At 46.0% G+C, this 72,089-nt stretch overlaps 1 protein-coding gene across 1 annotated transcript; it reads right to left on the bottom strand.

Annotated features, from left to right (window-relative positions):
• Positions 1-13,951: 13,951 nt before the first annotated feature.
• On the bottom strand, positions 13,952-35,053 carry LOC149347303 (uncharacterized). Its single transcript, XM_089541537.1, has 9 exons — positions 35,002-35,053; positions 27,416-27,462; positions 26,822-26,863; positions 23,170-23,208; positions 22,271-22,364; positions 20,831-20,967; positions 17,752-17,799; positions 15,363-15,398; positions 13,952-14,119 (listed from the first exon to the last, which is right to left on the bottom strand). Exons 1-9 carry the CDS (start codon positions 35,051-35,053, stop codon positions 13,952-13,954), a joined length of 663 nt encoding a protein of 220 aa, XP_089397663.1.
• Between the last annotated feature and the right edge of the window lie 37,036 nt (positions 35,054-72,089).

Raw genomic sequence — 72,089 nt, 5'->3', positions numbered from 1 at the left:
GTCCCTTGACTTTGCTCCTTCATAATGACACCCCGTTTGCATGGTCGTCTGCCTGTGAGTCTGCCTTTCAGCAGCTGAAGTTCTTGCTCACTTCGGCACCTGTTTTGGGCCACTTCAACCCGGCGGAGCCGACAGAGCTCCATGTACTCAGAATCCTCACCTTCCCCCCTCCCCCAGCCCCACCCGAGAGGCATGGGAGACTGCCCTCCTCAACTGCTCCACACTGGAGTCCCAAAGGGCTCTGGTCAAGCGGGCGCGAGACGGGGCCTCGTCATGCGGTGTCCCGGACTAAGGATACCGACCATGCAGCAGGGTTTTTTTTTTTGCCCTCAAGCTCTCTTTGATTAAAGTTTTTCACCACCACCGCCACCACCATGCTGACGCCAGCGTTGTGGGCGTTACCCCAGTGCTTGTCCAACTCCACAACAGCGCCCAGCACGTGGTCGCATACGCGTCGCACTTTGACGAAATCGGAAGGCAACTACATCATCACAGAAGTCGAGTGTCTCGCTGTCGTCTTTGCTGTGCAAAACATTGACCATAAATACCTGGATGTTACTTCAAGATTGTTACCAACCATCACTCGTTCACTCCCATCGACCTCCGTTCCCGTTACGGCGATGTTCAGGTGTCCACTGAGATATGCGACACATATACATTTTCTTTCCTCAAAACCCAATTTACCGACGAGCAAGGCGTACAGCCGAATTGCCGATGGCATTTTGTGGACTCCCTGACAGCGTGGCGAATTGGCCACGAGACCAAATATGGCGGCGCCCATGCTCCCGCGCTGTTAAGCGTCTATAAATGCGCGCTTGCCTTGGCGTAAATGCTATGCAGTCCTCTAAGGGGAAGTGACAGCGATACGAAGAAGCGAGAAAGCGACAACTTGCACAAGAGACGCCAGAACAGCGTGAATAACGTCTTGTAAAGCGTCGTGCTAAAGATGCAGCTCGGCGACAACGTTCTACCTCGCAGAGTGGTTCCACGTCATCGGTCACCGATGAATATTGATACGTGGCGGCTAGAAGCAGTAATAGAAACAGCAGACGTAATCTGCTACGCAAGGGACCGACGGCTTGGAGTAGTCTCACAGCACACAAGCTTGCACCTCAGCGTCGTCTTCTTAACAAAACCACTTCGTCGTCCTCCCAGCGTCCGTAGCATGACCCCCCTCGCGGCAAAAGCACCGTCCCGGTGCGCACTACACAGGCCAGCTAGACGGCGAGTTGTAAGGTTTGAGGCGGGACACATGGACGATGTCGGTGCGGGGAGCAGCGGCCGAGGATGGCGGATGTAGCGGGGTGATCTCGTACGTCACCGCGGTCACCGGACGTACGACCCGATAAGGGCCTGTATATCGGGGAAGCAGTTTTTCACAAAGGCCCACACGGCGGGAAGGGACCCAGGTAAAACAAGAGAGCCAGGAGAGTAGGTGACTTCACGACGGCGAAAGTCATGACGTCGTTTCTGATTGACTTGGGAGGCTGACAGCCGCTGGCGGGCGACAAGACGGGCAGCGTCGGCGCGAGCGATGGCGTCCCGAGCGTAAGGACTCGTGGAGGCGGTGGCGGGCAGCACACTGTCGAAGGGCAGCATAGGATCGCGGCCAAAGAGAAGATAAAAAGGGGAGAAACCGGCTGTATCGTGACGCGTAGAATTGTAGGCGAATGTAACAAATGGGAGGCTAATATCCCAGTCGCGGTGATGGTCGGAGACGTACATGGAAATCATGTTGGTGAGGGTACGGTTCAGACGTTCAGTGAGCCCGTTCGTCTGCGGATGGTAGGCCGTGGCGAATTGATGACGGACGGAGCAGAAGCGGAGCAGTTCGGCGACCACTTTGGAAAGAAAGCAGCGGCCGCGATCGGTGAGTAGGTGACGGGGAGCACCGTGGTGGAGAATGACGTCGTGCAGGAGAAAGTCAGCGACATCAGTTGCGCAGCTGGTTGGGATCGCTCGGGTAATAGCGTAGCGCGTGGAGTAGTCCGTCGCGACCGCGATCCATTTGTTTCCCATAGCAGACACCGGAAAAGGGCCGAGCAGGTCGAGACCGACACGGGAAAACGGGTCTTCGGGGATGGGAATCGGCTGAAGGTGTCCGGGAGGGAGAACCGAGGGCGTCTTCCGTCGTTGGCACAGCTCGCAAGCGGCCACATAACGGCGGACAGAACGGTATAGACCGGGCCAAAAGAAGCGGCGGCGCACGCTGTCGTAGGTGCGGGAGACTCCAAGATGACCGGCCGTGGGAACGTCATGAAGCTGCTCAAGGACGCTGCGGCGCAGGTGTTGCGGGACCACGAGCAAGAGGTCAGCGCCGTCAGGCCGCATATTGCGCCGGTAGAGGACGTTCTCATGGAGCACAAACGGGGCAAGGGACGCATCACAGCGGTTGGCAGTGAGGCGGTCGATGAGGGAACATAGAGAAGAATCCAAGCGCTGTTCTTGCGCAATGTTGCGGAAGGCTGAGATGGATAAGACGCAGGCGTCAGCCTCGCATTCGTTGGAGGTAGGCGCATCGACAGGGTAACGGGACAAGCAATCCGCGTCCTGGTGCAAGCGGCCGGACTTGTGGACGACACAAAATGTGTACTCTTGAAGGCGAAGAGCCCAGCGCCCCAGCCGGCCTGTAGGGTCTTTGAGCGAAGAAAGCCAGCATAAGGCGTGGTGATCCGTGATAACAGAGAAAGGGTGCCCAAACAAGTAAGGGCGGAATTTTGCAATAGCCCAAACCAGGGCGAGGCATTCCCGCTCGGTGATAGAATAGTTGCGCTCTGACACGGAAAGGAGACGGCTGGCGTACGCAATAACGCGAAGCTTGTTGCGTTGCCGCTGAGCAAGTAGGGCACCAATGCCATGGCCGCTCGCATCGGTCCGAAGTTCCGTAGGGGCTGAAGGATCAAAGTGAGCCAACACAGGCGGAGCAGTGAGGGCATTGATAAGGGCTCTGAAGGCGTCAGCTTGGGGGGGTCCCCAAGAGAACGGGATGTCCTTCTTGAGGAGCGTGGTAAGAGGTCGGGCTATTTCCGCAAAGTTCTGGATGAACCGGCGGAAATAGGAACATAGGCCGAGAAAGCTGCGCACATCACCGGAGGAGCGCGGAGTGGGAAATGAACGCACGGCGCGGACCTTGTCGGGGTCGGGTTGGATCCCAGCAGAATCGACCAAGTGGCCAAGGACCTTGAGCTGTCGGCGGCCGAAGGTACATTTCTTCGAGTTCAGCTGAAGACCAGCGCGGCGGAAGACGGCAAGGATGGCTGAAAGGCGATGCAGATGGCTTTGGAATGTGGACGAAAAAACAATCACGTCATCTAAGTAGCAGAGGCATGTCGTCCACTTAAAACCGCGCAGGAGGGAGTCCATCATGCGCTCGAAGGTGGCAGGGGCATTGCACAGGCCAAAAGGCATGACTTTAAACTGGTACAGGCCGTCCGGGGTGACAAAGGCGGTTTTCTCCCGATCCCGTTCATCGACAGCGATCTGCCAGTAACCTGAGCGAAGATCGATGGAGGAAAAGTAACTGGCGCCGTGCAAGCAGTCGAGAGCGTCGTCAATTCGGGGCAAAGGGTAGACGTCTTTCTTTGTGACGGCATTCAGATGGCGGTAATCGACGCAGAATCGCCAAGTTTGATCTTTCTTTTTAACAAGCACGACAGGGGACGCCCAAGGACTAGTCGAAGGCTCGATGATGTTGCGGGCCAGCATCTTGTCCACTTCTGCCTGAATAACACGGCGCTCTGCAAGGGAGACCCTATAGGGCCGTCTGTGAATGGGGCGGGCCTCGCCGGTGTCAATGTGGTGGGCGACAACAGAGGTTTGACCCAAGGGACGGTCCCCAAAATCAAAAATATCACTGTAGGAGGACAAGAGGCTGTGAAGAGCAGAAGAATCAGCAGAGGGTAGATCGGCCGCTATCATCCGGGAAATAGAATCCTCACTGGAGGGCTGCGATGTAGGGACATTGGATACGGCAGTCGTTGGGTCAGGAGCCAGGACAGAGACTGTGCAATCGGTCAATGGGGACAGATCAGCAAGTGAAATGCCGGTCGGAAGTACCTGAGGGGACAGGCTAAAGTTGAGGACAGGGAGGCAGGTGCAGTTGTTGGTGATGTGGACAATGGTGTGGGGAAAGAGGACGTTACGATTCAGAATCACAGCGGTGATAGGGCAGGCGACGTAGTCTCCATCAGGGACGGGAGGAGAAGGCGACATAGGGATGTAGACAGCAGCTTGTGGCGGGAGACGAGCAAACTCGGTGGATTGAAGGCGAGGTGAGCTGGTGGAGTCGTCATTGCACAGGGGCAGATCCAATCGGAGAAGGCCTGAGGAACAGTCAATAAGAGCTGAATGGGCGGTTAAAAAGTCAAGGCCAAGGATTATGTCCTGAGGGCACCTGGTCAGGACGGTGAACAGAACGGGTATATGACGTCCGGCAATGCTGACTCTCGCAGTGCACATTCCAATCACGGCAGCGGGGCTGCCATCGGCGACGCGAACCGTGGACATGGCGGCAGGCGTTAAAACTTTCTTCAGACGGCGGCGCAAAGACGAGCTCAGGACAGACACTTGGGCGCCAGTATCAATGAGGGCAAGGACCGGGACACCATCCACGAGAACATTCAAGAGATTACGTTGGGCAGCGGGGGTCAAGAGAGGATATTCAGGCCGGGTCAATGATGCAGCGTCACCTCCGGGGGCTGCATCGGCTAGTTTTCCGAGAAGTGGCGGGAGGTCGAAGGAGAAGGGCTGCGGCGTGTGGTAGGAGAACGGGAGCGGCGGCCTAATGGGGAAGGTGAGCGGCTGGACCCACTAGCTTGCGGAGCGGGCTCGTCACGGAGCGGATCGGGACGTGGGGTGAAGCGGCGCGGGCCGTAGTCGTTGCGGCGATCGACGAAGGAGTAGGGGCGAGGTGGCGGGGACCAACGGCTGCGGCAGTGACGGGAGATGTGTCCGACGCGAGAGCAGGTAAAACAGATCGGCCTGTCATCAGAGGTACGCCATTCGGCTGGATTGCGATATCGGTACCGAGGCGAGAAGCTGCGAGCTGCGATTACTGGAGGGTCCGGGCTGGCATGAGCGTTGTCCACGACGCGAGAAGGGACGGCCATGTTCGCAACCTCCTGTCGAACGACGGCTTGGATGAGGGCCAAGGTGTTGTCCGGCAGTGGCAAGGAAGAAACAGCGGGCGTCATCGCCTCCAGTTCGCGGCGCACGATACGGGTTAAGTTAGCAGGGTCGGAAGGCTGCCGCAATGTTGGCAGATCTTCACACGAGGAGCTAGCAGCAGTGTTCGGCAGCCGGTCAAAACGGTGAGAAATGCGCCGGTGTTTGGCTTGCTCGAAACGCCGGCACACCTCAAGAACAGAGGCGACCGTGGAACAGTCTTTGCATAGAAGCAGGTTAAAGGCATCGTCGGCAATGCCTTTCAGTATGTGGCCAACTCGATCTGCCTCGGACATGTCTTTATCCACTTTACGGCACAAGGCGAGGACGTCTTGTATGTACGCTATGTATGGCTCGGAGGAAGTTTGGGCGCGTGACGCGAGGGCCTTCTTGGCGGCGAGTTGGCGGCCGATGGGTTTTCCGAAGAGGTCGCGGAGCTTCTGTTTACAGATGTCCCATGAGGTCAAGTCCTCTTCATGGGTTTCGAACCACACTCTCGCGGTGCCGGTCAGATAAAATATGACATTAGCGAGCATCAGCGTTGGATCCCACCTGTTGTGCGTGCTGACGCGTTCGTAAAGGGCCAGCCAGTCGTCCACATCAACGTCGTCGGTACCGCAGAACGTGCCCGGTTCGCGGTGGTGGGCGACGACGACCGCTGGCGGTGTTGACGGAGAGGGAGATGGCTCGGACTCGTTAGACATGGTGGCGAGACGGCGGCCACGGCGGAGAGCCAGCTTGAGGTCGGGGATCGAATTTAGCAACCTCCACCAAATGATACGTGGCGGCTAGAAGCAGTAATAGAAACAGCAGACGTAATCTGCTACGCAAGGGACCGACGGCTTGGAGTAGTCTCACAGCACACAAGCTTGCACCTCAGCGTCGTCTTCTTAACAAAACCACTTCGTCGTCCTCCCAGCGTCCGTAGCAATATCAACACCTGACTACTCAGGAACGCCGCAATGCTACCAGATGAAGGCAACGCGCCGAAGAATCGCCAGAAGAACGCGCACACCATTGCTTATGCAATTTCCCCGGTTTAACCACAGCTAAATTACTGCCATTTTTTTTCCTATCCATTTCTATCTATCTATCCTATCTTTCTGGTGGCTTCGGTTTACCTCATTTGGTGTAACTACCCTTGGTTGCCCTCTGTTTGGTTATAGGAGTGCTGTACAGCAGGCGTTTTGTTTCTGCTGTGTCCCATGGTTTCGCTCCAGGGTGGGTGGCTGGCACCATGGCAGGAGACCGTAATTTTATAGCTGGCTCCTTCCTTTCAAATTCAGAAGAGGGCCGACTGAAGTGACCTCTAAGTACTTGAAGAAACAATAAACATTGAGAAGGCACTGGCAGCAGTTATTTTTTGTCTCGTTTGGAGACCAACCGGCGCTTGCATGCCGGTCGCGTAGGAGGGCTTACAGAGTCTCGTTAATTCTCGTTAAGTCTCGTACGGTGCCCGGATGTTCTCGTTTCAGAGCCCGGATGACTGGAATTCAGTGCCCGGATGACTGGAATTCAGTGCCCGGATGACTGGAATTCAGTGCCCGGATGACTGGAATTCAGTGCCCGGATGAGTGGATTTCAATGCCCGGATGAGTGGATTTCAATGCCCGGATGAGTGGATTTCAATGCCCGGATGAGTGGATTTCAGTGCCCGGATGAGTGGATCTCGGTCTCGGCGTGACGTCACCACACTGCCGACAACGGGGGCTAAAAAAACAACTTTCCTGAAGTAACATCGTTCATGGTGAACAATAAGTAGAGCCGGGTAGATTATTATCCCAATTTCTGGTGTTCAAAGTTCTTACACATTCTTTGGGCCCTAAGGGCAATATCACCTAAATGGCCAGTGGTGACCTCTTGATCGAAATGCTCATTATATGTCAGGTATCGGAACTTGTCAATACTGAAAGCATCAGTCGTATTCTTGTCTCCATGGCTGCACGTAGATTGTTGAACACAGTATACGGCTTCATCTCGGAGAATGACTTTCTAGTCGTAACAGCGGAAATTGTTGACGGACTCTGCTCAGAACGGGACTAATGTACATAAAATTAAAATCCGCAAAGAAACCCAAAACGTTCGGCGAGATACCTGGTCGTGACCTTTTGTCGCCTGCATCATTCCCGAGCCAATCGAGTTAGGGTAGCCAAAACTGATTGTGCGTGAAATCGAAATATTTCTATACCTCGCTTTGTGGAACTGCCCTGGAATAGTAAAACTATAGCGATGATACACACCTCTTAAATCTTTTGTCGCCTCTAGCATTGTATCTACACAAAACTAACTTGACACATTTACATAAAAATATTTTTTTAAGATAAAATGTCTTTTGACGTGACCGTAAGCACGCGAGTATGCCCTCTCGGGCCTTAATATTGTAGCACAGAGCGATGTTACAAACCACGAAATCAAACTCCAAACACATTACCAAACAGTTGTAGTCAGCGATCTTCATTTTAAAACAATTACCGTATGCTCAACAGATCTTCACCAAGACCTCACTATAACACTCCGTGATCTAGAAGCACTTTTCGAGCAGTTATCAGAGCCATATCTGGTAGTAGGAAAACTTTATTGCACACTCCTACTTTTGAGGAAGGGAACAGAAGGGTACTAGAGGTCATATTACAGAAGATTTTATTTTACCCAAAAATATTTGCCTGCTCAACACAGGCAAGCACAATTACAGTGTCCCGAACTCAGGTAAAATGAGCGATTAGATTCGTCTTTTCTTTTGCCTCTCAGTATTTAGAAATTTTAAATGTTAATTTTTCCTGTGGCCGACACGGCGGCGCCCAGCCACACAACAAGCGCGAAGAATAAGCATGCACTCTCTAGCTGCCACCGTTTTAGTCGGTGCAAGCGAAAAGCCACAAGTTCTGCGCTATGAGAGCTCCAACGCGGTTCGGTACAGTCACCTGCAAGATATTACTCGTAATTTCTGAAATCCTTTCATCTTGACATGCATTCAGAAATTGATGTATTTTTGGAGAATTTGTTGCTTTGGCTACACGCCGATTTTTTTTTCCGCCAGGAAAAGAAGATAAGATAAAGCACTAGGACGACTTCAGTCAGCTATCCTCATTGTGAAACGCCTTGTTTGGCGCTGTGCGCAATGCAGTGCTGTCCAAATGGTAAGAACTTTATTTTTCGTATTTGGTGAAATGAATTCCGCGAATGGTAGCTACCTTTACTATCATCGGGTTTTAATTCATGTGATCTGACACATGATGTATTCGAGACGAGGTTTGTCCTCTGACACTTACGCTCGACAGGAATTGGTACCGCTTGTCCTTCCACTAAAGACCACTATGCGAGGATATGTGTCATACTTATAGTTTTCAAATAAGTGTTTTGCTATGTTATATGCAAGCGAAGCAAAAAACTTATTTTCTTCAAAATAAGTGTGCCCTCAGCATCTTGCGTTGAACGTATTTCAAAAAAGTGTGCAAATCGTAGTTTTAAACCCTAAAAAAGATATTTTGTTGAAAAAATTTCTTTTCTTGTCTGCGTGGAGATGCTGCAACCTGTGCCTTAGCTATACTTGAAAAAAAAATGTTCAAGAAAACAAGCTCCCAACTCAGAGACAGGCAGCTATGTTAAAACCAAATGACAGGTTAATTCGCTTTCAATACCACAATAATTAGTTTAATTCTAACCTCGAATATGTTTACGGCGGCTGCAACACGACTCATTAAACAAAAAATAAACTATTTGGTACAATTTGGTATTCTCGGCAGTATACTTAGTATATTAAATTCCATTTTGTGCAGTTAATGAGGTGTTAGTAACGAAACATCTGTTTGAAATTATCCTGTAAAATGTGTTGCGAGAATCTTCGCGCCCACTGTTCCTCACAAAATTCGGTGTTGCTTACTCATTTTGTCTTTGTGCGGTGGCGTCTGCACTCAGGCTGATCATGCATGTTTTTGCAGGTTCCACGTAGCTTGACGTCATTGTGCAAGCGCTGGACGAGGAGTTTGTTTGAATACAGTGCAACAGCCGTCTTGCATATTGAGCGCCACCATTATTTTCGATGTGACTGATCAGTGTCCTAAAGGACAGCTCTATTAAGCACTTTTTGGACGCCTTTGCCGGGCCAGGCAGTTTGCTAAGCTGCTTTGTGCAACCTGAATCGTTAGCATGTCATAATACTTGAAAATAAATTATTTTCCCAGAACCCCTTTTTTTCGGCTTTTTTTTCGGCTAAAATTAAGATTATAAAGTTTCGAACCCTCATCATGTCACATTTACATTAATGCAACATAGTATGGGAAACTGCTCCGGAGACTATTCTCCAAAATATCTGCCTCGTTCAAAAGAAGGCTTTAAGAATTACTCTCCGCCTATCTTATGATGATCGATTCGCAGACTTTTCCCACAACAGCAATATACCGCGAATATTCACTGTTTTCGATACCTGTCTGCCGTTGCGCTACAAACAGAATGTCCGGGACAATGTACCAACTCTGCCTGAATTGCTAAGCTGGAGCGGCTAGTGCCGACATACACACTACACCTTCTGAGACACTACATCATTCACACACCCCAAACTGACTATGGGGTGCAGATGCTCAGATACATACTTCCAACATTACTCAACCATCTCATTGATGCAAGCATTGATATTGTAAAAGCAGCAGTGTCGATATCCGTGTTTTTCGCAAACCGGAAGTCACACTTAGTTTATGGTTTGTTTTATGGCCTTATACTGAGCCTTCATTACGTGTATGGGTAAATGGGAAATATCCAGCTTGGAGAACGCTGTCTAACTAGGCAAAAGATAAAGTTACGTGATCACTGTCTGTGTTAATTTTTTGTAGCCTGCCTCTGTTTCAACGTTGATGTATAAGAGCCTTGCTATCGTTTTCTTTTTGCACGTAACTTTACATCCAATGCGTTGATACAATATTACTAGTTACGGTTATCTATGTCTAAAAAATATTTTATAGTTGTATATACTCATCGTCCAGAATTTTTATTAATATCTGTTTTGTGTGTAATGCTGCGCTACTTACTGGGAGTGTGTTGAAATGGTAGGATTGTTTTTCTATAGAATGTCAAATATGCTTGAGGTTTATGTATTCTTCCTTTCTTTTTATGTGGCCAAAGGTGTCATTGTTGCCAACCCTTGTGGGCATCCAGAGCTTGTCATGCTGCGGGCTTTTTCCTAAGGCACAGTGCTTTTGGAAATGTGAATAAATGAAATGAGATGAGTAATGTTCCTAGGAATGTGCTGAGCCCGTTCCTTTTTCACAACTTCATTCCGTGCTTAAAGCGAAACTGGCAGGCCAGCCATATTTTAAACGATCTTGGGCAACTATACTGACGGTTCTGGTAGGAAACAGACACCGGAAAACGTTGTTTTCTCACACAAAGCATATATTTAAGGAATATTGATGGCACTTTATGCCGTCGGAATATTTCCTGTATGGTTTCTTGAGACGAAGTTTTGTCTATTTTTTTTCTACATGCAACAAAACAAAAACTGGCGCCGAGGTAATGACGATTACAAGCTTTTTCGCTGCGACCCCACTCGGTAGATTGGCGAGTTCCTTCAGGGACCTGGAAATGGAAAGGTGTTTGTTAGAGGTACAGATCGCTCCAACGCAAAAACAGCAACAACATAAAAGCAGTAATAAAGGTATCAAGATGCAGTTTTATTTTACAGTTGCTGGGAAAGATCAAAGGAAAATCGGGGCTTAGACTTCGCCCGCCTTCTGATAATTCTTATTCGCAGTTTACCCGAATTTCTCTTGAAGGAGTGCTGAAAACTGTTTTTCGAGCTACAGCATTATCGGTTTGACTTATGTGCACCCGCAGAACCATGATGTCCTACAGGCCGTTGCTTTTACTGATGCTCCCAAAAAGCTTCATCCTCAGTTAGTGAGGACATTATTTCCATAGTGACACAGATTCTTTCCAAAAGAACTAAATTTTTCCGCAACTGAAATTCTACTTTTGCGAACAAAACTAAATATATCGCAAATACTACGGGTGAAATATTCCGAGAGGTGCGGTGCGCTGCGTAGAATGCCAATTTCTTCAAAACGCAGGACAGTGACCACTGGCGCAACATGTATGATGTGCAGCTTAATTCAAAGTTTAAAGCCGAAGCAGATCGCTTATGGGCCATGCTGCTAGACTAGAGCAAGTTTCTTTTCATATCGAATGCAACTTTGAGCTTCCATCGAAATATTGACAAGAAGGTGTATTATGCAGGATGTTTCAACAAAGATTATTGAAAAAATGCTTCTCAAGTTAGAAGAGCACTTTTGGTCAGCACAGCATTGTCAGTAGTATCTCTAAGTAGTATGCCAAAAAATGCGCTCGTCTAACTCGGGAAGCCTAACTTTAAAAATGGATAGTCATCTTCGGTAAGTAACCCGGTATAAATGAGGCAAACCAAACTCAACAGTAGACTCAACATTCGGATTCCATCTATGCCCTCATGATGAAAGTAGACTTCGCTCCGCCGAATATGTGCGGTGAGCACATCATGAAAGTTTTTCACTCTACATTAGACTTGCCGATGATGCTGCGTGTTAAGTCTGTCGTTCCGAAAATGCCACCAATAACCACTGCTACAGTTTATGTATATGCGCCGACTTTCATCTTCATTTGAATATACCACAAAAAATCTAATGCCTCCTATGAACTTTAGGTAATTTGTTTACAGCTCACAAATTTCCATCGGAATGAATTGCTTCCTTGGTCTTGTTTTGTATAGCAATGGAAGACTTTGCGAAAGGCCTTTAGGGCCAACAAAAATATTTACTCTATATCGCTTTACTAAAAATGTGCAATTCCTTTTTTTCTCCAAAACAAAGATATTTATGCGTGCAGAGCAGGGTTAAAGTTCAGGGTTTCACACTTTCAAAGGTAGTTTGTCCTTATTTTCAGTATTCAGGAAATATGGAATGCTTTTTGGAGCTAATGGCAGTGTACTCTTTTGAACGCATAGGTTAAAAAAACCAAAAACAGTAATCTGGAAATTATTGTACTGCTTTTCGAAAGTCGCTGCCTTCTATTTCATGGCCTTTTGTGCTCGGTGATGGGGAATGTATTAAGATTCGTGCCGAAAATACGGAGTAAAGAGGTTAGATATTTCTCAAGATAAATAACACTTAAGTATGAGTGACAGTTGGTTAGACGACTCGACAATGTCTGGGAGGGCACCGTGCTTAGTTGCGTGCGTATCAAGATACTCATGGAAAGACGTGCGAAGTATCTTTCAGTTTGCCGACGCTTCAGTGCTTACGCCAAGCGTTTCACTCAGCTCACTGGGAATTGGCGGCGGCTCGTTTATCACCCAGGAAGAAGTTCTTCCTTTCTTGTCTGCTTTTAAAGCTTGTCCTCCAAGCACACGATTGCTTTTTAAGGACAAGCAAGGCATATGGGGCAAATTGTTTAACCTACCCTTCTTTTTTATTCCCATTGAATGCCGCTTTTCATATAAGATGTAGTCGTAGAAGATCGCAGCCGAAATTACAAAAACAACTGCCTGTCTTAATCCCGTAGTAGAGAATTCACGGCCAGCAAACTTAGCGAAATAACTTAATTTCATCGCTGTTTTGGTACGAACACTTCTCATGACATCATGGGCCCTTGAATGCAAACAATATCAACTTCTGTTCTAAAAACAAAAAAAACGTAAAATATTGTGGCGCAGGTGCTTATCGACTGTAGCATGGTAATTGCATTAAATTTTTGCTCGGAAAATCGCCGGACAAAAACTCATAAATGCTGGATTATCGTCTCGTTAGCGACCTGACTATATCATAACACGTCCTGAGAAGATAGAAAACAATGGAGCTTTCTTGACATTCAGGCAACATAGTACTCCCCAATTTTTGTAATTCATAAAAATCATTCTCAACACCCTTTATTGTTATGCCGATGATTTTCTATAGGCGGAACGTGGTTTATACATACTTTTTTGCCGCTAGATTCGGGCTCCAGCCTTCAGGGCATGAAAGCACACTGTATTGACCGCTTCAAAACAACGTGTACGCCTAGCAACTGAGATTCGGGATAAGGCATGCTTTAATGCACCGCGGTTCATTGCCTTTACGTCTAATGCTGCCTTAACTTGCGTTTATTTCTTTTAATTTCTCTATGTTTACAATGCTCCCGATGTATTTAAAGTGGCCTCCCTTTCAATAAAATACTGGAAGAAACCGATTAATTTCTTTGAGATTTTCCGCATTCTCCCTTTATGAATAACTCTGGCGGCGTTTGTAAAGGGCTGGCTTGTATAGTGTTGCAAATCAGCGCATTGATAGTTACTCCCATCACAGGAACAGGTTTACTGAGAACGTTGAGGGCACTTCGCGCCGTTGGGATGGCAACAGCAAGATGCTGCTGGTACTTTGCCAGCTGGCTTAACATTAATCTTCTAGCTATGGTAGCTTTGAATGCTGATGCCATGGATACCAAGGTAGCCGCGCTTTCTTGAGTCTAATCTGATCTATTTTGTCAAGAAAAAATTCCATACTTTTTTTCTCCAGACGCGTAAATTTTGATGCCACATGGGTGCTTAGCCTAAGAGCGAAAGAAAATACAATGATGAAGAGTGCTGCTGGACTCGTGTCTTGCGTCAAGACGAATGCTAGAATGTTGTGAGCTGTGTGCAAAACATTCAGATAGAAAACGCAGCTCCTGCCTTGGTTTCTGAATAAGAATAAATCTGAAATTTAAAGCGCATGAAATCCAAAATCTCTTTGAGGCGCGAGCACAACTCTTCTCAGGCACCGATTCCAAGTGGTATAAATGAGCGGTTCTGCTACTTACAGCCGAACAATACTTTGACCGCAACGGCCAGGGCTGCCACAGGAACATTGAAGGGCGGGGGAATACTTGAAGCAATCGAGTTCAGCAGATTATAGATGACGCAGCCCAGAATCTTTCCGAGGACTAGAGGATTCGTGCCAATGAAGGCTTTCATCAGGCACTGCAAACCGGAGGTATTTGTACAGAAACACTGAGAAACAATACATGTCTCAGTTATGCAGCTTTAGCGCGTCAGGTACTACAGCCAGACCAGTGTGAGATAGATTGGTTGTCGTCCGCTTCAAAGCACATCATTGCGCAGCGACATCACATCACGCAAGTTCTTCGTTTCCACGACCGTCTGGTAGCTGACGCGCTCGTCACGTCGTCTACCGCATAAACGACACCACAATACTGCCAGCTCAAATGAGCTACTGCATCTGTTAGTCGGGCACATTAGTTTATACAAGCAACTTAACCACAGGAGAATTGTGTTGACTTATTTGATCGACTACGAATCCATTATTTATATAGCTGACGCTCAGAAAAGTACGTTCACATTAAAAAATGGCCCAGTATATTTTTATTTTCTGGGCTGTTACTTATTACCAATTACTTTTTTAGGGTTACGTCTCTATGTAACACAGTTTGCCCATTATAGTGCACGAGACTTATTTCAATCGTATACTGCCTTTGTGACCATCTTTAAATAAAAACTATTTTGCTGACGCCAGAGTAGCAAGGTTCCTGCTTGTCACTAAAAGGTTCAGGGGTTCTTCGACGTATCAATACTGCAAACAAAACTATGCTGTAATTTTCTTCGGTATGCTACTTCCTGCAAGATTTTCAGCCACGCGCAGTCTCATTCTTCGAGTTTCGAGTTTCAAGTCTGCCGTTTCTTTTTAATTTGTGGAGCTGTTTCTTAAGGCAACACTGCATTTTTCACTCCACCAATAGGGGGTAAAGATACCAGCGGTGCTACCAGGACTTTGTCATTTTATGATAGGAAATGTCGTTTACTGTGGCCAATTTAACCACGCAACACGCATGCATATGTTTTTCTAGTAATGTTTATAAGATTATCGCCCTGTCACTTGCAGCATCGCCTCTTCCCCCGGGCTTCAATAAGGGTGCTTTTTTACCTGATTTTAATTGATTACACTCGCTGTTGTCACAGATTGTTGCGCTCGAACAGGCAATGCTATTAAACATCTCGAGGGGACATGCTTAAAGTTTTCACAAATCCCAGAGTTTCCTCAAGAGAAGATTGTATGCTCTTCCACTTTTAAGTTTGTGCCTTTCATTACTGCTCAAAATTAGGATGTGAAGGCATACGAAAGAAGACACTTCGTTCACACCTGTAACAATCTCATTACAAATTTTTAAACGAATAGTATAAATTTTTAGCGCTGCCGATAGCTTACCGATATGGTCTTCATCAAGTTATTAACCAGTGCGTCCTGAAATGAAAAGAACATAGAAAGTTTTAAACGGCAACAATTTAATAAAAATATAATTGATGCCCCGAACAAAACAAATCAAGTACTTGCTTCTTCTTACTCCTGTACAGAAGTCGGGGAGAGGAATAAAAGGAAGCTTTGCAATTTTAATTTACAACACACCAATTTCAATCCGATGTTTCACTTGAAAACCCTCTTCTTATGAAACTGGCGCCATCCTTTAGTCACACTAAGCACAGTTCTCACAAGCTGCATTTACATGAACGCGACTTTGGCACATCACAGTTTATAACCCACCTCTTGGAGATCTATGTCGCCATTTATGTAAAACGCATCGAGTCTCACAGGGTGGTGTCGGCACATGCAGTGTTCACTGGGGGTGGTTGGCCTACAGTCATTTTGTGCGGAGTCCGCTTCCCAATAAACCGCCCGAAGAGGGGGGGGGGGGGACGTTGTTTACGGTCAGAGCGCCAGACCGCGAGGCGGGGCTCCTTATAGCCTGCGTGCCCTGGCCGGAGATTATTGATATTAGGAGATAGATGCATTACTTGTAATAAGGCGCATGTATTAAAAACGGGGGATTGACTAGGCCTAAAGTTGTCCGATCAGGGGTCAAATTACGCACTTCGAGAATATTGATGATGGTAAGAATTCGCGCCTGCTATTACCGGCTGTTAATAATCCCCAATTGTTACCATGCGCAATAACAACTGTCGTCAATAGTTACCATAATGTTAAGAATTGGCGAGAGCTCTCATTGGGCGCATCCAGATAGCGACGCCATCCGCAACGGCACGCTAAGCGGCACTGGGGCCAAAACCTTTTCCCAGAGAGCACAACCTACCAGTTCTTTACAGGGACGTCCCGTCTGCCACGTCACGGGAACGCATTTGATAGTCTCATCGGCCCCGATATCTTCCAGTTCAGATGTACTCAGGAAGTCGACTATTTCTCCTCCAAGTACTCCGACTTGCCGGTTTACGCGACACGCTCTCATGATTTCTTTGCCCCATCTACGTGAGTGCGATGGGCCCTAAAATTATTTCAACGCTCTCGTCGGATTCCGGTAAACGCGGCTTCAAAGGGATCTTGGACAAGAGAAATTATGTGTCGTATAATATGCCGCCCGAAAACTTGGATAATTGTCAACTAAAAGAAAATATTCGCGTGTATTCTTCGTTTCATAAAGCTACTAAAATCCCTCAGAGGGTGATAAAGCTATTTCTGGCGAGTTTTACCACCGAAATTGCCAATTGTTACAAGGGCTAAAGAGAAGCGTGCCAATCCGTCCCACAACTGCCTTGGATTGAGGGGCCCGTCTCTAATGTTTTTAATTCCACAGTAAAAAGGCATTTTACATGAAAAGCTTCAGCGCTTAGCAAGCCTATTTCAAACTATATCATTATCTACTTCACGTAAAGAACCACTTAGTATTCAAAAACCTAGATTCTATTACCATTTCTACCTATGCTTCTCGTGTTATAGAATACAGAACGTGTTTGTTGCTCGGAGTATTCCTGATTTCACTTCATAAACGAATCAGACAACGCGATGATCGTTCACAAGTAATTGGCGCTGCATACTGCAATGAGGAATCCCCGCAAAGAAACTGTCTTGACGATCCTGTAGTTAGTACGGCCGGTACGGGCGATAGCATTGTTGCTTTTTAGTGTTTTTCTTGCAACAATTGCGCTTTCAGTACGCGGAACGTCCTTGACATTTCAACAGGGTACCCTAATAATACAGTCCAAAATTAGCTTTGAGATACTGACCGATTAATATTTAATTTTAGAAAGGTCTTCTCATTACAACGATATGTAAAGACTTTCAGCGTTTCAACTTCTATTACTGAGCTACGAAAATTGCTTCAAAATTAAGTTCTACAGAAAACATTGCCACAAAAAAGCAGTGTCTAACGATGGCTCGGAAATTCTGGCCATTGCACTTACTTGCACTGCCGGTAAGCAGTCGCACGTACTAGAATATCAGACTGCAGTACTCCCTCGGAAGACCACAATGGAAATATAACCTAGTTAAGCCGCCGTTCACTCACGTGCTCAAAATGAAGAGAGTCATATCCTTTAAGGCATTTTGCCCTGAGGATATCTTGCTCCTCTATTGTAGTGAAACTTTGCTTTTGAGCGAAGCATTTGAAATAACTGGAGTAAAGAGTTCATATGAAAAAGACCACATAAAAATCTATGTCCTTTACATCAGTTTTGCTTGCGGTTTCTGCGCCCTGTACGTCAGGTTTATTGCTTCTTGCAAAAATCACAACGCAGGCTATAAGCTAATACTTCAGTAGAGGCAGAATTCTAGAAATCAGATGATGATCTTGAATGTCTGGGCTTACCGTCACTTTGGTGGGTGCAGTGCACAGAAGCGAACCAAGCGTGAAGCACTGGAAAACGATGAAAGGAGTCAGAAAGCACACCTTACTGCGTTTCTTTTTATTCATGCCATTCGGCGAACTACGCCGGAAAAAATATTAGAGCATGGCCCTGCTGTCTAGAACCCCGAGGTTGTACTTAATTACTTAATACTATTTTCAGAGCAATATGAACAACTTATGCGGCAGCTACAACACATGCGACTTCTCCTGGAGGAAAGTGAGAAAGAGATCGTTTTATTAGTCCCTGGAGAGACTAGCCTTTAATTTAACCAGCAGGCTACTCCTGGTGAGGGGGCGTTAAAAATAGTTCTAAACATTAAGGAACAACTTTCGCCCACACAAAAGCATATATACAATCTTCATATCCGAGGTATAAGACCCGTATCTTTCAGCGACTTTAATGTTTTTGTGCCTGGAAGTATTTTTGAAGCTGCGTTTTGGAAGGTCCAAGAACCGCCACCAGATTTATGGCTGAGTTCTTTGGGTAAACCTTGTTGCGGTTTAAATGTTCTGTGCTAGCTGAACACCGTTGACGCTGAATTGCCTAATAGACAAATTTTTAGATTCTTTCCTGCTGCATTTGAGACAGTGTTTCAAGGAGGACGGCAGACGTGGAGCTCTTCAGCATCTGTCCCTGTGGTCACGTAATGCACAGGCTCGTTCCACATAGACCTTGTATTGAGGAAGGCACTTCATAGCGGAGAGAAGAGAATTCGCCATGCTCTTAGCGTTTAAGAGGCTGAATCCGTTTTTTCTACGAAACACTAACCAAGTGAAACAAGAAATCTAGTTTTCACGCATTTACAATGTGAATGCTCTAAAGTTTGAGCAACTAGGACAGGATTTGCGCCGGCTATCTCGTTAGGTAATATTCAAAATCTCGATGCATTAAGCCGCCTCTGAACTCTCCGGTACCTTTATATTTCGGGAAATATTTGCATATAGCAGTTCATAATTTTATGCGACCGTCTCTTCAGCTTATGTTATTATTTCCTCTACCATTGAAGGCTCAAAGTGCATCAGCAGACGCTTGCTGTAAAATTACACTCGAATCATTTCAATGTTTTTTAACTCTTGTGGATGTTATTTCCAACGTGACAGATCGCACAAAACCTGTATTAGAAGAGCCCCAATGCCATTTCACTGCCTTCACTTCGTCCTGTCCGACGGCAAAATATGGAATCCAAATGAAAACTTGATTGATGTCCGTACTCAGCACTTCGTTTATGAAGCGGCACATAACCGCTACGCTAAAGGCAGAGTCACTCTAGGGCGATTTGGGTCGCTGAACCGGCAACGAACGGATTTTCTGCTTTCAAGCCACGCTTGTCACACTAAGAGGAAGCCAGAGGCACTCCTCATGGAGCGGTGTCTGTGGCACGGTGCTGAGATCCGCGTAGTCGTGGTACAGTCAGCCGGTACGATGCCTCGCTCTCCGCACCAACCAATAGCCGCCGCCGCCGTCTTCAGTTCAGCCCACTTACACCCGCAGCACGCCTGGTCTGGATCCCGCGACGTTGATTTCGATAGCTGCTTTTCGTTTTTTTTTTGGTGGAGGGGGGCCATATTCCCCAATAAAGGGCCAATGGCACTGATTGCACCCAACTGCTACTGTTGGTACTTAGAGTGTACAAACAGACACTGCGCGTTTACACGTCAATAAAGCAAGCTCAGCTCAACGTATTTTAGATATTATCTTGTCATCTGCTTGTATTTTAGATATCTTGTCATCTGCTTGGGTTGTAGTTTTGCTTGTTTAGCGAAGTGCAGTAAATATGCAAACAGTGCCAGTAGATGGGAAGGCATTTATGGGAGAGTCTGGAAAGCTTGGACGGGTATGCCGCGCATTCCCGATACTTTCCACTGATTATATCAGTTCACTTCAAAGCTGCCAATACTTCATTTTAAATCGGTTTACTAGAAGCATATGCGTTCGGCGACCGTTGGCATTAAAAAAACACTTTCAGCATTGCTGTACAGACTACGTTAAACCGGCACTCCCGAGTTATTCTTCTGGTATTGTGACGTAGAGAATCAATTTAACATCACTATTCTAGAATCTAGAATTTATGGCCATTTGCATTCCCTAAACATTCATTTCCTGGCTATAACCGCCGAAATCACGCTCACGCGAGTCCTGTGAGCTCACCAGGTCTAGTTTTCGCGTGTGTTGGTCGGCGTCAACTGTTTTCAAGTGTGAAAATGTGAAATGCTTTTCAGAAGCATGGACATATTTCGAGGCAAGCGTGAGGCGTCTTCCTTTTGTCGTGCTATACTACCCGTTTCATTTTGGTCAGCAGTTTCGCGCCACTGAGAACGGCATGGCGACGCGTGATAACTGCTCGGCTTGGTCCAATTCACGCAATTTAAATTAAGTTAATGCATGAAAGTACACCAAACATCAGTTTCAGCGACTCTAAAGCACCTGGTAAACCCCATACGCGGTGGTTGTATCACGATGGAAGGTGAAATTATAGAGGCCAGTGTACTATGCGACGTCAGTGCACGTTAAAAAATCCAAGGGGCTCGAAGTTTACAGAGGCTAGGTAAGCATCGTCGGCTAGGTAAGCTTTCTACGCATTCTTATAACACTCAAATGACAAAAAACTATTACTCAGACTGATCTCTGAGCGTTGCGTCCTCTGTTGCCATGGGCCAAGCGACAGTATGGACACGTTACATGCCGCGAATTGCACTCCCGTTCCTTCTCTATTTCTTTCTCTACCTTCTTCCTTGTATGTGTAGTGTTTCCAACCTGCGAATACTTTCTCGGCCCACTGCTTGTCCATTGGGTAAAAGATCCTTTTGGACACGACTGGAAAGTGAGAACGATGCTGAAAAACACGGCAATGTGTGTACCGATGTATTTCACATTAACACCACTAGCTGGAGTTAAGCCTGCGATGCTTGCTTCCCATACGCAGCACCGAAAGCAGATAGTTGATAGGACGACGCTTTTAGAGCTCTAATTTAATTCGGCAGCCACTAGTAGATAACATCATACGGAACAAAAATGTGAAGCATAGAAGACACCGCTTACCTGAGCCGTTTGGGCGTTATTGGGAACAGAAACAGAGATTGGTGCTGCCCCGCAAACAAAAGATGTGGTTGGGGGAAAGAGAACCAGGCATCCCGGCACGGGGTTCGCAACGCAAAACGGGCTGAGGTTCGGGAACGCTGTAACATCAAATTGCGACACAGCAATATATAAATAGCGCCCATCTTTGGTGGTCCGAAATTCGATTTCACACGATTATTGCACCCAGAACCCGCGTTTTCACCTCGGAAATGACCTTCGCAGAGAATACGCTAGGGAAACGGAGAGAGATGGTCGTTAAGACATACGCATATATAAAAGGGCAAAGAGAACGTCTGTTTTCCTGAATGAAACTATGGACACTGCACAAAAATTACCTCTTATCCAATGCTTATTCAAGAGGAGTGTTCGTTCAACTGGCTATCCTAAATCTTTTTCAGTGCTTGTTACTCTTGAGGTGAATTGATTTGAGAATGTTTATGATGAGTACCTTTTAGATGTGAAAGACCTGAACACCGGCACTGACCAGGCATTTAAACGGCATCATGCATGGATCGTTATCCGCTGAACGAACTCCCGATCTATGGCTCATTTCCTTTTGAACTGGCATGTGTAATGTTCAATAACCATTCTCGCAGTTTACAAATCAGTTAGAAGGCCTTGCTTGCACGCCAAGTGAACTCCAGGAGATTGGGAGCACAAAACAGGGCAATCTGTCTTCCAACCTTATACGACCGCTTATGGTAAACTGTCTTTTTAGGCAGAAAAAAAAGGAGTTCCAAAATTTTATAGTTATAGAAAATTCATTCAACAACAAGATTTGTAGCAGAATTTTATCTAAAAATATCGCCCGTTTATTACCCTCGAAAATCTAAAAAAAAGAAAACTTATACTTATAGAAGTATAGGAAACTTATAGAATTGTATAAAAAATCCCCGTAATCAGAGAGTTTCTAGCATTCGGTGAAAACGAGATCGGATGAGTCACAGCCAATCTTCGGTATTCTGAACTTTTTCTGGTGGCTCAGCAAGCGCACGAAGCCGGGGACTAACATTAAGAAAGGCTGCAAAAACAGAATAGCAACTAGGCGAACGAGGGGCAGTTCTGAAATAAGTTCTCAATAAACTGTACGTTTCAGTTGCTAGAATAGAAGAGCGTAGTGAATAGCACCTTTTGCTTAGTTTTATCGACTGAGAGTGTCGTTAGGCTGCCGTGTAACTAAGCAAATGATAAATGTAGAAAATGGGCTATGGTCTATCGATGGGGTCTATTCCGAAAGCCGCATTCCGCCCGTCAACATCCACAATGGGGATTTAGAAATTGTCCACTGTGATATCTGCTATCGTTGGAATTTAAATGAATTTATTTCGCGGAGAAATGGCGGGGACGATGTAAACGCCGCATTTCTCATTCGTTTAATTCCCGCAAACCTGATATACTTACGTAGACCACCTTGGCCGAAGACTATCTTGATTACCTCCAAGATGACGGCCACGGCACCCAGAGCATTCAGTTGCATTAACCCTTTGTACAAGCACTACGAAAGAACAGGGATGACATATTTACAGGTCAAGTCAACTTACAGGCGCACACAATACCAAAATTCAACTAAAGGTTGTTCAGCAATTATCAGTATTGGGCACGCTTTTTTCGTGTTTGCCTCAATTATTTGCGAGTGAAAGAATAGTGACTAGTGTTCGAATAGTGAACGGTGAGTCTAAAATTAACACGCAGAGAACCTAAGACATGTTTAGCAGTCTCGCAACACAACACAAGTTCTCAATTCATTTTGAGGAGTTGGATTTATTAAGAGAATATGTGTACTTAGGGTAGGTCATGACCGCTAATCCGGATCATGAGAGGGAAGTAACTATAAAAATAAGAATGGGCTGGAGCACCTAAGGCAATTTCTTTCAGATCAAGAATGGCAGTTTACAAATATATCTCAAGAGAAAAGAATACTACAGCTGTATTTTACTGGTACTCACCATTGGGAAGAAACTTGGAGGCTAACGAAAAGGGTTCAGCTTAAGTTAAGCCACGGTTGGACTCTTTGCACGCGACCTCACCTGCTGTCCACGTCGTGGCTATAAGTGTTCGTTGGCAGTCGTACACTGAGAAAGATTCTGTTCAATGCAAATACGAACGGCTAGTTATTGCGAGCTAACGGGCTACAAATGCCCTGTGGTAAGAATCTGATTTGATGCGGTTTTGATACCGATGCTACAAACAAGCTCTTTCGTGGAGCAGATCAGCAGAAAGCGTCGTTATTGGTAGGTACAATGAATGCGTGCAAGCGATGAGAAAAGGGATATGAAGGTCCACTGCTAATTTCAGCTCACCTGAAATGCCTTTGCAAAGCTGGTGACGATGACGTCTGCCTGTTCCGCAGGAAGAGAGGAACAGTAAAAAAAAAATGAGGTATCGGAAATTATGCGTTAGTCTCGGCAACCTAGAAGACGCTAGAATTAACGCGCACAGTATACCCCAATCCGGACAACTAAAATCCTACAAAATATTCTTTACTATTGAACTCTTCGGAAATCCCTGATTCCTGCAAGATGCAAGAGGAACGAGTTTTCTTTGTTCTCTTATGCACAGGAGCCCTGTGTCTTTTTTTTTTTGGAAGGTTTGCATGGGCCGAAAAGACCTGAACTCTTTTCCAGATTTGTCTTCACGGCCTTCTACCAAGTTAACGAGCTCTCCAATTTGAACGCCTCTTTTGGGCTAGGGTACGAGGTATGCGGTAATGCGTTTCCCTTCCATTTTGGAGCTGTTGCAGTTGCAGAAGCAGCTGTCGTAAAGGCAAAAATGACGCGAATATTAACGCGACAGTTTTACGGCCGACTTTCCCAGGAATATTCGGGTGCGTTGTCACACTAATTCAGCATTGGCCGTGAGGGGTGGGACAACACATGCTGAGCAAAGAAAAGAATATTTTTAAGACTAGAGCTGAATTGGTTCTTTTATGAGTTCGCATAACTGAAACATCATGGTGATAAACAACCGTGTGATGTAAATTATTGAGAAAATTAGTCGCTAATCGAGCCCATGACCCTTTAGTCGCCAGGCAGACATGCTTTCGCAAGGTCATCAGGTACGTTCGCTCGATTTGACTAAAGGCAGACCATGTGTCTCTTATGCTGTATCATGTTGTTTAACATGTCTAATCATGCTCCCTACACAGTATGTGGAATAAGAAATTGGTGCTAACTAAAACAAAAGTAGAAAATATTCGTGAACGCTTCGTCGTGTCATGCCCTTAAGGCAGATCTGAGGTGTTCTCCTATTTTGTTGGAACGAAAGCGCCCTATGTCCGCCTCAGTACTCAGTGTGGTTCTCATTTACTTGGCGTCTCTCATAGCCTCAGTCGCTTTGGGACGTTAAACCCCATAAACCATTTACCTGTTGTTTTTTTTTTCGGTTTATGGGGTCTGGCATCTCAATGCGACTCAGGATACGATGACGTCGTATTGAAGGGCCCCGTAAATTGCGACTACCTGGGGATCTTTTATCTCCATTCAAATTGCACACTACATGTCCCTCTAGCATTTCACCTCCATCGAAATGTGACCACCGGGGACGGAACTGAACTGATGTTTTTCGGGTCACCAGCAGAGCACCATTAGCACTGCGCCACTATGGGGGCTGTTGCTGATCTACAGCTAGAAGGCGTCGAAAACATCTTAAAGTGCACGCTATCAATACTTTTTTATGCATATATATACAGTGTGTTTCACCCAGGAATTTACGGAATTTTCCAAAATAGGCTCTTTTAGTTAGCAGAGCGCTTTTGAGATATACCTTTGTTAGCCGTGTAATAAATCAGAATGCAGGTAAGGCGGGCTGACTAGTAGGCTGGCTAACTAACATTTAATAATTAACAATTTACTGACCGGACGAAATGTTGGCCACGGTGAGTAATATCCGAATCAGTTTTCATAATTTTTGAAAACGGGTTTAGCCTTCGAGCTGTGGCGCAACAAATTTTGGTGTTTTCTAGGAGTTTTGCTTAGCCTGCAAGCGTCTGTAAAGAGCATATAGTTTGACGCGATGTAGCGAAAATTTATTTGGCCGCCGCGCCTAGGGTAACCATGTTTTCGAAGTTTTAAAAACTTATATGCATATTGCTTACGGGGGCTACACGCCTCTCAGTATTTAAGGAGCTTAACAGTAATAGGTAAAAATTTAACGGTTCGATATTAGTTAATCCGCATGTAACTCAGCACGTCGTAGCTGTACGCTGATGTACTACACTGCTGACAATGCTATGCCGTAGAAAACATTCTTTAACTCAGAAAGGCTACATTAAATATTGTGTAAAGTCTGAGGGTTAACATCCCATATCTATTATATATATATATATATATATATATATATAAGGATGGGGTCAAAACTTTCCGATTATGTTTGTTTGATACCAACAGTTTCGAATGGAGGACCATCCTATATATATACATATATATACAGGATGTCCAGGCTAACCTTAGCCAGAGGTGAAAAAATAAGATATTTCAGGTAGGCTAGGGAAACCACTTACATATAGCTACCAGCCGACTTGCGCATCTAGGCAATTTTTTGTATTGCTATTAGTTAAGGTGTAATTAAGATAATTTTTCTAAATGGGTCAATATTCACATTAGACGGCAGATGCGAATAGCGAAGTTGGAGAGCACGTTCAGAAACCTCCATTTTATTTAATTGCGATAAACAAAGCCGTATGTGCATCTTTTTTCGAGCTTCAAATAAAGTCCACGAAATACAGAAAAAATCACATGACCAGCGCATTCGCGCACCACGATTGTGCTGCTCTCAATCCTCGCTTGAGTGAACGAAATCAGCTGGTGGCAAGGCGCGATGACCACGCTGCTCCAGCAGGCCGATATGTCGACGGTGGTTGGGATGCCCGCGCGAGCCAGTCTGCAAGCGTGATGGCGCAAGTTGCGCTGCAACCACCGTCGATATATTGGCCTGCCGGAGCAATGAGGTCGTCTCGCCTTACCACCAGCTGATTTCGTTCACTCAAGCCAGGATTGAGAAGAGCACAATCAGGGTGGGCGAATGCGCTAGTCATGTGACTTTTTTTCTATTTCGCGAACTTTCTTTGGAGCTCGGGAAGACAATATACGTGAGGCTTTCTATATCGCAAATAAATAGAATGGAGGTTTCAGAAGGTGCTCTCCAACTCTGCTACTCACGCTTGCTGTGTAAAGTCAATATTTACGCGCTTAGGGAAATTATCTCAACTGCTATTCATTTAATTGCAAAGCGAAAAATTGTCTCTGATGCGCAAGCCGGTTGGTAGGTGTATGTACGTGGTTTCCCTGGCCTACCTCAAATATGTTATCTTTTAATCCTTGACTAAAATTAGCCTGGACACCCTCTATTTATATATAAATAATTTGGATGGGCGACAGAACTACGTGAACGTTGCATACATCAAGTACACAAAACGGATAAGGTAAATTATCTAGAACAGCGAAAAAAAGTATACAAGCCTTAAAGGAAAAAAAATACTGACAGCCAAAGGAGATACATCTTGAAGCGCATATCTGTGAAGATATGATCAGATTGATCTATATTCGCCTTATCATTTTTGTTAGACGTTACAGTCGTTTGAGTCTCAGCGGAGAAGCCGACCAGAGTGAGTCTTTATGACCGACTTCGCGACGACCGACTGCTCTAAACATCATTTAGCAACAGCTCAACTCCCTCATTGACAGAGATAAAGAAAAAAACAATAGTTTCTTTTGCATGAGCGGCTGCTGGTTAAGACACTCCCGCTTGCTTAGGAGATTGTATGATGTCATGCCCTTAGTTTTTAAAGTGCAAACTAATTTATTATACCTTTAATTGTCGACCTTCTGTGTTCCTGTACCTTTCCTTAAGTGTGAATGTGAGATCTAAGATGTAATGACACTTTATTTCTATATCATCTTCCTAGGTATTATCATAGCCTCGAGCTCAAAGAATACTTGAGAAGACATTACTTACGGGTTGATTAGGACACAGTACCAAAGAAGTAGACCCAAGGCACTGGAAGACATTAAGCGCAAAATTTCTGTAACCGACACTCAAACTATGCGTTTCAGTCTGTCCTCTCAGAACGCTGAAAGGACTGAAATCGAAAGTTGTGCCGCCATAGGTTTGGACCCTAGAGATATGGAACCGCCATTTAGAGCCTACAGTATATTTAAGGCCAAGTTCACTGATCATAAAGCAATAAATTTGACAAAATTGACATGCCTGGATCTTCAATATAGACTTCAGACACAACATTATCAATCTTTACCTTACTACTTCAGTCCAATGGTAAATATGGCGAATGAAGATCCGTTAGCGCAAGCCAAACACGGTACCACGTGACTGAGTTTTCTTTTAATGAGTACTGCGTGATGGCATGTGAAGTAACGAGAGGATTTTTGTTGTATTATGCGAAATAACTGAATGCAGTCGTGCTTGTGTGTTCTGCGAAAAATCTTGCATGCAGCTGTCGCGCTCAGATCTCTGCTGCATCACAATTCCATCACACTGTCCGAAAACTGTCTCTTACTAAGCAGCAAAATATACTGATGCGGTTGTACTCACGCTTTTAATGCCCAAGATATCAGGAAAAGTTCTACTGATGCACGCGGCTGCAAGGCAAGCAACACACTTAGATATAATATTTGCTCAAGTATGTTTATCCTGTTCAATTTTATTTCGTCACGTCAATAGTAAATCTCGCCTCATAGCCCAAAAACCTTATAACTGCCATTGGGAGAAAAGCCGCGGTCTTTCGGCGTCCGTGGCGTAAAATTTCTCTGCGACGTCGCCATGATTTCTCATGACGCCAGCGGTACACCATAAAGCAGTTACGTGTACAGTAAGAAAGAGAAAAAATCTTCCGAAGGGGTGGAAAATATTAAAACAAACCTTAAGATTGGAAGGCGAGCACGCATCCCAAAGACCAAAAAGCTGCGTTAGTTCTTGGCGAATAAAGGCGAACCTAGTGTATCGGTTTCTTTACGATTGTATGCTAAAGGGCAAATGTGTCACTAGAAAGGAAGATTTTTTAAATGAACTACGTAACGTAGCTCGCCACGAAATAGTGCTTTCACATTCATGTCAGTCAAGTTTCCTTCGTAGATTTTACACGTTTGCATTGCGCTCATCGAGTTGTTGAAAAAGTTTTATTCCTATACTGTGGCGGTGCCATTTCGCGCTTGCTTTTATTAATGATACTGCGCGGAATCAATCAATTGGCATAAATAAATAAGGGGCAGGTTGAACGCGCTATTTTAAAAGATGATCCTGACGCGGAAAGATAACCGGAAGAGACCAAAAGATATCTCCTCGTACTGATCGACATTACAGGCGCGGACAAAAGTAAACGGATCACGCAACTGTCTCCGAAAATTTTTCACGCGTCACCTATTTGAAATTTCCAGCAGTGGTACGCGCATGCTGGTAGCGGAGGTTGGTGGGCTTTCTTGTAGACAAACAACGCTTCTTCATTACCGATGGAGAAAGCGTGATTGCACTTCGAAGGCAATGACGTGCTCCGTTTACTTATGGCCGCGCCTGTACGTTAATAGAAAAGGGGTTACGGGAACGTGTTTAGAATGATTTGGTAATGTTTTTATTTTTGGCGCGTTTTATTAGAACACGAGAATTTTTTTAAACGAAGCTTTTTTTTTTTTACTTTCCACGTGGACCTATATGAGTCGATTCGTTTCTCGAACACGATGAACTGAACTTTTCGTCTCTTCATATTCCGTTCTGTCAAGAGTTATGCCGCAACTTTTTCGCGCGGTAGCCTACCAGAAATTTACATTTATGCCATATCAGCCTCCCTGAATTCCCTTCGTCATCTGTATTCCTTTTTGGTGTCTTCGGATCGATCGCTAATAATAAATATATCGATATAGATAAGAGCGATAACATAACGGATGCGCATGAAAGAAAACAGAGCGCGGACACCGTTTCGGTTCACACTGAGGGCCACCAAAATCAAATATGTGAAAAATATATTTGAAAGAACTGCACAATCGGGTGCCACAAACATGCGAACGGCCAGCAAGTAATAAAAATAATAAATCTAAGTGTATAAATAAGTAAAATATGAAAATACGCAGTTATAAACACATTTCAAGAGTCTTTTGTTCTCAGTAGTGAAACAAAAAACGGGAATGAGCGGGTAAGTTCAAGGCCACCTAAGCTGTTTGATAGAGAACGGGCAGCAGTTATTGAAAGCAGATAACGTCCGCCTGTTTGCAGACAGCTGAGCAGTAATCGCAATATAAATCCAATTACGCTGACAAACCAGGAAGACAAAAATATTGGTGCCACACTACTGTGATAAAGACGACGTGTGGCAGGTGCTCTGCACGCACTCGCGCGCACGAGAGAAGACGAGGAAGTGGGAGAATGCAGATCGGCTCGACCGTATGATGCGTGTACCGTTTAATTTCTAATTAACCTTTTTTACGATACGACATATTTTGGCGACGAGGATGCTGTTCAAATTCAGGACCTGGACGTGGACTGCTCAAATTCCGTCATGAGCTTTTCTGGGATTCAGCCGCCACCGCCCTTCCTGCCGACTCCTGGTCATCCTGCCCTTCCATGGGAGCAATGGGAGCTCTCGTTCCGGAATTACATGCTGGCCTCTGATGCCTCTACTCTGGGCGCGGACAGGCGGAGGGCCATCCTGTTGAAGTGCGTCGGGCTGGAAGGTCAGCGCATTTTTTATTCATTGGCGCCGCAGTCGTCCACTCCAGCGCCTACAGATGCTGAATAGCACTCCGGTAACGAGGCGCCCCGCCTTGACGAATTTGATGAGGCGATGTCCATCCTGGCGGAGCGTTACAAATCGTCCGTGAATGTAATCGCCGCACGTCATCGCTTTTGCCGTCGAGTTCAGGCTCCAGGAGAGGCAACCGATGTGCACATCGCTGTCCTTGGAAGCCTTGTCGGCGACTGCGGGTTTGGGAACATGGCGGACGATATGATCAGGGACGAGGTGGTGGAGAAGACCAGGATTTGGCATCTGCTTGAGCGCCTACTCATGGAAGGCTCCTCCTTGGCTCTGTCGCGCGCCGTGCTTCTTGCTCGACAATGCGAGCAAGCTTCCCATGAAGCTAGGGAATTGGCTCAGGAGGTCGCCCCAGTACAGCGTGTTGAATGCGAGCGCGGATCGGGACAAGAACCACCTCAGGCCCATTGCTGCAAGTGCCAATGTCACCCATCGCAACCTTCTTCTGCAATATCGGTGAGAATGTGCTACCGTTGCGGTTCTACGGCCCAGCTGGCGAACAACAACGCAGGCCGAGCCCGCAACCGCAGGTGTTGTCGGTGCGGTAAGATGGGCCATTTAGACTCACTCAGCAAGTCGTCCCACCATCCAGTTCAAGTTCAGCAAGTCGTAGATACTGCTGACACATCGTCGATGCCGGATGACTCCAGCCGTGCGTCTATTCTCAACGTTGAAGGTCAAAAAAACGGAATTTTTGCCTGGGTCCTGACTGAAGGCAAGTCCATCCGCTTCCTGAATGACACCGGCTCATCCGGGTCTATTCTTTCTGAAGACCTATACCACCGATTCTTCGCTGATGCTTTCCCGCTTAAATCAACCGCAGTTCAACTCTTGGACTATTCTGCCTTGGATTATAGTCGAAGGGAGTTTTGTTGCCACAGCAAAGTTCCACGACCGTATCGCCTGCATCCTGTTGTACGCTGTCTCGGGAGGAACAACCCTGCTGTGTCTGGATTCCATTGCAGCCCTACAAATGAAGATGAAAAGTGCATCGTTGGAATGTCTTTCCGTGACACCTGACACGCCTTTGTTTCCTCCTGAGCTACGTCCACACTTCGAACATCTCTTTTCCAAGGAACTCGGAGTTGCCCGTGGCTGTGTGCACAAAACCAGAGAGTAGGATTCTGCTTTTCCTGTTGCTTGCAAGCTCCGACGGTTGCCGTTTGCCATTCGACAGAAAGTTCCCGAGGAACTCCAGAAGCTTGAAGCTCAAGACATCATTGAATGAGTGGACATTTGCAAGTATATTTTTCCTATAGTCGTTCCTCGGGAAAAGGACGGCTCGACCCGAATGTGCGTTGATTTGCGTGAGCCGAACAAGGCTACTGTGGTTGACAGTTTTCGCTTGTCTCAAACGGAAGATCTTCTACATAGCTTGGCCTGATCACAGCGTCTTTCGGAGTTTGACCTCGCCTCGGCTTACCATCAAGTACTGCTCCGCCGCGAGAGTCGGGAATTGACCACATTCATTACCCATGATGGCCTCTTCCGCTTCAAGCAAGTTTGTTTGTGCCTTACTTCGGCTCCTTCGGCTTTTCAGAAGATGATGTACTTAATTCTAAAGGGGTGCAAGGGTGTGCTCTACTACATCGACGACATCATAGTCCATGGCACTACCCGACAGGAGCACCTGACCAACCTTCGTGCTGTTCTAGAGCGCCTGTCCCAAGCCGGACTCAACCACAACCACAAATGTGTCTTCGATGTTCCGAAGCTCACTTTCTTGGGGCACGTTGTCAGCGGTGAAGGACTGTTTCCGCTTTCTTCCACCCTCGAGGCAATTACGAAGGCTCTGACTCCATCTAAAAGCGGTGAGCTTCGCTTTCTTCTTTGACTTGCGGATTTATACTCCAAGTTTATCCCACTTTACTCCGGCGTTGTTGACCCTATGCGCGCCTTACTTCGTGGAAGCGACTCAGCCTTCGCTTGGACCGCTGCTGCGGATTCAAGCTTCAAAAAACTGAAGTCCATATTGACGTCAAGCGACGCGTTGCACGTTTTTGACCCTGCCCTTCCCGTGGTCGTAACGACTGGCGCTTTCGGATATGCCCTTGTGGCGGTGATTCAGCAAGACAACGGCCGTTTGCCGGCAAGCTGTTGCGTTTGCCGCCCGTACCTTGACACCCCAAAAAATAAAGTGCTCTGTTTGCGAACGTGAGGCCCTAGCTTGCGTTTGGGCGTGCGAACGATGGCACGTGTATTTGTGGGGACGGCCTTTTGTTCTACGCACCGACCACAGTGTACTTGTCACTTTGATGTCGACGAAAGGAACGGGGCATCGGCCTTTGCGAATTTCACGTTCGTCGGCTCGCCTGTTGTGCTACAACTATACTGTAGAGTACCGTAATGGCAATTACAACTCTGTTGCCGATGGTCTGTCTCGTCTTCCATTACCGACAATATGATGGAGTAAGCCAAGTGAGTTTGATGTAAGTGACGACGATTTCCTCTGCCTGCTATCGCCAGCTGTGACTTCTGAAGAGCTACAAGAGGCAATCATCAGCGACGCGGTAGTTGCTCAAGCCATTCACTTTACATCTGAGTCATGACCGGACAAGAAATTCCTTCCGTAGAACCTCAGGCCATACTCTCTCTTCAGCTCGGAGTTGTCCGTCGTGCAGGGCGTCTTGTGCCGAGGTGACAGACTCGTCGTTCCCGAAAGTTTGCGACGACGCCTCATTGACATCGCGCACGAGTCACATCCCGGAATCAGCCACGCCAAGAGTCGGCTGCGTGAGCTCTACTGGTGGCCGCGAGCGGACGAGCCCGTCGAAGAAATGGTACGGACATGCGTCATGTGACAGTCCTGTCTCAAGTCGGTTCGTCCGGTATCAGCCCCTCTGCAACCTGTCGCCTTCCCAGAAAAACCTTGGGATAAGGTTGGCATTGATACCGTGGCAGCTTCTAGTGGCTGGCGCATCGCGATCACTCTCATGGATTATTATAGTAAGTGGCCAGAGTTTTCTTCGCTGGTACCATCGCAACTGAAATAGTTCAAGAATTTCTGCTAGGCTTTTTTGCTCTGGAGGGTTACCTTCAAGAGATTGTGTCTGACCACGGGCCACAATTCTCATCGATGCCCATGAAACTTTTCCGCCGCGAACGGGGGATACTCCACTGCTACTCCTCAGTGCATCAATCTCAAGCCAATGGCCTTGTTGAACGATTCAATCGAGTGGTCAAATCTTATATTCAGCTGGCTCTGTGCGAGCGACGCGACCTACGTACAGCTCTTGTGGACCACCTCGGTGTCTACGACTCCACGCCACATGCCACGCCAGGAATTGCACCAGCCGTCCTACTTCATGGCCGGTTGCCCCGCACAAGACTCAATTTCGCAGGCCTGCCGGATCAGTGGATCCGAAAAAGCGCTTAAGCTTTAGCGACGGAGGCTTCAGGAGAAGCAAGCGCAGTACAAGCTTCATGCGGACCAGTGGAGTGGCGCCAAGCGTCGTGGCTTCCAGATCGGCCAGTACGCGCGTGTTCGCAAGCTCACTGTATGAAGCAAATTGTCAGCTTGTTTTTCGGAGCCTCGGAAGGTTGTGGAGCAACGTGGGCCTGCATCATATCTGCTGGATGATGGGCGAGTGTGGCATTCGTCCAAGTTTTCTGCGGTTCGTCCAGAAGAGGTTCAGCAGCAACTGCCCTACCCAGCTCCAGTGGCCCTTTTCGCTGACATTTGGCCGCCTATCGACTGGACCAGAGTGCCGCCGACCAGTCCACATTCCGGAACCGTGGTCCAGGGTTCATCTTGGGACGCGCCTTCAACCCAGCTGATGCCAGGCACTGATGCTAGCCGCCCGGGCCCTTCATCGCACCTGGCTTCGCCCGCTCCAGAACCGGCAGCCGCTCCTCAACCCTCTTGTACATCAACAGCGGCAACTGCGGCTTTACTTCCTGCGCCGCCTCGCATAAGTACATGCCAAAAGAAGAGGCCCGCAAGGTTAAAAGACTGTGATCTATATTAGGCTACTGGTGGGGACATTCACTTGGTTTTTTTTTTTTTAAAGTGCGGCGGAAATGTGATAAACATGAAGTGGGGCAGGTGCGCTGCACGCACTCGCGCTTACGAGAGAAGACGAGGAAGTGGGACAACACAGATCGGCTCGACCGTATTCTGCGTGTACTGTTTAATTTTTAATTAACCTTTCTTACGATACTACTTCGTCTTGCGCATTTGGTGCCAGGTAGATGTTCCACAAAGCGCACCACTGTCCGTATTGTTCGTCCCACAACCTGAACATTACACCTCGCGCTCTCCGGCTGCTATTGCATCTTTATTGTACTTGCAGAAGAAGGAAGATCAGTATCAAAGGACAGCAGCTCATGGGGTCACGAAGGAAGCGGGGTTTGTTGGTGCTTGATTCCGGGTTGCGCGGTTATTTGCAACTATGCGCAATGCAGCGTAGATGCACAAATCGAGGATAGTTATCCGAAGCCGGCTGTCTCGGAGACGTAAGTGTTCGAGATCTCCAAGTTAACAATGGCAATCTCTTATCAAGCGTATACCACTGGTGGTAGGCCGACCGATAGTTAGTACAAACATCACTGATTGCTGTTCTGAACATTTCAACATTAAGCGCACGTAGTGAAGCGAAATAAAATTAAATGGCTCCCTTCTTCAATAGTTTTATATGGGAGCAGCTTTATTTGATCAAAATAAGCCAAACCTCCTGCTATATTCAGGTTGATGGGTGTATATACGTGACATAAAATTTCGTAGATGCAGGAAAAGGAAAATATTTAGGACTTAACAAAAGCTAAAGAGAGTTTGCGGTAGTGTTGAGCAGTTAATGCACTCTGTGCGGGGAGTTCTTGAATACGGAAGACAACCAAGAGAAACCTGACGAAAATAAAGCGACTGAGTGTATATACGATTTAGGTGACCAAAACAAGGCAAAAAACTGAAATGGGAGCACTGCCGAAATAAACCTTCCAACTAAATCCCTAACCCTCCCGGTTATTCGCTACTGGGTATTCCTATGCAGTTTGTGTCAAAGAAAAAAATGTTTGCTCTTTGCGGGCGTAGTGACTAAGGTAATACCTTATAAACATGACACTAGCGCCTCAGACGTGCACATAGAAGGAGAATCAGATAAGTTATCTCTCTTCCTTGCTGACTCTTTTTCTACATCCACGTCTTACGCTAGTCTTACGTTTATAATGAATCGCAACCAAGAAGCCCAGATTTATTTTTTAGCTAAGGTCACATAGTTAGCCCTGCTAGGAAGGACCCCTTGAATAATTTTGGCTGCTTCTGGCCTCCATTGGTGTGCGCAGGACAGAAAAAAGTGTATTGTAACGAGCATCGGCAAGGTAGCAGTAAAAAGGAACGAGATTTGGGAGGCAGTTTGAAAGGAATAAAAAGGCGCCTCACCCGACAGGCCGGCGTTCATCAGAGGAATCAAGAGCAGGATGAGGAGAGCCATTGCAGAAGATGGGGTGCTCGGCCTGGAATCAGCGTCTGAGGTGCAAAAGACTGCAGTGTCTTCAGAGTCTGAGGTCCCCCCTTTTTATTGGGGCTTGGGCTACTGCATACCACATATTTTCTTTCCGTAACACGTGCTTTTCAGCTCTTAAAAACAAACAAAAAAAGAAACCAAAAGGCTGCGGAAAAGAGAATGAGCACACTTCGGTGGCGATCAAAACACCTAAATATGGATCTGGAGCAGCAAGCCCTTCGGGGGTTCAAAACATGGACATCTGGATTTCCTTTTTGGCTGGCACTTGTGGGCGCATCGGAGCGACCAGGCCGTGATTTGGCGCTGTTTCAATGGGGTTAAAGTAAAAAGCCGCTTTAAGTAAAGTTGAAACTAAGTCGCACCAATGGCCACACGTGCGTCCTTCAGCCCTTCACATACGCCTATTGCTAAAATACTATACGCATTGGCAGGACACCTGTTCCGGGCATCCACGTGCCTAAAACTCTATCTGCGCAGTTTCCATATTTTTAGAGGTGTGCAGAGCTGAAGGCTTAGCCCTGATTGTTTTCGCGTGATTCTAGAATAATACGAGCAAAGTTGGTAGTACCCGAGATATGAATGGCGGTACCTTTACCTATTTTAAGAGAGTTCTTTTTGCTCTAGTTTTAGGTAGCACACACGTGGACAAGCCGAGGTATTTTTTCATAGGGACGTTTTTCTTCTCTTTTTACTTCAGCGTGAGAACTGCCCATGAATGAACTAGATTAAAGCGTGATAAGAATCGTGCTTTTATGTAATACCAGATTTAGCACCAGCACACGTGGAGCTCATGCGAAAAACAAGGTCCCTACGCAGCGGATTTTGCACACTCTGCACGAGCGGCACATCGTATGCGTCCGGATCAGTAACGCACTTACAGGAATTCAACACCGTATTTCAGTGTTATAGCCTGCCTGTTTACTAGGTCAGGAATCTGTGCTGCGAAAATCTTGAGCAATCAGTTCAAAGCTCCGACGGAACATTGGATATAGGCATAGAAGCGCATGCGACGCAAGGTTGATACAGTTGTTCTTTATTATGAAGTGGTAGGTGCGATATAAACACAACCCGTTATATTGTATTGCACATGCTGGAGCAAACCAAGGCATGTAATGAAGAACGCGTAGGAATTCCTTGTCACTGTGGTTTAAGATATGGCACATATAGAGAGAGGACCACAGCAGAGCAGCGTCATTTGGAACTACGTACAGGCCTTTCAACCTGATTGCCGCCATACTGCACGCTGGACTGGTTTTTTTCACCTGGCACTACCATCCCCTCCATGGGCGTTGCTTTATTGCTCACTAAGCTACTGCGCGCACCTCCCGCCGGGGCACCATATTTGTAGCGCCTGGTACGCAATGCGGTCTAGGCAGCAATTTAGTTATGATCAGTTGGGAAAGATGTACAGTCTTTGTCAAAAGTAACCAGGCTGCATGGTTCGCTTCTAGCTCGCACAGTGGAGCCCTTACAGCTTCCCTGATGTTGAAATGGTCGTTAAAAGTAAAGACGGGTTCTTCTTACCTTCCAACACCTTTCAATCCACAGGGGCTCCACTATACACAGTAGAAGCAAATCGTGCAGCCTGGTTACTTTTGACAAAGACTGTACATGTCTACGTTATAAGAGAATACTATAAAACTTCGAGATAATTAAGACAGTTGGCGGAATATCAAGTGAACCTACACTGTTATCAAAAAGACGCCTAAATGGCAGTAAATGGCTTGTCACCTCTCGCACACTCCTAAGAGGGTGTTATTTACTTTATACAAATGGAGTACATTGTTCATCCCCATATTATTCATCCCCATATATCATCCAAGACACTGCAAACAAGGTATATTCGTAGGACAGGCAACGAGACTAAGAAGAATATGTAGCGACGACGACGACTACCTGAAACACCTACACTCGCTAAAAAACACACTAATCACCAGAAACCATCCACAGACAACCCTCAATAATGCGTTCCAACGAGCAACCACTTTGAAACGAGATGTAATTCTTAAAAAACGAGCAAAAAGCTAACAGTCAACGACCTCCTGCACTTATAACGAAATACTCAAACGGGCTTCCAAACATAAACAATATCCACCGGAAATACCACCCCATTTTGACTGGTAACGACCGTCTCAAGAAAATATTTCCCGACGCACCAAGGGTAACATACAGACGCAACACAAACTTGAAGGACATCCTGGTGCATGCTAGGCTCGGTAAGAAACCACCACCGACAGTAACTTCATGCTCTCGACCTAGATGCGAGACATGCAAACATTTACAAAGGGACACTACGGTTAAAAGTACGGCAAGCGATTTCAGTTTCGATATAAAGACTAGTTTTGACTGCACATCATCCAATATTCTCTACATGCTCCAGTGCTCCTTCTGCCAGAAACAATATATCGGAGAAACCGGGCAAACAATGAGTGCCAGATTAAACGGGCACCGGGCTGACACAACACGGAATGAACAGAAGGCAGTGTCGACCCATTTTAATCAACGCCATCACAAATTCGACGAACTCAAATTGTTCATTCTTCAGTCAGGCTTCAAATCGACTAGGGACAGAAAATACAGAGAAGCATTCCTAATCCACAAATTTAAAACACTGCAACCAACAGGGATTAACATGTCTAGAGGAAACCTGGAATCTCTCAGGTACATTCCAGAGTTAGCATAATTTTAAATTAACAAATGTCTTGCACGTGCTCAGACCATTTCCTAGAACCTCGCATAAGTATATTATTTTTTCAGGAGGATACTGGGGCGGGATGGGTGGCGCGGGCGTGGAGGTAGACAGGATCAAGGGCTTGTCCCTGTCTGCTTCTATGTCCGTGTCTTTTGTTGCGCCCCTGTGTCCTCCCGAAAAGTTATGAACCAACACGCCCAAATACAAGTACTTCTGAGTATACTATCGCTCTTTGCACCCTTCCCACGTCATATCTTCCACCACATTTCCGGCCTTCTCACCGTCTCCCTTTGACTCACCTTTTTTTTGTTCTTTTCTTCTAATCCCCTACTATCAGTTCTCGGAAACCATGACATTCCTGTTACCCCCTCCGCCCCACCTTTTCGGCTTTCTCTGAACTCGAGCCATTCCCCCCCCCGCCCTGCCTTGTCCTTCCTTGGAAATGCCCCTCCTTCCAGTGCCAGCCTATGTTGTTTGCCTTCTTCTCATTTCCCTGTACCACGCTGACTAATCCTCTTATCTGAGTTTTTCAGGTCCTACAGCGCCTCCCCCCGTCGCAGCCCCTTCAAAGCTTTTGTTCATTACACACACCCCCGGATATAAGTTTTTCCACTATTGCAGCTTAACGAATCAAGGTTCACCTCCCTCCCCTTCCTGACACGCATCCCCTCTCACACCACTTTCTTTCCCCACCCCCGGGGCCTTCCTCCTCGGAGCGAAGGCCCTATTTAATCCCTGCCAATGATGAACGCTTTGCCGAGACGAAGACAAGTCCCCTTGTCGAAAGGTTGGCTCAAGCAACCTGAGGTTTTCTCCTCCCTTGTTCATTTTTGTGATCGCAAAGGACCATCTACCACACCCTCTCTCTACCATGGACTCCAATCAACGGAAGATCACGGAACAAGGTAAGCCTCTCCCCCTTCTTTCATTGGCACATGTAGCGTTGATAAATGATAGTCAATACAAGCACATCCACAATCACTTTCCTCACGGAGAACATGCACCCTACATTAGGTTTCAGAGCGGCGCCAAAACCAATGACATAAGCAAACCGATAGCCGCAGCACCACAGAACATCACGCACTTCGTCATTCACTGCGGGACTAATGACCTGAAACACAGCAGTGCGGAACAGACCATTGAGGCCATGAACACACTGGTACACGAGGTCCATGCAAACAGACCAAACACGAAACTGCACCTGACAACCGTGCTTCCTAGGGTAGTCAACTTGCACCACAGACACATGCCACAATCCCGCCAACTCGCAGCTCACGCACAGGACTCGTTTAAGCTCAACAATTTTTTGCTGGACATGGAACATTACCAAAAAGACGTTGAAATCATCCACCACGCTCAGATCCATCATGACCCTGAGGCACTCCTGGCCAGAGATGGACTTCACCCTAATTTTTTTGGCGTCCAAGTAATGGCAGACGACATAAAGTACCGGCTGAGAAACAAATTTAAGCGGACGCCAAAGCCCACTCATGCTCCCTGTCCCACTCTGGCCAACACTCAACAACAGAGCACCCACAAAAGCGACAACACCCAGGAACGAACACCGCTTACCCCCGCTAGGACCCAGGACACCTCCACACAGTTCACTACAGAGACTCGCGACGCTGGCACACAGACGGTAACCGTGGATCCCACACCAGCGGAACAGCACGTAGGAATCCCACCGAAAGTAGCCACTAAACAACAAAGCCACCACTTCACACAGACACCTACGCGATTAGTGACGCACACTAGCACTCAGATTGCCACCGACGCGGACCTCGACACCGATACCACCCCCAAACAGAAGTCCCCTAAACACACAACACCCGTCAAGAGGTCCACTCGGCGCAAGCACAGATGACTTACACCTGGCAGCACCAATCGCCCCGAACCCAAAAGACGAATTTTCCTGGTCGCCAGATAACTAGCCACTAAACAAACTAACTACCGATTCCACCTACACACTTACAAATCCTACTCACGGCACAGGACAATACCCAAAGGACTTCGAGTTAATGTTAGGTGCTCCCTCGGTGCGCTCAGGCCTGAACTCCTCGCTCGATGGGAAAAGGTTTCAAAGGACGCATCCCTTTCAATCATAGCTATTTTAAAAGAACATTGTCAAGAGCAGTTAATTTCCCTCGATGATCAACTTTGTAAGATAGAACTAAATTCGGACGAAAGCCAGGCACTAGCAGATTTTGTAGCCAGAAAGGAACGCAAGCTGCACGATAAACAACAGCGTAAACAAATTAGAGATAAATATCCGCTAGATACGAATGCATCTGAACAGTTTAACAACCGCCCGCCAATTTCGATACAGACAAAAGATACGCCTTTTCCGCCGCAGGACACTGACAGCAACATTGTCGATATTTCCAAATCCTTAAGTGATAGCGACAAACGGATTCTGAAGCATGGCCTTACATTTTGTCCAACTAACAATAACTTTAACGAGTATGAACTTCACAGAGATATCACAGAATTTGCGCGAAGATTGCGAATTAAGGAGTTCTTTGCCGAAAAAACGAACACCCCGATTACTAACCTAGCTCTTTCCTGTAACACGTGGTCAACACGTGCTCACCCTACTGAAGTAACCAGCCTTAATCCAATCCCTCTTAAAGCCGAAAGCACATGGACGCCGGAAGCGCAGCAGAGTCCCGAATTAGACTTGTACATTAAATCTGTCTCGAAAGAAATTATAGACCAAACAAAGTAAGCTCGAAAACGCAGAAACGTCACCCCAACGGAACAGGCTACTCTGAACCACTTAGCTTCTAGAACCGATATAGTCATTAAGCCTGCAGACAAAGGAGGTAGCATAGTTATCCTGCCGGCCGAAAAATACAAAAAAGAAGCTTTTAGGCAACTCAACAACCCTTGTCATTATAGGAAATTAGATTCAGATCCCACTTCAGAGTTCTGCAAATTCATTCTGAACAAACTGGCAAACTTATTATCAAGGGAACTATTCACGCAGTCCGACTACCACTTCTTAAATCCGCTAAACAAACAGGCAGGACGCTTTTACCTACTTCCCAAAATCCATAAGGTTTCCGCAGAAGACTTGTTTACCGCAGATATCCCCGGCAGACCTATTGTTTCAAACAATAACACACCCATAGAGAACTTATCAATTTTCCTGAATAACTATCTTGCAGATATTCCCACCCACATCCCTTCCTTTGTCGAGGATACACCGCACTTTCTCCGCATAATAGAGTCTCTGAATGACGCTTCCATTATGCCAGCAGATAGCATACTTGTCACACTTGACGTCGCCGCTTTTTACACAAATATTCCCATAAATGAAGGTGTCGACGCACTCTCCAAAATTCTAACTCAAAGTCCCCACCCGCACGAAACTGAAGTGTACCTCACGCTACTTGAATTGGTACTAACACTCAACTACTTTGAATTCGATTCTTCGTACTCCCTTCAAGTATTTGGAACAAGCATGGGCACTCTCTTCGCACCCACTTACGCGAACATTTTTATGGGGCTACTAGAATCTAAACTTCTAAATTAATTTGTAAAAAAACCACTTATATACCTTCGTTACATAGACGACATTTTCATGATATGGGAGCATGGGGCTCAGACCCTGAAGACATTCCTCACACATTTCAATTCATGCCACTCCAGCATTAAATTCACCTTCAACTCCTCGAAAACGCAAGTCAATTTCCTTGACACCACTGTCCGTTTAGACAATAGCAAGCTCAAAACCACACTTTACAGGAAGCCCACTGACCGACAACAATACTTAGATTTCACTAGCCATCATCCAAGACACTGCAAACAAGGTATATTCGTAGGACAGGCAACGAGACTAAGAAGAATATGTAGCGACGACGACGACTACTTGAAACACCTACACTCGCTAAAAAACACACTAATCACCAGAAACCATCCACAGACAACCCTCAATAATGCGTTCCAACGAGCAACCACTTTGAAACGAGATGTAGTTCTTAAAAAACGAGCAAAAGCTAACAGTCAACGACCTCCTGCACTTATAACGAAATACTCAAACGCGCTTCCAAACATAAACAATATCCTCCGGAAATACCACCCCATTTTGACTGGTAACGACCGTCGCAAGAAAATATTTCCCGACGCACCAAGGGTAACATACAGACGCAACACAAACCTGAAGGACATCCTGGTGCATGCTAGGCTCGGTAAGAAACCACCACCGACAGTAACTTCATGCTCTCGACCTAGATGCAAGACATGCAAACATTTACAAAGGGACACAACGGTTAAAAGTACGGCAAGCGATTTCAGTTTCGATATAAAGACTAGTTTTGACTGCACATCGTCCAATATTCTCTACATGCTCCAGTGCTCCTTCTGTCAGAAACAATATATCGGAGAAACCGGGCAAACAATGAGTGCCAGATTAAACGGGCACCGGGCTGACACAACACGGAATGAACAGAAGGCAGTGTCGACCCATTTTAATCAACGCCATCACAAATTCGACGAACTCAAATTGTTCATTCTTCAGTCAGGCTTCAAATCGACTAGAGACAGATAATACAGAGAAGCATTCCTAATCCACAAATTTAAAACACTGAAACCAACAGGGATTACCATGTCTAGAGGAAACCTGGAATCTCTCAGGTACATTCCAGGGTTAGCATAATTTTAAATTAACAAATGTCTTGCACGTGCTCAGACCATTTTCTAGAACCTCGCATAAGTATATTATCTTTTCAGGAGGATACTGGGGCGGGATGGGGGGCGCGGGCGTGGAGGTAGACAGGGACAAGGGCTTGTCCCTGTCTGCTTCTCTGTCCGTGTCTTTTGTTGCGCCCCTGTGTCCTCCCGAAAAATTATGAACCAACACGCCCAAATACAAGTACTTCTGAGTATACTATCGCTCTTTGCACCCTTCCCACGTCATATCATCCACCACATTTCCGGCCTTCTCACCGTCTCCCTTTGACTCACTTTTATTTTCTTCTAATCCCCTAATATCAGTTCTCAGAAACCATGACATTCCTGTTACCCCCTCCGCCCCACCTTTTTGGCTTTCTCTGAACTCGAGCCATTCCCCCCCCCCCCCCTGCCTTGTCCTTCCTTGGAAATGCCCCTCCTTCCAGTGCCAGCCTATGTTGTTTGCCTTCTTCTCATTTCCCTGTGCCACGCTGACTAATCCTCTTATCTGAGTTTTTCAGGTCCTACAGCGCCTCCCCCCGTCGCAGCCCCTTCAAAGCCTTTGTTCATTAAACACCCCCCGGATATAAGTTTTTCCACTATTGCAGCTTAACGAATCAAGGTTCACCTCCCTCCCCTTCCTGACACGCATCCCCTCTCACACCACTTTCCTTCCCCACCCCCGGGGCCTTCCTCCTCGGAGCGAAGGCCCTATTTAATCCCTGCCAATGATGAACGCTTTGCCCAGACGAAGGCAAGTCCCCTTGTCGAAACGTTGGCTCAAGCAACCTGAGGTTTTCCTCTCCCTTGTTCATTTTGTGATCGCAAAGGACCATCTACTACACCCTCTCTCTACCATATAGAAGGAAGGTATTTATGAGTAAAATGTTGTAAAATATTTGCTACGGGAGAAATGAAACCCAAAAATGCGACTTGTTTATTTATTCTCATTGAAGCGAGTTCTTACAGCAGGGCCAGCAGCGGAAATTGACAGGTAGATGCGAGGGTCGCTGCAACCCAGGTCGCGAAACCGCTGCCCTAATGTGACCTCGCGTTACGGACTGTTTTCGCTGTCTGGAAGCCCAGCGACGCTGTAACCGGCAGGAGTCGTCTGCTTGTTGTCTACTTTTGCATTATGAGCTCGTTTGATTCCCTGTAGTCGGAGATAAATAAGTGTAACATTGGAATAAATAGTACAAAGCTGGAAGGAGTCTCGGGGTTGTCTTTATGACATGTACCACGCTACATTTCACTAAATCTAGAAGACAACAGGTTGAAAATGAGAACAGCACCGAAGGTGTTCTGGTACGGCGGTGTTTGCTTTCATTTCACTTTATTAAAGCTTGGTTTCTTAATAGGAGTGAGAAAAAATGTACCATCGCCAGCTCAATCAAGAGCTCGTCATTGAAACTCTGTTATGTCGCTGTTCCATGTAGATGCTCAAAAATATATTCTCCAGGAACGCGTCGCGAGAAAAACACCAAAAAAAGTCTGAGAATGAGGCCTAAGCAGGGGCTCCATGGGGTGACAACACTAATAAAGTAAGGTCAAGTATGGTTGCAGTGCTGGAAGATTCCCAAAAGCAGCTCAGTTATATAGCTTCCTGTAGAGCAAAACGACGACAAGCTGATATCTTCTACTGCAGTAGGCATCCGTGAAGGAGCAGAAGAGAGCGGGGACCCAGCTATAATGGTAATGAAGCGCTCGTCACTCACCGCCATTATTGCACAACAGACCAGAAGCAGACGAGTCGCTAGGAGACTGTGCGGACGGCCCAACATGCTGTCTTTTTAACTCCATTGGGGACTTCGCGCGCATCGATACCAAGAAACTCTATTTCAAAAGAGAAGTTACAAGGAAGATAATCCTGGTTTATACCACATTATATAGTGCAGGGAGTAAAATGGTTCCCCTAACACATATCTGCTCCATTACTCTAACGGTATTATTGAGTAAATATTTTTTAGGTCAAACCGTAATGCCGACCATTTAAACTTCTAATTGGGTTGATTCTTGTTTACAGTGCAAGGAGAAAACCCCGTGCTTCCTGAGGTATGCTTCATAGCAATAGCAACCACAGGCCAGAGAGTGCACGCAATGCTCCACAAATGCGTACTAGGCAGTCACACTACCAACACAAATACTCCAGGATTATGCAAAACTAACAGCAGCCCATAACAGCCCGATGATAGCTGTATTGGACCGCTAGATAATTCACTCGACAACACATATGTTGTTCCAAAATATGTTATCTATAGCTATTCTAACGAAAGTAGTTAATTTTATGATAGCCTGATGCTAGTGAACTCCAATATTTCTACAACCATGACAGCGCCTTCTACGACATTCTGCCGCTGACAACAAGGACGCGAAATCAAAGTTTGTCCTACAGCATTCGCGTGCTGACCACACATGTGTTTTAGGCTTTTGCGGCCGCGGGGGCAGCGATTTGATGTAGCCGAAACACTACAGCAGTGCTGTCTGCTTCCTGATGTTATTCATGTATGTGGGACTCAAGCGGCTAAGATTATTAGCAGCCGGCCGCTACTGTGTATCTTTCTTGCGTTTTGCACTGCCTGGTTCAGTGCTTCCTCGCGTGCTGAGACAAATGACGAAGGGCAAGTCCTGGCCGTGGCGGTCGCGCTTCGGCGGAGGCGATGTGCGAAATGAATGGTATATAATAAGGACGGAGAAATGGACGAGTTGGTGTTGATTCGTGGTTTAAACTGCGCAAAGAAACGAGGACACAGTGTCGTGTATTTTCTTCCGCTGTGTCATCGTTTCTTCGCGCAGTTTAAACCATGAATGGTATGTGGTGTTTCCCGTGCCAAAGCCAAGGGCCATGAAGAATGCTGTAGTGGATGTCGGCGGATAAATTGCGACCACCTGGGTTTCTTTAACGAGCTCTAACAATGCATAGTGGATGGGGGCAGGGCATTTCGCCCCAATTGAAACGGTGTCTCCTAGGGCGTTATCGAGCATGTGTCCTCGAACTTAGCAGCCTAGCGCCTTCACCAGTCAACTTCCGCAACGCGGAGCAAAGTGAGAAGGCTCCAAAAGAGAGAGAGAGAGAGATAATGTACTTAAGGAAGGGCACTCTTTTCTTCCCTTCACTGAGCTTGAACTGTTCGCCGTCTATTGCGCCCGCTACTTTGTAGGCTACTGTCACGGGTGTGGTGGCGCCAGTCCTGGGAGCAAAAAGACAACGGAAGACGCACAAACAGAACTCTTCACTGGGCTAACTTGCAACCACAAAGAATTGAACAAATCGGCAACGGCGGTAGGAATCAGTGTAATCGGCGGTCGTCGAAAAATATAATGACGGGCAATGTCGGCGGTGTTCATTTTAAAGCTGGCGAAGAAATATCGAGATAAAACGCGTGAATCGAAACGAATATTTTGTGCAGCTTAAAATCATTTGCACGCGCTGTTAAAGATGGTACCGTCACTTGTCATGAAAACAGCCACAAAGCAGCATGCTGGGAACTTCTAATGTGGGAACTTCGAACTTCTTCAAGTCCACGGCGGCTAACGGTGGTTTGCACCCACACAGGGTCAGTAATCTTGTATTCCTTGCTGCCTCGCGCAACCTAACATGTCGTGCGTCGGCACGCTCTCGGCCTTTAACTGATAGTCGGGCAAATCGTCACGCTGCTTCTGCACTGCTCAATAAGGAAATGAAGTCAAGCTAGTACTCTTGGGTAATGTTCGGGGGCATGGTGTTGAGCACGTCTTCTTCTGCCTACCTTGGAGGAGCCTGAAAAGCGCGATTAGGGTGGTAAGGTGCAAAGCATATAGGCAGCTGAGCCGACATAGTCAACAATGACATCACAGTTCTGGCGTTTCGCGTCGGCACATATGATGATCATGTCTGCGATCCTTTTGCTCAAACGTTCTATTACTCCGTTACGTAGTGGGTGGTACACAGGCGTCTTCCGATGGGTTGTTTCACTCTACAGCAGGGTCTCTTGGGCGAGCTTGACAGTAAAAGCGGTTTTTCCCTGATGTGAACTTCGGCGCAAAATGATGAAGAAAGATGATTTCGATGAAAAAATTGCCGGGGTTCAACTCTGCCGAAACGAGTTTTACGTAGTAAAAGCTACATAAGCTTGATTAAACATGGTTTATTTTTGGTACACCCCCGTCAAAAGTATACAGCCCAAGGGTTTTGCTTGTCAGGCCTGCAGCATGCCTCGTTATGAATCCTCGGCGACCGTAATCATTTTAACGTGGAATGGCTTTGCGTCCTCAATCCTCCCAATGTTTGGACTGCTTGATGTGCTAGGGAGCCACGCTAAACAGCTTAGAAGCAAACCCCTTGGGCTGTATACTTTTGACGGGGGCTGTACATCTTTTATTGTTTCTTATTTCTCCCGCCACTGCACAGCCTCTTATTGATCTTCGTTGACCGGCTTGATGGAGACAGAGTGATCGATGGTCAGCCCCATGCCGAAGACTAAGATCTTGACGCCGTTACCACAGCCTGACGAAGGGAACGTGGATGGTTGCACACGTAGAAGGATTCTTAAGAGCGCTGTGCTTCCGTCATGGCGTCCCACTAAATTGAGCGCACAGCTCTGGTTATATGTACCCCATTCCTGAAGTGCCTACTGTGAACGGAATCACGTGATACAACTTGATTACTAACTGGGTTTATAACTGCCTCTGCCGACAACTGTCAGGGTCAGAATTCGATATCGAAGTTCAATATTAAAGTTCGAGGTCAGATGTCAAGGTCAAAGTGGACCGCACATGGTTAGGTCTATGTGCATAGCAACACTAGCCATGACTTACCTCAAGGTTGTTTCAAGGTGATTCGAAGGATCCCGGCAAAATGTATCCCAGCTATAGTAGTGTAGCTATCGTCACAGAATTTGGTAGCCTTTAAGGGGCTACTACAGAGCCGGGCATTCGCTTTGGCGTAGCGGGTGAAGTCGTCGGTTGATACTATTATCCATGCAACTGCATGTTGACGCAAGAAGAGTGTTAGTACATGCCGATCGCGTGAAAAGGTCTCGTTGGTCTCGTTGGCAGGTGAAACGCCTTCACAAATTCTGCAGGTTGTGTTGGCTGCGTTTTGCCGCCTTGACAGTAAAGACAGCTATTGATTTACTATACGACCTCTTTCGACATGAGGGGTCAGAAATATGCGACCTGAATTCAGCGGAGGGTACTAACAAAATCAAGCTGGTCATCTGCTCTTTATTCAAGTAGAAGCCGCAGAATTTCCTGAGGAACTTTCGCAAGCACGACAAGAAGGAAGGCGGTTTTTTTAGCTAGTGTAAGTGCCAACGAATAAAGAAATGCGTCCATTGTACATAAGAAAACTGAGCCATTTTTTATACATTTTAAACGTGAACCGTCGAAAGCCATCAAGAGAGTCATGCTGCGTGCCAATTTTAAATCTGTAGCAGTGAACGAAGCTATGTCGATACTCAAGTTATCAAAAACAAAACTTTGAACGGACACTATTGAGACCACGATGGAACAATGAGAGGTGCTCCGACGGCGTGGGCGCACTATGGAGAGAGAGTGGCCCCATAGTGTGGTCGAAAATGAGCACTGATGCTAGGGGCAGCATGTGTAGAGAGATATCCTCTCCGCCTATTTTGCTTGCGTTGCTATGGAGAAGCAGCGCATGGTCGGAAAATTTGTCATCTCAGAGAACATTGAAGGACTAAAACCTGCATATGTACGTATTTCTTTTGGGTCTAGATACTTCCGCTTCCGACCGCGGAGAGACGCGCCGTCTGCTGAGTAGACGGCACCGGCGCTGGCCGCCTAGATGCCTTGAAGTGTGCATCGGACGCTGTCATACCGGTTTGTAGCTGCGTCTGGCCATTTAAAGAGCTGTTTCATGAGGTCACGCTGCCGATAGCAATGCCTCATAACGGAGCCGACGCTCAGCCTACATGTGTACGCCGATAGGCAGGATTGTCGCATGAGTTCCCTTCGGGAGTGACTGCAGAGGCGTGCTTTGATTCGCTGTCTTCCTTTGTAGATGTGGTGCGGCAGAATGCATATGTATTGATTAATATAGGCAAGAAATGTTCGCGGCTGCAAATAGCGGCACAAGCAAAAAGCAGGTACCGCTTTTCAGTGCTTGAAAACATGGCGCTCACCTGGAAGAGTGGTGTAAGGCCATTTCCCTTAGCGACCGCGTTTTCGTGACTATAAGCACGAAAAGCAGTTCGGCAGATCTTACATTAGCCGTAGTATAATTGTAAAAACATATTGAAAAGCCTGACGTGCGCAGCCTCTCCCCCGCTGAATTTGCGCGCGCTACGTACAAAGCGGATAGAACAGCGGATTTTCCAAACTAACGTTTTCCAATGACGATACGACCATTGAACAAAGAAAAAGATCTGTCAGCAGCAACTAGTGCAAATTGAGAAAGCTCGCGAAGATTCCTGCTGAGGTGTGAAATGTGGAATATGAACTTAGTTCGAACGAACGATCTCCAAGCGATTCAAAGAAAGCCAATCTAGCATTTTCTGAAAGGTTTCAAGTTTCCAGCAGCGTGGGGTAATGCAAAACCGTTCAGTTGCGAAACAGCTTTGCCTAAAGGGAACCGATAGCTCATGGTGATGGCTCAGTGGTTAGGCACCCCAGCTACTGAGCCGGAGTTCCCTGGTTCGAACCCGGCCGGGGCACGCGCGTTTCTATGGAAGCGAAACGCAAAAAGCGCCCGTGTCCTGCGCGAAGTCTGTGCACGTCGAAGATCCCCAGGTGGTCGAATTTATTCCGGAGGCCTCCACTACGACACCTCTTTCTTCCTTTATTCCTTTCTCTCCCTCCTTTATTCCTTCCCTAAATACGCGGTTCAGATGTCCACCGAGATGTGAGACAGATACTATGCCATTTCATTTCCTCAAAACCCAATTTTTCATCCGACGGCGCAAGCTCTCTCATAGTTAACACGATCCAAGCTATTGTTACATTGAAAACGTGGGTCTGCCATAGAAACGAAACATATACGCTGTATGTTGTGTTTCTATGTTTCGCTTCCATCAATCCTGTATTTGAAATCTTGTTTTAAGGGTTCAAGTAGATGGATGTGGGTTTCTTTAGACGCGATGAGCGACCAGCTTCTGATGTTTAACACTATTTTTCTTAAGAAAATAAGAAACTGAGACTACAAAGCTTACTCTGGTTATCACATAGCGTGTAAAATTCAGAAGTCGATTAATACACCCTTTACCTTACGCCGTGACATGATACACGGGGCAGCTGCTGAATCAAAGCTCATGTTGTCCGCTGTGCCGGTTTTTATTCCCCTACTGCTTCTGCACCCCTAAGAATGCATGTTAAACATTTCTTACTGGAGTATTTTCAATAACTGCGATTATATCGACCGCGTTTCTGCTAATATTTAAAGTTATAGTTGAATGCAGCTATGCGTTGAGAAGGCAGCTGCTATCACCATCAATTAAGCGGTCACTCAAGCGGCCTGGAGTCGAATTATAGCCGTAATTTGGGAGGAAATGTGAAGGGACTCCCTAACATACAGTAACAGTAATTTAAACCGCGCGAGCGTCATATATTCATCGAAATCTAGCCCCCGCATACCGTGCGCCCAAAGAAGCGCCAGCAAAACTATCGGCAAAAAAGGCCCCACGACTAATGCTGCGCCTAGCGGTCACCCCGTACGCATAAGTCACACTAACCGGCAGCGCCTGGCAGCGACCTCGGGTCGGCTCTCTTTCTTTCACCATGGTTCAGACAGCAGCTATACACGACTCGCCTGAAGCGGATTGTGTAAGTGACCCTGTCACAAACATCGGCCCGTGTTTGGAAGGCCCACGCGCCTCAAAATCAAAACACGTATGGGGTACGCCATGGAAGGATCGAGAAATATGGAGAGAAATACTTTCAAGTCCCACGGAGAGCGCATAACCGCGTATCCTTGAGAATCTTGAGCGATGCCTTCTCTTCTTCTTCCGCAAGCGGTAGAGAGGGACAGAAAAAAAAAAAAAAAACTCGGAACTTCTAGAAGAATCAGCGTGCCGGACAAATGCCGCCGTGCGCATTGGCGGGAGGATGATGGGGCGTATATATTTCGACTTCATTGCATGCCCAGCCCTGTTCAGGCACGAAGTCGCTAACATACGCGACATGCCTGAGTAATTGAAGGACCTTTAGCTCTGGCGACCATCCAGTGCCATAGTTTGACTCCAGGATGTGCTCCCGCATGGCAGCCAGGCTGCCGCCACTGACGTCCAGCCGGAGGTCAAAGAGGGTACGAGCGCCATTCTTCAGGCGGCCACATCGTGATCGTCGGTCCGAACAGTGCCCTCTCAACAAATTGCGTTTTTTGATTGCTTCTGAAATGCATTAGGGCGCTGTTGTTTCAAGAGTTGTGTGGTACTGTAGCGTTTGTTACAAACTTGGATTGGTATTTTGCTGTGTTCTCTGCAACCCTATGCACGCGTTACTTTAACAGACTGTAAAACCTCTGGATGTTATCTTTGCTGCTCAAAATTCCGGGGGGCACTTTGTTGACCTAAAGTACGGTGAGGCGAAAGTCTAAGGCGCGGTGTTGCTGCTTGTGTCACTGATGTGTTGTTAAGATGTTAAGCTTCGCCTGTAAGAGTGAAACGCGACAGCGTCTTGCAACGCTGCCAGGGAGTCCACAGAACGCCATCGCACGTTCGGTTCTACGCCTTGCTCGTCGGTAAATTGTTTTTTGAGGAAAGGAAATGTACCTGTCCTTCATATCTCGGTGGACACCTGAAATCCCTGATGGGAGTAAGCGAAGACACCTTATTCACTAGACGCGCCTTTGTTCATTCCAAACCATCGAGCTGGCATGGCGCAGTGGTTAGCACGCTCGTGTCGCAGTCCGGGGACCGGGGCTCGATTCCCGAACTCGACCAATTTCTTACTCGACTTTATTTATTCTTCTGGCATGATCAGAAAGGTTAATTAGACTAATTGGGTGATTAAGCAATTAACTAAACTCCTTCCCACTTACTTGGAGCATCACTATACCATTCCTTTAATTGGTGTCCTAGTTACTAGCCAAAGTATAAATGGCCCCGTTTAAAACTCGCGCACTCTGACGTCACGACCGTTTCGACCAATTGAAGAGCTTGACATTTCTGTCGACAACTCCTGCTTACAGCGATGAGGCATTAAAGGCTACAGCCTTAAACCTTGTTTTGTTTGTATTCCTTTAATGCCGACCAATTCTCTTGGTTTCGACCAGTGAAAGCTGGCCACAAAGCGACTCCTCTATTAGCCTTTCATACACTGATTTCCATCGGAGCTTCCCGCGTTACGTTGAGGGCAACTCCTGAGCTACCGCAATCGCTACCCCTCATGCTAAATGGTTTCTGGAGAGCCTGAACCTGTAGGACGCAATTTAAAGTGGCTTGTTGGCGATCCAATACGGTAACTGCTGTTTTTTGCCTCGTGATAGCTGTTTTTCTTAACTCAACATTGGGCTTCCACGTGCCGGTCTTTCATACATGCTAATGTTTTAGCATATTTTTTGTTGAGCTTTATTTTTGCCTGCAGACTCATCTTCTGAACTTTGTGGCTTAATTTGGCGCGCACGTGCGCCCCAGTTATGCAGTGAGCCAAACGTTTCAGCAAATGTCGCAGTTTTTGCTAGCACATGGCCATGTACGCTTTTTTCTATCCTTCCTCGCTACTGTGCATGGTTTTGAATTTATTTCGCCGGTGTGGTCGTGAATTTTATATAGTAGAGCGTATGGGCGTCAGATAACCTTACATTTTATTCACGTTGCATGGGGTATAAGCAATAAATCCACTCAATGTGTCTACCCTTACTACCACGTAGAGCAATCAAGAAGTGAACGGGACGTCAAGTTGGTGTGATTTTCCTAGACGGGAATAAAATACACTGCGCACGCTCAGTCCGGTCTAGGTTCTCGACTTGGTGAAATATGCAGTTATGATTTATGGAAATGGAGTCGCCGCGGTGGCACAGGCCCGTGTGCAGTGCGATGTCAGTGCACGTTAAAGAACTCCTGGTGGTCGAAGTTTCCGGAGCCCTTCACTACAGCGTCCCTCATAGCCTCAGTTGATGTGGGACGTTGAACCCCCTTAAACCATGAACCACTTATGGAAATGGATTTCAGGCTGAGTGGGGCCTATTTACAAGCAATTTTTTAAAATACCGATTGCACAACTTACAAAACTACTCATTTATGAAGTTATATTACAAATCACCTTGACCGATTAATTCCTTGTTCCAGGGAAACGCAAGATATTTCGCTGGATCTGCCACTTTTGCGCTAGTGTTCTTATTTAATTTATTAACGCGGAAGAGTTGAGGAGCTCCTGCCGCAGAAAAGCCGCGGTCGACGCCGACGGTGTCGTCTACTGCGTTTGAGTTGTCGTTCGCGTGGTCGTTCGCGTTGTAACACAGTCTGTCTCGTCTAACTTTCTGTGTGTTGCCTGTTTCGGCGGTACAAGCGTTTTCTGGAAACATACACCAACTAGCCCTCCAACAAGTATTACTCAGTAACACAAGAGCCTCCAAATAAAACAAAAACTTCTGGCCATAAGGAGAATATAACCCAGATCTCTCAGATTGCGAGGCGAGCACGCGCAGAAGGCGCTACAAAGGCTATTGGGTTCGAACTGAATTAAGATGGACCTATGGATGCGTTGTGGTCTTGGACATCGAGAAGTGTCTTTCTGTACTGATGCGTACTTGAGTAATTGTGAGCACCCGAATTTTGAAACGGCACTCGACAAAAATCGCGTTCGACTCTATACAGGATTTCTTGACTTCCATGACGGACGGACGGACGGACGGACGGACGGACGGACGGACGGACGGACGGATGGACGGATGGATGGATGGATGGATGGATGCATGGATGGATGGATGGATGGATGGATGGATGGATGGATGGATGGATGGACGGACGGACGGACGGACGGACGGACGGACGGACGGACGGACGGACGGATGGACGGGTGGATGGACGGATGGACGGATGGACGGATGGATGGATGGACGGATGGATGGATGGATGGATGGATGGATGGATGGATGGATGGATGGGTGGGTGGGTGGGTGGGTGGATGGGTGGATGGGTGGATGGGTGGGTGGATGGGTGGATGGATGGGTGGATGGGTGGATGGGTGGATGGATGGGTGGGTGGGTGGATGGGTAGATGGGTGGATGGGTGGATGGGTGGATGGGTGGGTGGGTGGATGGATGGGTGGGTGGGTGGGTGGGTGGGTGGGTGGGTGGGTGGGTGGGTGGGTGGATGGATGGATGGATGGATGGATGGATGGATGGATGGATGGATGGATGGATGGATGGATGGATGGATGGATGGATGGGAGCGCCCCCTTTGAAACGGGGTGGTGGCAATTGCCACCATGCTCAGCTTTTCTTCCTTTATTTTTTTAAACTGTGTTGTTATTACTCATTAAGATTCGCCATCATCTTTACCTACGGTTTCCTACAATTCTAACCTTATGCCACATCTCTGCTTTTCCGCCACCAATCCTCCAATCGCTTTTTGCTAACTTCCACTGCAGATTTATTTACATGACCATTGTTATCTTTAAACCCTAGGGCCTCAGGAAGAGTGACTTTGCCTGCATCGACATCTGGATGGATACCATCAAAATTGAGTACGAAGTGTTCAATTGTTTCCACAGATCTACCACACACTGCACATGCGTCATCTTCTTCGTTAAATTTCTTTTTGTAGCCGGGCGCTCTAAGACACCCTGATCTAGCTTCAAAAAGTAGGGCACTGCCTCCTGAGTTATTGAAAAATTCTTCCCTGATCTGCCTTTTGCAGTATCGATATAGTTTTCCCCTATGTTTCTTTTCCATTGCATTCATCCAATTTTTGCCTCCGCGGTGGCTCAGTGGTTAAGGTGCTCGGCTGCTGACCCGAAAGACGCGGGTTCGATCCCGGCCGCGGCTGTTGAATTTCTTTGGGGGAGAAATTATCGAGGCCCGTGTACTGTGCGATGTCAGTGCACGTTAAAGAACCCCTGATGGTCGAAATTTCAGGAGCCGTCCACTACGGCGTCTCTCATAGCCTGAGTCGCTTTGGGACAAACCAAACCAAGCCGTCATCCAATTTTTAACTATCGCGTTTTTAACCTGTCGATTAACGCTCTTTCTTTCTCCGTCCTCATGACCGGCATACTTACTGGTTAGTTTTCTAGTTCTTTTCCGCCACTGTGAGTCAACGCTCTTTCTGTATAAATATTTAAATACCTTAGCTGCCCACCTGTTATCGTCCAGTTTCCTCAGGCGTTCTTCATATAGTATTTTACTCTTAGCTTCCCGTGCTTCGAACGATGCCCAGCCCATATCCACTTGTACTGCCTCGTTTGTGGTTTTGCCGTGGGCACCTGGTGCTAATCTTCCAACAGCTCTCTGATTTACGTCTAATCTCGACTGAACTTCTGCCCTTAAGCACAGAACCGCATTGCCGAAAGTAATTACCGGCACCATTATTCCTTTTCAAATACCTCTTAGTACTTCATATTTGTTGTACCCCCATAATGCCCTATGTTAATCCCGGCGTCTCTTCGTCCTTTCGCCCTAAGAACCTGCTCATGCTTTTCAGTGTATATCTGCCCTTCGTTTAGCCATATTCCGAGGTATTTGTATTCGGCCACTTGGCAAAGATGGCAAAGCAGCGCCATCTATGTTGTAAAGAAGAAAGTAAATGCGAAGTGCTTCGGTAATTTCGGTAACCTGGGGTTCTTTAACCTGCACTGACACCGCACAAGGTAAACTCTTCACGACCTTTTCGGGCAACAGACGGGCGTGTGACGTACGCGTCCGTGTGCTTTTGTGATCAACAGGCAGACCGCCATTATGGCCTGTCTATGTCTTTTCTCTTTAACTCCTAACATCCTCCCCTCCCTCACGGCGTGGTTCAGGCGTCTGCAGATGTGTCAGGAAGTTACTGCGCTATTGCCTTTCCTCACAAAACCGATTTTGAATGGAGACGCACAAAGGCCAATTCAGGGAGCAGCGTAACTGAAATGAAAATTAAAATTAGTTTTTGAGAACAGAAAATGACGCTGTAAGTGTCCCATATATTGGTGGACATCCGAACCACGCCATAAGGGAAGGGATGAAGGGAGAGAGTGAGAGAAGAATGGAAGAAAGAGTTGCCGCAGTGCAGGTCTCCGGTATTATCTTTGGGGATCTTAAACATCCACTGACATCGCACAGCACACGGGCGCCTTTTGCGTTTCTCTGAGGTGGCTCAGTGGTTAAGGTGCTCGTCTACTCAGTCGGAGTACACAGATTAGAACCTGACTACGTGCATTTTGGTATTTTGTCTAGATGAGCTACTGGTAATGGATACAGAGTCATCCAACAAAAACTGTTCGATTGCTTTAATGGTATTTTCCGTTTCTATCTTTAGTTAAACGTCATTGAAAGTTGATCGAATACTTTGCTGTTTTAAAGCACCTGGAACTGCTTTGTTTATAGAGCGGCATCTATGCTATCAATGTGGGCCATTGCAAGATGATGTGTAAAGGCGAATCTTGATCTTGGAACGTAGTCGCCCAATGAAAGCGAATTTATGATGAACCTTTGTCACCATACAATCTGTACATTGTACAGAGTTCTTCAGAGGTGCGATATCATTGCAAGAGAAAGTTCGCAGGCAACAGATCTTGATAAGCTGCAAACACAGTCACCGGGTGAGCAGGAGTGCGCTACTCCAACTGGCCTTTATGCCACAAGGTGTTTCGATGCACATTAAGTGTGTCCACTTCTCAAACAAGTCAGTGCATATCGTTATGCCTAGCTGTCCCAAATGCTGGACATAGGAAGCAAATCATCATCTGCATCTGTTCCAAAAAATATCAGTGCATTTAACAATGGCACTACCCTATAATCGGTCGCCTTACTTAATCGCGTTCGTCTTTCCGCGCCGATCTGCGCGCTGCAGTTTAGGAATCGCGGTGAAAGTGGTGAGAAAAGCCTAAGTCTGCATAGAGTTATTTGCAGAGCCATATTTCTTGACAACTTCGAAAATACTTTCTCAAATTTTCACTTCACCAATCTATGCATTAGTGGCATTGTTTAAAACAAAATAGGTGTGATTGCCGCAATTGAAAACAATGTATCTCTTCGCTTGTTAGATCTGCTCATTTTACTATAACCTGAATGACGCATTAGTATGCTCTACTGCCGGGCGTTTTTTCTGAAAGCGATGGTAGCCAATCGACGGTCCCCTGTTAGGGGCAAAATTTTACTCTTCATATTTAAAAATACTCCATGGTAATGTTCTTGGCGTTACAAGACATAATGCACGCCGTGATGCGAGCATTGCGAGCTCACTATCTGGTTTGCCCTTCAACAGATCTTGAGTCATCATATATTTGGGGCTATAGTGCACACTTGGACTGCAGTGCGTTTATTTTTTTTTTCGAAAAACAAACTTCTCTACAAGATTTTCCGCACTTAGGGTATACCGCGCGGATGAAGGCCGTGTATGAAGCTCTCCTTGCACCGAAATATCAATATGCTTCGTCCGGATTTGTAGCTTTGTTTCGAATATCATGGTATACAGAAAAGGGGGTGACGAGATGGGTGCTACCCTTACAACTTATTACCGTTGCATACTCAATATCTGTGTGGCTGCTGTTGTGGCATGCCACCTCTCTCCAGAAGGCCTTTGCCCTCCGCCTATCAGCACCCTTTTGAATTGTGCGCCAACCGCCAAATAACCCACCTTCAGCCGGCAGAATCTTCATCCATCATCATACAGCCACCTCAAACCTGCACAAAGCTTCCACCCAATTCCACACACCATTCGCTGCACTAGCTTCAACATCCAGAAGCCGCAATTCACCATTGGGTAACCCACCTCCATCCTACAGAAACTCCTCCAGAAGGTTGTGCTCCCCAAACATTTACTCGTTGCAGACTCCAGATGCCTGCACACCGGAGTGGCCCGCACACAACAGTAACGTAAACACCAGGGTGGTAGACAATTCAAAGCGGCTTAGGAAGGCGGCCCTTCCAGAAGAGAAACGAACAAACAAAACTCCTGGCATAGATTTTTCGCATCACCTCGTAGTAGTAGTAGTAGTAGAATACCTTTATTTGACCATAATTTACAGGCCGAGCATGTCGACCGCCTGGGCGACCAGAAGTCGCTGTTCTTCCTCCCCTTCAGCGCCTAGCCAGTCGAGCCAGGTGGTGATGGATAAAGAAGGTGGGGGTCACCTCGTATGATCGCCTGTAGATTTACATTGTCCTACTTTGTATTCAGTGTGTGCAAGCCTTGGTTAAAGACGTATGCGTATTCATATAATTGTTGGAACACTATAACCCTTCCTTATTTAAAATAAACAAAGTGCTAGAAACCCTAGTTTTCCTTTCGTGCCTGAAAAGTTTTAAACACCTCGCAAAGCAAATAACCGGATATCGGTAATGAACGGGGAGCAAATTCCCTCTCAATAAAGACATGCAGGGGCTCTGTTGAGGCGTTCTAATGAAATCGCACTCAACACTTTCGCACTTCTTTGGATAACGATGGTGTTTTGAAGGCTTGCAGTTTTTCTATGATTAAAAAAGAACCCGAAAGTTCCAGGATCAACGTGGCATTATTCACTGAAGCGTTTATAAATCCACAGGTGACTTATGCGCGACATTCACACGTGCCCATTGGAAATGAACAAGCAAAAATTTTGGTATAGTGTTTGTGTGAGGGAAACACAAAAGAGGGCAAAACGTTAAGCAAGGAAAAGCACACAATGAGAACCCTATCATAGAAGCTAAAGGCTTGCTAAAGCATAAAAGTTTCACGTGGAGATGAACAACAAATGATTTACTAGTGCACCCAAAGTAGGCACACTTCTCAACAGAGGCGTATGGAAATGAAGTCTAGCGCTGGATTGTCGATTCATTCTTCGGTTTTTTAGCGTTATTAGTAATATTTCACTATAAGTAAACTACTGATATGGGCGTAAGGTCTCACCATGGGCTTCCAAATGAGGTTCTAGTATCACTACTTGGTATGTTGGGGATAAATAATACAAAATGAACTGTACTGCAAACAGACGTCGGCCAATGTTGTCAACGGCAGAAGAAAAACATTTAATATGCGAATGGGTGTCAAGTATTTAAATGAGGTATTTGTTCATAATTCGTAGTGTGTGAAGTGTGCGTTTTTTTTAAGAACCACATGCCCTTTATTCCGTACTTCGAAACAGATATCAGAAATTTAATTCCAGCTGCTACTGTGGACTGGCGCAGTAACTGAAACCATGTTTTCGTGCATGTTTTCAATAATAGCGCAATAGTTGCCCTGTAGAAGTGTTTCCATGTATTCAGCCACCGAAAAAAACACATTTTTCATACTTGGCAGAATCTGCAGCTTTGCGGAATCAGCTTAAATAAACTGCCCGCGTATGGCAACCATGTGTAATAAAATTACAAGGTTGTCTTATATACATTTCCTATGCTATGAAGTGCTATATATTTTCCTATCTATGCGAGGCATTTTTCAACCTACTTAAAATTTCTTTGAATTAGAAGTCGTCTTGCTTTTTTAGACACCATGAATTGTTCCAATTTAACCTAGGTATCTTTGGAAAGATTCTTGGTCACAGTCGTAAGCCGCCGCGGTGGCTCAGTGTTTACGGCGCTTGGCTCCTGACCCGAAAGACGCAAGTTCGATCCCAGCCGCGGCGGTCGAATTTCGATGGAGGCGACATTATAGAGGCCCGTGTGCTGGGCGATGTCAGCGCACGTTAAAGAACCCCAGGTGGTCGAAATTTCAGGAGCCCTTCCCTACGGCGACCCTCAGAGCCCGAGTATCTTTGGGACGTTAAACCCACATAAAGCCAACCAAAAAGTTTGGTCGCGGTCGGTATTAAGTTTTGGAAAAAAAAAATCAAATAGCAACATTTCTAATGAAGGCCAATTATCATGTGGCCAAGAATGTGCAGTAGTGTTTAAATGTGTGGCGTTATATGAAGCGAAGGTTGACCGTGCCGCTTTGCGTCTAAAAGGCGAAGTATTCGGTAGCATTATGCTTCTGCAAAGACATATTTCGACCCATGATTTCATTCCGATGCAGCAGGTCTTGTCACATTATTCTTTTAAAGTAGCAACATACTCAGCGGCTTTCCAGAATGGAGCGACCCCATTAGGTCTCTACGCCACAGTACGTGCCAAAGTACTGTGGACGTGTTCACTTCGCTAAAGGAATTAACACGCGTCCTTACTCGAAAAAATCTGCGAATGCATACCGGGACTAGCAAATCATTATCTACATGACCCCCCGAAGCAGGCCGACGCTATCTGGAAGTGAAGCGCGCTGCATATGAGAGCATAACTTGTTCACCGTCGACCATCCATAATTATCTACGTGCTGTATTTGTATAACCAAGGAATAATCACTACGTGCAGTACAACCTGTAATCGTAATACACCGCCCTTCTTTGACTTATTCGAAGAGCCATGTGTGCTCACAAAGTTTCATATATTTCGTCACATGCTTCGTTACTCAGAATGAGCGGTGCATCCCAAGTGAATAAAATGTCTTTTTTTGTCGAAGAAAGATTCGTAACGCAGCTCATTATACCTGATCATTTCTTCTTAAACTGAGCCGCCGCGGTGGCTCGGTGGCTATGGTGCTCGGCTGCTGACCCGAAAGACGCGGGTTCGATCCCGGCCGCGGCGGCTGGAATTTCTTTGGAGGAGAAATTCTAGAGGCCCGTGTACTGTGCGATGTCAGTGCACGTTAAAGAACCCCAGGTGGTCGAAATTTCCGGAGCCCTTCACTACGGCGTCTCTCATAGCGTCAGTCGCTTTGGGACGTTAAACCCCATAAACCATAAACCATAAACCATCTTAAACTGAAGGAAGCGTAATCTACGTTGAAGCGCAGGTGTTCTGAAAACAAGATTTATCACCCAAGAGTCCCCTAATCGGTGCGGAATGGTTTTTTTTTGTCCCGGCATTTCCAAAGGATTATTCTGGAGATAATATTCCAGGCTTCTGGTATGCTTGGCGCGACAAGAAATAGTGCACACGCGGCTTGATAGCAGAGAACGAATGAATATTATTTTTCTCTCGTTCGGTTGTGAAAATATAATACAGGTGGCCACAAGAGTGGCAGGCATGGGCCATAGTTTCCTGTATTTATGCTTTTGAAACTATGCAAAAGACGATGTGCGAGCAGGTGCATTAACAGCCGATATTAGCATCCACTTACCTAACTTGATGTTCTCGACACTCCGCAGTCTTCTACATTTGAACCCATATGATACTGAATCATTAATGACGATAAGCTTGCAATTTTAAAAGGATAGTAGCAGAAACAACCTGAACAGATGTTTTCAGCTTTCTCACCCCGTTGCAGCATATGACCTCTTCATAAAAGCTATTACCGATCTCTACACCCAAGCATTCCCGACAGTTAAGTTTAAAAGAAAATGAAGGAAGGAATAAATGAAGGTACCTGGCAGTTGCACGTGAATCCACGGCTGGCAGTTTTGTTCTCGCCTAGATCCGAATCAGCTGTCCAGTTCCTTCGCTCCTGAGGCATAAGCCTACAAGTGGTGACCTAGGAGCAACACAATGACTCATCTGGACAACCCCTGCACGGAACGGGACTCGCACCCGCAGGACATCTCATTTATTTATTTATTTATTTATTTATTTATTTATTTATTTATTTATTTATTTATTTATTTATTTTTTTATTTATTTATTTATTTATTTATTTATTTATTTATTACAGATACCTGCAGCGCCCGAGGGCAATATTGCAGGGGGGAGGGGGGGAAACACAGTAACCTCTGCTCATTTGGCCGGCAGTACTTATGATAACAGAAATGCAGAGAGAGAGAGAGAGAGAGGGAAAGGCAGGGATGTTAACCAGAAAGGATTCCGGTTGGCTACCCTGCACAGGGGAAGGGAATGAGGGGAATTAAAGAGGAAAGAGAGAAGTAAAGGGAAATAATCACAGTCTGTCAATTAAGGCAGTCGCTCTCAAAAAGCGAAAGAGTGCCTTGTAAGCCTTGATGGCAGTTGACTGTTGTGGCCACGGACCGAGGATCTTGGCCTCTGTGAAAGGGCGAGGGTCCAGGCGGTCCAGAGCACATCGCAGCTTATGTCTTTCGGCTACAAAGGCAGGGCACTCACACAAGATATGGGTGATTGTCTCATCACAGGCGCAGTTCACACAAGAAGGGCTGTCGGCCATCGCGATCCGGAAAGCATACTTATTCGTGAAGGCAACACCGAGCCATAGACGACACAGTAGTGTTGCTTCACGACGCGCTAGATAAAACGGAAGACGGAGGCGCAGTCCAGGGTCCAAAGTCCTGAGGCGACGGTTGCACAAATGCAATCACATAACTAATAAATGAGGAACAGCATGCACTGAAGGAAGACAACCACGCACACACATAAAATGACACTAATTAAATGAAAAAGACACGCGCAAGACAACTGCGCGCCACTTCACACATCAGATAAGAATGCACGGAATTGACCTTCCGTGCAGCACTCAGTGACGCCGGCTGGTAGCCTTTCCACTCATTGATCGTCCGTGGAAAGAACGAGGTTTTGTAAACATCTGTGCGACATTTAATCTCTCGGATCTTCCACTGTTGATCAACTCGTCTAAAAAAAAGTGAGGTTGAAGCAGATACTGGTCTTTGTCAATGCTCAGATCCAAAATAGATGCGATGCATGATTTACAATCTCAAATGTTTACTACGGTTAGCTAAAGATCCCCAGCCAAGGTCGTTCTTAAGAGACGTGACACTAGTTGAGAAGCTGTAATTATTGGACACAAATCTCGCAGCATTATTTTGGACGCGCTCGAGCATATCACATAAGTAAGCAAACTGGGGGTCCCATACAGGGCAGGCATATTCAAGAATTGGTCGGATGGAAGTAAAATACAGGAGTTGTTTGACATTAGACGGTGCTTTATTGAAATTTCGTTTTAAGAAATTAAGCATTCTGCAGGCTTTGGATATAGTGTATTCAACTTGCCTCGTCCATGTTAGGTTAGATGGAAAATAAACGCCGAGGTACTTATATTCAAGTACTTTGTGCAAGGGAGCATTATGTAGTGAGTAATTTGTTTTAATGGGGAACGCTTTCCAGTGAAAGAGACAAATTGGCATTTTATGGCGTCGCTGCGGCTTCGCCTCACACCCTTCTAGCCCCACAGCCTGCAAGTCTGGTTTATCGAGATCAAGGCGAAGTTCGACCTCTACCGCCTCACATCGGAAATGGCGTTCTACTTCCTGGTCGTCTCCGTACTTCCTTGTGATGTTTCCAACGAGCTCCCGGACTTTCTCTGGGAACCGAGGGGAGATTCATGCCGTTGCACTGCGCCTGCCTCCAGCAGCTTTTTATAGAGGACCTTCGATCAAGGCCCCTCCTAACTGCTGCGCCTGATGTGGCGCCTACTCAGAGAGCGCGACGTCCTCACCCAAGCAGCGTTGCTTCGAGAGTTCTTCATCCAGTGCCTTCCCTATCCTTGTCCTCGTCCTCGCGGTGGCCGGCGACATCACCCTCGACCACCTGGCGGGGCTGGCCGATCAGCTCCATGAGGTGGCTTCCCCGTCCTACCTGCCTACCTTGCTGAATGAACAATTATATCAAACACTGGTTCATTCGCGTTTTCGCAGTTGTGTTCTTATTCGGGGAACAGCACCAGAAGGAAGCATAAAAAACATATACTTACTTCAAAAAAGTTTCTTAGGTTCATATAAGCTCCACCTTGCCTAAGACATACTGTCCCATTTTTTAGAACAGTAGTTGCTTACTGTATAGAGTGTTATGAAGGAAAAAAAGCAACGTAAGTCACTTACCCACAAATACATTGTTATCTTGCCGCATTTTAGCATAATTATTTTGCGAACGTATGCAACTACAGCACAAGGAACAGAAATAATAATCAAGAAACAATACGCACAAACTGCGGTGCCCGGAAGCTAACTTAAAGAATTTCAAGCTTTTTAAACAATCATCATCATGCTTCGAACATCATTCAAGAGAGACAGTCATTGATTGCTTGCAAAGAAAACACCGCTTTGTACCTGATGTCACTTTAGACGTAACAGTGTATTCTGTTTTATTGTTTTCGTTTAACGACATAAGACATTCATTATAAGGCACAATGTCAAACCGCTCACTTTTTATTTGGTAAATTGGTAAACTGGTTTTCTGAGGAAAGCAAATGGCGCCGTATCTGTCTCGCATAACTCGGTGGACACCTGAACCACGCCGTAAGGGAAGGAAGGAAGGTGGGAGTAAAAGAAGAGATAGAGAAAGAGGTGCCGTAGTGGAGGTCTCCGGAATAATTTTGACCACCTGGGGATCTTTAACGTGCACTGGCATCACACAGCACACGGGCGCCTCTTGCGTTTCGCCTCCATTTCCGTCCAGTGTTTGCACTGAAAGATTTGTGCTCCTCAATGGAAGCAAAAGGGGGTGCACTCTTCGTCAGCCTTTTGCTCTGCCCCTCAGACAACTTTAACAGCGTTGTCTGAACAAAACACCTAGACTTTGACTTCGTGAATTTACATTGTTCCGGGCTTCTGGCATGCTAGGTACCAAAAAGTTGTGCCTATAGAGATGTGATCTTTCGTATACAGAAACCAAATTTATCTGTGTGGCTTTTAACTAAGCTTGAAAGTTAAATATACTGGGCGAAAGAAATCCTTTTATCAAGACAGCTGAGAAAGCCGGCTCACGAACAAATGATTATATTAGCGCACCTTAAAGTCCCCTTCAACTCGCTTTAACTGTTTTTTTTAACGTTACATACCTGTTCCCTGCTTATCTGAACGGTGGCTTTCCACATGCGCCTAATTTTTACTTCATGCGGTATAGTCATCTTTTTTCTGCGGCTTTATTTTACGCTAACATTTGCGTTTTCATCGCCTTCCATTCTTCCTCATTTTGGTACGCACGTGCGCTGAAGGTATGGAGTGCGCAGTACGTCGGAAAAATATTCAAGCCACTATGGCACCACGCTGCCGTGTTCGTTTTAACTTCATCGCTGTCGTTGTTGTAGTTCTATCTTAGCTTCTTTCGGTGTCACAATCACAGGTTTTATACAGTATAAGCGTCGACGTTTATACTATTAATACCTGCTAGAACAATTAAGATATGCTCCAAGGCGCCATGCAGATTAAACTTCCAGGCAGATATCGCTATGATTTTTAGATAGAGGAGGCATATTAACCCTGGCTTTTGTATATCTCAGTGTCTTTTTTGATTAATTTACTTCACCTCTTATTTTTGTAAATCTGTGATAAAATGTGACCACGATAAAATGTGTGTGACCGTGTGTAATAGCAATTGATATCTTGTGTATAACTTTTGATTTGTACCGCTGTCACTGCTGTCTGCCGCCGGCTTGCAGGCCTCGTCAAGCTTTTACTACAGCTTTTTTCCTGGGAGACTGTCAACATTGTAAAAATGTTAAAAATAAAGGTGAATTGAATTGAATTGAATTGAAAATCCAACTGTTTCCTGGTGGTAGGAATTGCTGCTAAATGTGTCATAAGCCAGTCCAGCGTCCTAATCGCAATATTTGGTTTAGACCAATGTAAAGTCTGTCTTTCAATGTCCGGGTGAGACGCTCGGTAGGGCAATATGCTGGGATTTGTAGCCGGTAGCGAGCTTACGCTTGCTGAAATAGAACCGGAGTAGCTGGGCGGAGACAGTTGATAATAGTTACACGACGAGGTGGGTTAGGAGGTCACGTGTAGCGATAAGTTGAATGAATACGTCTTGCAGAAGAAAGTCCGCAATATCTCTGGCACAAATAGTTGACAACGAACGCGGGATAGCGTGTTATGCCGAACAGTCAGGAGCAACGAAATCTACCTATTGCCTTCCACATCTCGGAGCTTCCACAGAATCCACGTTTTCCAGCTGACTGGCCACAGACATCATCGACGTTTCTTTCCGCGTGCCACTTGAACAGGCCGACGCTATTTCTTTTCTTCGCTTCATGAAGAGTAGAGAGGAAAATAATATAAAAAATTGTTTTTTTTTGCGTGCGATGTCAGATGTATGCGTTCGCTCGACATTTCCTAAAACGTTCTTTTTTCCTCTGTACGTCCGGGATACATTGGTTAACTGCATAACGGCTTGCCTTTCTTTCCCTAGACGACCAGCTGCAAGAGCTCAGTGCATTTGGCTTTAGTTCACTCATCGAAGTGTGTGATGAGAGGCTAGTTGGTAAGACATACTGAAGACACAAAACTACGCAGGAAACAGGACACAGAAAAGAAGCAGACAGGACGAGGTACTACGCTCGTCCTGTCTGCTTCTTTTCTGTGTCCTGTTTCCTGCGTAGTTTTGTGTCTTCAGTTCACTCATCGATAGGCCCCGCCGCGGTGGCTCAGTGGTTATGCTGCTTGGCTGCTGACCCGAAAGACACGGGTTCGATCCCGGCCGCGGCGGTTGAATTTCGATGGAGCCGAAATTCTAGAGGCTTGTGTACTGTGCGTTGTCAGTGCACGTTAAAGAACCCCAGGGGGTCGAAATTTCCGGAGCCCTCCACTACAGCGTCTCTCATCGCCTGAGTCGCTTTGGGACGTCAAAAACCATAAAACCGAAACCAAACTGATCGATAAGTTGGGGAGCTTGAGCTAGACCTTGAGTAGCATCACATTGCAGGCGATATGGAAAAACACGATATGGGGTGTCAGCGAACATTAAGTAACCCCAGGCGATAAAAATCAGTACGCAGCCCTCCACCTAAGGCTGCGTCGAAGTCGCGAGTAAAAGAACCCTTTTGGAAATGTGTACACGCACAGGTGGGCACTGTTTTGTAAAACGCAGCTAAGTTTTCAGGTGGTCGAGGAATGTAGTTCAGAATGGCGCAAAAGACACACACACAGGAAAAAAGGGGATGACACAAAGAGCGCCTACTACCAACTGAATTTATTTCAGAAACACCCTCTTTTATAAGGCAAGACATATCAACCACGAACCGGAAGCAGAAAAAACACATATTCATGGTTTGAATTCATATTTCGAAACACCATCGGCAGAAAAGAAAACCACAAGAACAAAAAACAGAAACTACAACTACACGCGCCCGTCCAAGAAACCCAGCTCCTGGCGGCATAGTTTAATCGATGAAGTGCTAATGCACGTGGACCCAGCTTTCTGTATATGGTATGCTTCTATAATCTCTCTTTCAAATCGCTCCTTGCCTCTGCCGATAAACGTTGCCTGTTCCAGCATCGGTCCGCAATCTCTGCACTCCCTACAGTGATCCGGCAGGTTGCCCCTGTCATTGTTTTTAATTGTTCTTCTGTGCTCGCTAGCTCTCTCGTTGAAACACCGGCCAGTCTGGCCAATGTAGGCGGATCCACAGCTGAGCGGTATGCGATACACGACTTCGGACTTGCATTCGGTGAACCGTATCTGATGTTTGATAGCGCATCTTCGGGGTCGTCTGTTCATCATGGAGCAAACTTTTGCAAGCTTGCATGGTGCTGAAAACAACACATTTACACCATATCGACCCCCTACCTTCTTGATATTGTGCGCTAACTTATGCATGTACGGAATTACCACCACAGGCCTCTTGTCTTCCTGCTTGCTTTGCGTATCACCGCTTGAAGTGACCTTGATTTTTTGTAGCAGAGATTCACATATCGCTGTTATCATCATACACGGGTAGCCAGCGCTACCCAGTCTCACTAGCTGCTTGTCAAAGCCGGCCTGCACACAATGATCGCAGGATTTCGAGAGAGCTGCGTGTAGGCACGTGATGGCAATGCTGCGTTTGACCAGTTTGAAGTGGGCACTGCTGAACGGCATGAGGCTTTTCTTAGAACGGGGGTTGTACACCCAACACACATGGTCTTTTTTAGAGAAATCAAACAGAATGTCCAGGAACTGGATTTTGCCCTCTTGAGGCAGTTCCCAAGTAAACGTAAGGCCTTGAGAACTGTCTCTAAAAATGTTAAGAACATCAGCAACAGCATCGTCAAATATAAAAGGAGAGGTCCCGTCAAAAAGAATAAAATAGTCATCAACAAAGCGGAAAACCCGTCTAACAGGTGTCCCATTCAACTGCGCACTAATGCGCTTGTCAATAAATGATAAAAAGATGTCGGTTAAAATAGGGGCAATAGACGAGCCAATGCATATTCCATCTCTTTGCAAATAAAACTTCTGGTTAAAATCAATGACAGTAGAGTGAAGATAAAATTCTAGCAATGACATAAAGTGGTCACTGGTTATGCCACAGGCGTTTTGAAATTCTACTTCATCAGACTCGTTTAACTTCTCACGAATAGCTGTAAAGAGGCCATCGTGAGGAACAGAGTAATAAAGGTTTTCTACATCTATTGAAAAGGCACACGATGCCTTGTCCAACCCTGCTTTCATTTCAGTCAAAACGGAGTCAGAATTCCGGATAAGGAAAGGGTCATCCACACAAAGATGCTTCAAAGAGCGTTGTAGGAAATGGGAGATATGGGATTGCCACGTTCCTCTTTCCGATACAATCACTCGCAAGGGACATTCAGGTTTATGGGTTTTCCCAGTGAAGAACACTTCTAAAACACCTTTTTTTGCTGAGTTTACGAGCCTATGCAATGATTCTAGGTGCATATCATTTAGTAATTTTAAAGCAGCTGTCTTCTGCTTATTAGAACGAAACTTGATAGGTTCGAAATTTTTTGCAATGGCTTGTTCCGATTTCTTTCGCATTATGTCGTTATGGATAACTACGTTATGGAACCCTGGAAATAATTTTTACGATCCTAGAAAGAAATGTCTGTGCCCGCAAGTATAAATGGGATGTTCGACTGACCTTCTTTAAAATCGCAAGCGAGCTTGATGGCACTTCAGTTTTGTGTATCTGACCGCGTTTGTCTATTAAGGCCATTTGAATCCACTTTCGAATGCCATTCATAATTAAACTGCGCGAGAAAACATGGACAGATACAGAAAACACATATACACAAGAGCGCAGAACTTCGCAGAACTGCCAACTTTTATTCAAAAAACACTTCGAGCATTATCTTTTATACGCTGTTTTCTGTCTCTGTCCGTGTTTTTTCGCGCAGTTTAATCATGAACCACAAGCACCAACTAGCCCGCCAAAAAACCTTCCAATGCCAAAGTATAGACTTCTACGCCTGCACCCCTATTGATATAGAGATTGGCTCCATAATGCGCCTTATTTATTTGGGTCTGTCAATTGATCGTTGATGAAATAAAATAAAAACTTAAAAGAACTGCGGCGCAAAGGAAAATAAAACGTAATTGAAAATCATGTTTACAAGGTAAAGTACATCCGACTACTCAACGAAGCACTACGTCTTTAAAAGTATACGCCAGGCAACAGGCACGCATTTGACGTGGCCACTAAAGACCTTTGTTAGGAGAAACTTATCGTGTTGTACGCCACTCCCACCAAGCGAAAAGCCAGGGATCCAATCTGCACTGCCTAGAACTAACGGTTTGACGGTTATCGATCGATAAGCACTTTTTTTCATACAGAGAGGGTTTTGCGGCTACATAGAACAACTACCACAATTCAAAACAAAGAATCATAGACACACAAGAGCAAAAAGCAAAAAGTGCTGAAAATTGTGCTTTCACTAATTTGAAACGATTAATATACTCCTCTGCAGCTCAAAAGTGACATTCGAATATACGATATGGAAACGAACACAGAATAAGTTTTGATAAGCTGCTTACTTGGGCAGGAAAAGAAAAAGGAGTGGAAGCTTTCAAAGAATCAAAAATGTCAATTTAAAACAGGAACAAAGAAGCCGTGGGTTGAATTAAGTACACGAAAAGCTGCAGGAAGAAAGGATTAAGATACTTTTCACGAGGTACAGGAAGAGCAGGCACTCTTCTACCATCACCTACACGCAAAAGGAGAATACAGCTGCCCTGTAGTTGTATGCTTAAAAAATGTTTGGAAGGCGGGAAAGAGATATCTAACTTTATAATGATCTAGAGCTTTTGTCATCCATGTACGCTGGGCCATAAGACTGAAACGACTGAAGATGTGCCCTGAAAAAATTTTTGCGAAGAGTGTAAATCCTAGAAGGGCTCTTGCAGCAGATAGCCCCTTTTCAGCATCTCTTCCATATGTAAGCATGCCAGAACATCGAAATGTGGCATGATGCGGCGAGTAGAAGGAGGACGAGGTAGAAGAGGAAAGGCAGGGAGGTTAACCGGAAGAATAATCGGTTTGCTACCCTACACGGGGGGAATGGGGTGAGGGGATAAAAAAATGAATGAGAAATGGGAGTAACAAAAAATTGAAGTCACTCTAAAAAGTCAGTGTTCGTTGAAGTCACAGCCTCTCGTGCAGGCCAGAAGTTCGCAAGAAGCGGAGCAGTGCCTTTGAGGCCTTCACCGCCGACGATCGCTGTGGCCAGTGGCCGAGAATCTTCATTTCAGTCAGTGGGCGTGGACCTAGGCGTTCTAGCGCACGGCTGAGGGATGCGGCGAAGGCGCTATGATCTCTATACTTACGCAGGGCATAAAAAAGTTTCTCCAAAACATATTAAAAAGCAATCACACCGATCAATTTTGTAATGGTCCGCTTTGCGCGAAAACGACGCTTATTTGCAGTTTAAAAACATTCTTCAGCAATGACTCGGCAATGGCGCTTAGCCTACGGGGTTGGAAACCTTCCTTAGAAAATTGCTTCACTTGATGCCAAATACTTAGCGGCACACATATCGTCAAGATTAAAGAAAGGCGCTTGCAGTATATCAGACCGTTGAGCCACGTTCTAGATGTTCGGAACTTGAAACATGTAACGGCAACCTGCATGTCATAAGTGGAAGCCGACTTTAACACGGGACTAGCTGTTTAAGAAAGCTTGGCTGATACATATATCGCTCGAGAGGAAAACCTTTAACAAAATTGTACCAGCCATTATTCATGTCAGCGGATACTTCGTTGTAACAGTGCCACTTTTTGGTTTACCCAAAACTATAAACCTGTTTTTTCTCGCGATAACTGTAATTGCTGATCTCAACAGTGCGCTTCCTTTTGCTGAGCTTTATTATTTCATGTTGTTTTCATGTATTTTGTTTTTGCACAGTCTCACATTTTCAACCGCTTGTTTTTTCTCCATTTTATGCACAGGTGTGCGCGAATCATATAGTGTGCAGTACGTTCCGATGAACATTTCAGTAGGTACTGCGACGCTGCCATGCTCTGATTTTATTGTCCTCCGTCGAAGCTGTTTTTCGTTTTGGATCACTTTCGATGTCACAACCATTGATGTTGTGTGGTAAATGACACCTATACTTGGCAGATGTGCCTACATTTCCGGCTCGTTGCATGATGTGGCTGACTTAAATGCCGTCAGCGATTATAACCTTGCTAGCATGTAAAAAGAAGAAGATATTAATGGTATGTCGTGTTCTTGTTAATTTTTTGTAGAGCTGAGCACAATTTCTAACTCGTGTTCTTACTTCTATGCAATGGACTTTGCTGCAGATGCTGAGGCCAGCCAATTTTTGACACAAGGACGAATAACACCTATTTGAAATGGATCCAAGGCCCTGCTAGAAGCCTACATCGGCGCGAGCCACATATGTTGTCTTTCAGGTGTTTATTAAAAATCTCCTTGTTCTATAATTACGTTGTTCCGGAGAAATGCTATTTCTTTTAAGTTGCTGTTTAGCACTCGCACACTGTCTGAGACAAAATAGCTACTACTGGGGCTAGTTGGAAATACATAGTTGAAGGAATTGGTGAGCGCTAAAAAACCACGGAAAAAGGACGAACACACAGGACGAAGCGCGAAAGCGCTTCGTCCTGTGTGTTCGTCCTTTTTCCGTGATTTTTTAGCGCTCACCAATTCCTTCAACTATGCGAGATTATCTATTCATAAAAAATTTCGATACTCACGCTAGAAATGCCCTGTTTGAGTGTTTGTATACCCTCAGCCGCCGAAACTTTCATATACTTTAATACCTTGCGAATTTTAGCAATGGAAATTCAGTTTACATCTTGTACAACATTATGAACACCGCTTCTTGTATTAGAGTTTTAAAGATTTTATATATATATATATATATATATATATATATATATATATATATATATATATATATATTGATATGCTATTCAGTTCTTTATTTTTCCTGTGCGGTGTATTTTTAGATCTTTTTTTGAAGTTCGTAAATTATGTTCCTCTTTAAGACACCTCGAATGTTAGCTGAGGCATAAATGGCAAGATTTCGGTCATGACAGTGTGTTGAAAAAAACCATAGAGCTTCGAATAGAGCGGCCCCTCCAAGCAGATTTTCCCACTACAGTTCGCCATTGTTGTTTTGAAACGATGTACAGGGTTGCTAAAATCTTCGGTGGTGTTTAGCGCGAAGTTTGTCGTTGCGGCTTTGACATTTAGGAGAAGGAATTCGATGGCAATAATGCTTCTGTAAAGACTTCCGCCTTTCCATTACGTCATTTTGATGTTGCAGGTGCGGTGACAACATCCTTTGAGAGTAGCAATGCCATTAGAAAGCGGTAATCTGTCCATACATACACTTGAATTTGCCTCCTCGTCCCATTGAGCCATCGTCGTAGTCATCGCACTGCAGTGATTAAGTGAGGATGTTTATTCAACTGGAGCAGGAGTCCAGTGCATGTTGAAGGAGTGTTGTTAA

Source organism: Amblyomma mixtum, chromosome 4, assembly GCF_055824585.1.
Source record: "Amblyomma mixtum isolate Tamu chromosome 4, ASM5582458v1, whole genome shotgun sequence".
Lineage (NCBI taxonomy): Eukaryota > Metazoa > Arthropoda > Arachnida > Ixodida > Ixodidae > Amblyomma > Amblyomma mixtum.
This window is presented reverse-complemented; position numbering and strand designations above follow the sequence as displayed.

What these genes read in the sequence shown, in the direction of transcription:
- LOC149347303 (XM_089541537.1), bottom strand. Translation starts at nt 35,053, where the DNA reads ATGGCTCTCCTCATCCTGCTCTTGATTCCTCTGATGAACGCCGGCCTG. An exon ending in GATGAACGCCGGCCTGTCGG is followed by an intron (nt 27,463 to 35,001) that starts GTGAGGCGCCTT and finishes CTTGCCTTGCAG; the next exon opens with CCGCGTGCATCAGTAGAACT. An exon ending in ACTTGATGAAGACCATATCG is followed by an intron (nt 14,120 to 15,362) that starts GTAAGCTATCGG and finishes TCCGGTTTGCAG; the next exon opens with TGCCTGATGAAAGCCTTCAT.